General features: G+C 44.7%; 1 protein-coding gene across 3 annotated transcripts; it reads left to right on the top strand.

Moving 5' to 3' along the window:
• The first annotated feature begins 4515 nt into the window (after window positions 1–4515).
• LRCH2 (leucine rich repeats and calponin homology domain containing 2) lies at window positions 4516–50420 on the top strand. 3 transcript variants are annotated; one of them, XM_075258905.1, is made up of 21 exons: window positions 4516–4886; window positions 20271–20415; window positions 21429–21555; window positions 22343–22448; window positions 22643–22779; window positions 23583–23710; window positions 25085–25172; window positions 26902–27010; window positions 27855–27949; window positions 28050–28117; window positions 30120–30227; window positions 33127–33204; window positions 35132–35177; window positions 35791–35901; window positions 37256–37300; window positions 39624–39674; window positions 41703–41760; window positions 42918–43030; window positions 45618–45755; window positions 49526–49603; window positions 50129–50420. In XM_075258905.1, the coding sequence occupies exons 1-21, from the start codon at window positions 4553–4555 to the stop codon at window positions 50246–50248; spliced, it is 2283 nt and encodes a 760-aa protein (XP_075115006.1). In that variant the 5' UTR covers window positions 4516–4552; the 3' UTR covers window positions 50249–50420. The 3 variants fall into 3 exon arrangements, with proteins under 3 accessions (XP_075115006.1, XP_075115009.1, XP_075115008.1); XM_075258908.1 differs by lacking the exon at window positions 33127–33204; XM_075258907.1 differs by lacking the exon at window positions 39624–39674.
• The last annotated feature ends 9918 nt before the right edge of the window (window positions 50421–60338 follow it).

The following is a 60338-nucleotide window of genomic DNA, read 5'->3' as shown; positions in this document are numbered from 1 at the left end:
AAGCTGCAATGGGGACGCCCCCATCGCTGCGAGAGAACTCATTAGCATACCGGTACAAACCGGTATTTTGAACGAACGGCGCGGCGGAGAGCACTTCCACAGGTAGGAGACGAATAGCCTTTTTAAAGGCTATTCCGACGTGGTAACTAGAAAAAAAAGTGTTTTAGTGGTAGAATCCCTTTAACTCACTAGTGTCGAACTGGATGTTTTTCTATTTTTGTCAAGATGTTCTGTGACTGCCTTGTAAGGGTACGAGTCATTGATTTTGGGATTAGGGTGCATGTAAGTTTATTTGGTTATTATGCACCGACTTGGTCAGACCGTTCACCAGAGTGGGCTGTGTCTTGTTTTCTATAATTTGGGGTTGGCCATCATCAATCGGTTGAGAGGTTTCCTTAATTTGAAGAGGCTCCTTCATGAGTCATACTGAACCCGCAACTGTAAGACGAGACTTTGTCTGATCTTCTTACCACCCCTAACCACAGATTAAACCCTCGCTATAGAGACTTCCTCTGAGTTCTTGAACATAATTATAGTTATGAGAATTATTTCCTATGCTCTATTGTTTATGGTCATTACATGCGACACAAATATTACCAAGATGTAACATGATGGCGGTGTATAGGGAAAGGTAAGAGAGCCAGGAGGAGAGGGCAGCAGGCTCACTGGTGATGTAGAGAGGAAGGGGTTAACACGGTAACCTACAATCTTCTAGCATATGGGAAATACCAATAAAACGACACCTCGGCTTGTAAGCGATTTGCAGAATAATTTAGCAGTATTATAAAATCTGATGGAATGCAATTTAAATATTGCAAAATGGAAATGATCAGCTAGTATTAAGTATAACTGGGTTGGCATAGCAACAGCGTGTGCTATATATTACGGGAGGACGTGTAGCTGGTGTGATAACTGGATTGATATCAATGAGGCAGGTCCTATGGTGTGATACTGACCATATATACGTGCACAGAGTTTCCTCACTTCACCATTCATAGAATACAATATACAATAAAGGGGCCATCGACGGTACGTCAGCAAAACTCCGGCAACAGAGAACGTCAGAGCCTGGAAGTTTCTGATATTATCTAATAGAGATGAGCGAACAGTGAAATATTCCATATTCGTTTCGAATAGCCGCTCAATATTCGACTATTCGAACGAATATCGAACCCCATTATAGTCTATGGGGAATAAATGCTTTGTTTCAGGGGAAGCCACTCTTCGACTCAGGAGGGTCACCAAGTCCACTATGACACCCCAGGAAATGAGGACAACACCTCGGGAATGCAACTGGGACAGCAGGGGAAGCATGCCTGGGGGCATCTAACATGCCCAAGTACCTGTATTACCCCACTAATAATGCGATAATAAGAGTTGAGCGGGAGCTGACTTTTTCCCATAGGAATGCATTGACCAGCGTTGATTGGCCGAATGCCATACAGAGTACAGCATTCGGCCAATCAACGTTGGTTCTGCCGGAGGAGGCGGAGTCTAAGATCGGTCCAAAGCAGTCTCCATTGTGGTCCAATCTCAGATATAGCAGTGTTGACACAGCTCTGCTACACCTGAGATGCAGCAGAGCTGACTGTGTGCTGAACCCTGCTACATCTGAGATGCAGCAGTGCTGACTGTATGCTGAACCCTGTTGCATCTCAGATGTAGCAGAGCTGACTGTGCGCTGAACCATGCTACATCTCAGATTCAGCAGTGCTGACTGGGTGCTGAACTCTGCTACATCTGAGATGTAGCAGGGTTCAGCATACAGTCAGCTCTGCTGCATCTCAGGTATAGCAGAGCTCAGTGCACGGCCAGCTCTGCTACATCTGAGATCGGACCACAATGGAGACTGCTGTGGACCGATCTTAAACTCCGCCTCCTCCGGCAGAACCAGCGTTGATTGGCTGTACACTGTATGGCATTCGGCCAATCCATGCTGGTCAGTGCATTCCTATGAGAAAAAGTCAGCTAACGCATAATGCAAGCTGACAGAGATCCTGACTAGCATATAATGGGCTGCCACGAGATAGAGCCCCAAAGAGCTGTCTGAGTAACATTCCCACCTAAATAAAGCTAATCCCTAGCTAACCCTGCCTGTACATCTGTCCCTGTCTCACAGTCACATAGTTCACAGTCTCATATGACCCGGATCTGAAATCCACTATTCGTATAAATTGGAGGTCACCTGATTTAGCCAGCCAATTACTTTTTCCTATTTTTTTTTTCGATGCCTATGTTGTCGTAGTTCCTGTCCCACCTCCCCTGCGCAGTTATTGGTGCAAAAAAAGCGCCAGGGAAGGTGGGAGGGGATACGAGTTTTTAGTGCGTTTGCCATGTGGTATTTGATTGGAATCGAATATCTCGAGCAGCCTGATATTCAATCGAATGCCGTTCGCTCATCTCTATTATCTAACATGGGGTGTCTAGCGGAAAATTATTCTGGGGAAATTTATTAAGATTGGCATTTCAATTGCTGCGCTGGTGTGAGATTCGCCATTGGGGATAAGTGTCAGATGATCCAGCGGACAACAGAACGGGGGCCTGAAAGACCCTCATGTGAATGAAGCGCACAACAGGCCAGCACTCCATGTACTTGTATGGAGCTTCTAGAGGTTAAGATCCCCCTACCCTTTTAAGGGGGTTGTCCACTTTCAGACCAATATTGAGAGACCAATATTATTGTTTGTGTAATAAAAAGTTGTACAATTTCCCAAAATACTTTCTGTATCAATTCCTCCCAGTTTTCGAGATCTCTGCTTCTGTCATTCATTCTGCTTACTACCAGTGGATAAAAACCAGTCCACGGTCATGTGATCTACAGTCCATGGTCATGTGATCTACAGTCCATGGTCATGTGATCTACAGTCCATGGTCATGTGATCTACAGTCCATGGTCATGTGATAGACAGCCCATGGTCATGTGATAGACAGTCCATGGTCATGTGATATACAGAGATCTAGACAACCATGAGGAATTGATACAGAATGTATATTGGAAAATTGTACAACTTTTTATAACACAAACAACATTGGTCTCTTAGCATTGTTCTGAAAGTGGATGACCCCTTTAAGCCATTCTCCATCCCACCCTATTCCCCCCCCCCCCAGAATTTAGAAAATTACAGATAAGTATACTCTTCAGTGGCACTGGTTTCTGTCCCAGTTCCTCGGCAGTCATCTTAATACAATTCTTAAAGAGGACCTTCCATGTTCTCATGTACTGTATATGCGGTTTTATATACCGCTAGAAAGACGGCAGTGCGCTGGATTTAGAGCAATGTCGGCTTTCCCAGAATGTGCCCCAGGGCTAGAGATAGCTAGTTTTGGCACTGATATCTTCCCACTGTCAGAAGGGCGTTCCTCACAACTTAACGTCATCACTGTCAGGAAAGCCACCTCCCAACAGTCTCGTTCATAGCATTGTACTGTAAGGAACGATCTTCTGACAGAGGGGAGATATAGATGCCGAAACTAACGGCAGTGATATCTCCAGCCCCATGGCTTTCCAGCAGTATATAAAGGCTGCGACTGCGCAGGGGCCTAAGCTATGACTCCTCTTGTATAGAGATGAGCGAGTACTGTTCGGATCAGCCGATCCGAACAGCACGCTCCATAGAAATGAATGGATGCACCTGGTACTTCTGCTTTGACGCCGGCCGGCCGCTTAACCCCCCGCGTGCTGGCTACGTCCATTCATTTCTATGCGAGCGTGCTGTTCGGATCGGCTGATCCCAACAGTACTCGCTCATCTCTACTCTTGTACGGCCAAAGATTGGCCGGTCTACCTGATGTTAGTGACTGGCGTTGTGTTGTGTTCCCTTTGGGTTCTGTGACTTCTCGCTGCAAAAGATCAAACACTACGGGGGTGACATTCACATCTACACCGGTCTCCATGTGTAACCGCTATTTTAGTGGTCCGCCTCTCCATTATTCACGTCCCCCAACGGACCCGGACACCAGTGAGGCGACAAAACCGGCGTCCATCTTTGTGTTACTAGAGGTCACAGTTGTAGCCCCCTAGGGGTTCACTTATATTAGTCACCTGGGGATCGTGAAAGTCACGTCAGCTGTCCGTTGTTCTGCTCAGTTGGATGGCAGTCAGTCGCACCGCTAAAATGGCGGTAACCTACAGATCCCAATGGACCCCATTGATTATAATGAGGTTTGTTGGGTGTCCATTGTTTAAAGTGAAATAAGCCATGCGTTTATTACTGACAAATGTGAACACAGCCTTATACTAGCCTTAGAGGTAAATGGTTGGCACAGCACCTTATCCTTCCAAAAATCCACCACCAAACAACTAACACTAAGCATGGTGCAATACTTGTAGACTTTGACCCCTCAGTGCCAGTTCATACTAGCGCCCTGTGCGTATACTGTGCGTATACTTTTGTTTTGGTTTCGCCCCCCGCTGCACACAGGTTTCAGTAACGCCCCCCTCTCACATCTCCGCTCTTGGTACAGCCCCCTCCCGACGGTGAGCACAGCGCCTGCGCACACAGGAGAACACTTGCTAACGGTGTCATTATAGCAGGGCTATTCCTTGTCAGAAATGGCGGCGAGTCAGACCGCGGTGGCAGCGGCCGCTGCGGGGGGCACCGGTGGGCAGAGCGGAGGAGGCGGAGGGACTGGGCAAGGTGGCGGCGGCGGAGAAGGAGGGGGTGTTGTCAGTACGACAGCCGGTGTGTGCCCGGGCTCGCTGTCTATGTTCCCCAGCTTCCCCAATGGACCTCACTGGAGCACGGGGACCCTTCACCAGCACACGGTGCGGAGCCTGGACCGGGCCCTGGAGGAGGCGGTGACGTCCGGCATCCTTAACCTGAGCGGCCGTAAGCTGAGGGAGTTCCCGGGCACCGGCTATGATCTGACGGACACCACACAAGCAGGTGGGGCCATTGTCACTGTGTAGTCCCAGCATTGTCCCATAGACACAAAGAGGGAGCCAGCAGCCCAATATGGGGGCCACACTGGGGCCACAGGCACTGGCCGCTCATGTACACAGGGGGTTAATAGTAGTGACTCTGTGCACCAGCACTTGGCACCAAAAATGGCATGGGGTAGGTGTGTGTAGTAGAACGGCGCCCCCCGTAGGCTGGGTATGATATGGCAGGGCAAGCGCGTTACTCAGGAATGCTTTGTGGCGACCAATCTGTTATCTTGTGGCGACAATGTAAATCCAGTGTGTGGTCGTCTTATGGCCGCGACGTCCTGGCGGTGATGTGATGAGATAAACATCCTTGTAGGACCCTGTTCACACTACTATTGGGGATGGCAGTTCTGTCAGATTTGATGGGAGGTATCGGTATAGCCTGCGGGGCAGTCAGCAGGTCAGAGCCACAAACTGCTTGATGGGACCTTTGTCAGATATTATCGTAAGTCAGATGGGGCATTTGGTTGCCATTGGTGTCCAGTATTGTGTCATGTTCCCATGTATACGAGGAACTGATGGCTGTGCGAGCCCAAGTACTGGCAAGGTGGTCACATGTGCCAGCTGGTAACTCTCTATAATCAAAGAGGCAAGTGACCACGTGAGGGTAGCCTTCTGCCACGGACAAGGCCATGTAATAGGCGGAGGTAGCCTTCTGTCACGGGGAAGGCCATGTAATAGGCGGTGGTAGCCTTCTGCCATGTAATAGGCAATGGTAGCCATCTGTCATGTAATAGGCGGAGGTAGCCTTCTGTCATGGGCAAGGCCATGTAATAGGCGGTGGTAGCCTTCTGCTATGTAACAGGCGGTGGTAGCCTTCTGCCATGTAACAGGCGGTGGTAGCCTTCTGCCATGTAACAGGCGGTGGTAGCCTTCTGCCATGTAACAGGCGGTGGTAGCCTTCTGCCATGTAACAGGCGGTGGTAGCCTTCTGCCATGTAATAGGCGGTGGTAGCCTTCTGTCACGGGGAAGGCCATGTAATAGGCGGTGGTAGCCTTCTGCCATGTAATAGGCAATGGTAGCCATCTGTCATGTAATAGGCGGTGGTAGCCTTCTGTCATGTAATAGGGGCATGTAATAGGCGGTGGTAGCCTTCTGCCGTGTAACAGGCGGTGGTAGCCTTCTGCCGTGTAATAGGCGGTGGTAGCCCTCTGTCACGGGCAAGGCCATGTAACAGGCGGTGGTAGCCTTCTGCCATGTAACAGGCGGTGGTAGCCTTCTGCCATGTAACAGGCGGTGGTAGCCTTCTGCCATGTAACAGGCGGTGGTAGCCTTCTGCCATGTAACAGGCGGTGGTAGCCTTCTGCCATGTAACAGGCGGTGGTAGCCTTCTGCCATGTAACAGGCGGTGGTAGCCTTCTGCCATGTAACAGGCGGTGGTAGCCTTCTGCCATGTAACAGGCGGTGGTAGCCCTCTGTCATGGGCAAGGCCATGTAACAGGCGGTGGTAGCCCTCTGCCATGTTATAGGCGGTGGTAGCCTTCTGTCATGTAATAGGGGCATGTAATAGGCGGTGGTAGCCTTCTGTCATGTAATAGCGGTGGTAGCCTTCTGTCATGTAATAGCGGTGGTAGTCTTCTGTCATGTAATAGGCGGTGGTATTCTGTCCTATGTAACACTACAGGACGGTATATCACGGGCAGTCAGGGATTCCTATTATCACAGATGACTATACCGCTAGGGTTCCCTCTCCCGGCACAATGTTCAGGATGGTAAATCTGGCAAACACGGAGATGAAACTGCTCGTATGACTGTGGGGGTCAGTGTATGAGAATCCCCTCCAGTTACCGCCCACACCGGGATTTGTCCCTATAAAACCCCACGTCTGGCCAGTCCTCCTTATCTGCGCACGTCTCGGGGTGTTCTCTCTATTACTACGGCCCCGGGCGCACTACTTCTATCACAGGATATCCCTCCTGGTGTCTGCCCTGGGAAATACTTGCACTTACTACATGGCCTGGTTTTCTTTGCCAGGAAACCTCCTCCCTGTGATTATTATTTTAACCCTTTGTATGACATGCCTGTGCTATACACCGTGTGTATGGTATGAGCGTGTCTTCATTGTTCTCGGTCTCTTGTGCACAACTTTAATGTAACTTAGGCGGAGGTCACACGTCGCAGATAAGCTGTTATTTTACTTCCAGATTTTGCTGTGTTTTTTTTTTAGAGTCAAAGCCAGGAGGGACTTCAAAAGGATTGGGAAATATAAGGGAAGCTCTTCTGGGTCTCCTTTCTTATAACTCCTTTAGCCTAAGGAATAGAAATGAGTGGGTACTTGGGACAGTTTTGGTTGTTATGTCGGATCAAAAATAAGGAAATTTTGGTGAAAATATACCGGGCGCCTTACCTATAGTTAGACCGCCTCATGGGCCTGGGGTTCGGGGCTGGTTCGGGCCAGGTCATATGATTGGAGCAATCCGCCCCTGTGTCGCTCTAGCTCCACCTACTGTCCTGTGTGGTTATTCTAGTTACTTGACCTATACGGCCGGTTTTACTATAGTAAACTACACATGTGAGAGGAAGCTGAGCGGCCTAGGTGCTGGACATATGCCTTTGCATGTAGTATAATCGATGTCTTCTCTTCTCCATCAAATGCACATGTGAACTGGGCCTGAAAGAGGTTGTCCGGTTCATTTTTATTGATGCGGGTCCACGCCATGGCCACTGCTGATCAGCTGTATAAAGAGGCAGTGCTGTGACCGCTGTTTATCTATCTCATAGAGGCCATTGTGGTGCGGTACAGCCTCACCCCATAGAAGGGAATGGTACAAGGCTTGGCCGCTATAACATGGGCGGGATGTGATGTAAACAGTCAGGAGGTTACGACCCTCTTAGGAGGCAGTCACACGGAGTAAAGCGACGCTGATTTTGCTACAATAACATACGGCAGAATTGGCGCTGATTAAAAGCCTCCCATTGATTTCAATGTGTTCCGTGCGGAAAATGGAACCCATTGATGTCAATGGGAGTCTTTTTATCGGTACTGAATCTGCCGCGAGTTAGCGTAGCAGAATCAGCGCCGCTTACTCCGTGTGACTGCCCCCTTATAAGCCCTGTGGCCTCCTCAAACAGCTGGTCAGCAGAGACCCAGGTATTGTAACCTGCCGTGATCTCGTTGGTGGCTTGTTCTAAGGATAGCTCGGCAATAAGTGAAATGGACAAGCCCTTTAAGAAGGATCTGTCGGCTCTCGTGACGTGTATGTATCCCCATAAGCTCTGTATACTGCTCAGCCAGGCACTGTCTACCTAGTGATTGTGCAAGGACACCCCATTAAAAGAGACATGGTAGCACCCACTTGGCACTTTATTGATAAATTTCTAGGAGGAACAGCACAGAAAACACCCAGCAGAATTATTCATAGGGAACACATGGCAGAAGAGGTGACAGCCTCACCAAGCTTTGCTTCCTTCTATCTGTAATACCACCTTCTACTTCCCCTTTAACCGCTCCACCCATTGCCATGCCTACCCATCTCCTAGCACGACACGGAGTTCTCCACCCAGTAGCAGATGTTCATCCTGAGCTCGCTGCTTCATAAGATTTCAGTAAAACCTTAGGAGAGCTGAATCAGTGGGTAGACGTTGCGAGGCTCTGCCTTTATCAGTCTCCATGTTATTAGCCCACTGATGGCGTTCCTGGCAGCCTCCTCTTCCTCTAGCATCTGGCTAAGCTTTTCACAAGAATCAATAGCGAGCGGCTCCGTGCTTGGTCGCCTCCATTGCTGTGTGGGCAGGTGCCGTGCCGCTCAATAGTCATCTGCCCCTTTAATTCATTTCCAACAATCTGTGTCAGCGCTCGCGCTCCGTTCGAGGCAGGGAGTCCCCAAGTCCTGTGCAAGGAAATGAGAAATTCATTCACAGCATCACTCCCTGATGTACCCTGTATAGTGTCTATAGGGTTCTTCTATATAGTGTGATCAGAAAGACAGAGCACAAAGGACTCGGGATTATATATGTACCTTCTCCTTCCCATGTCCCTTCAGTCCTATATACCCCCAATGCTCATGTATTAGTCCAGCCTTATATCCAGGGTCCTGCGCTGGTCGCTCATGTGCATGTCTCGCTATTGCAGCCCCTTTCATGTTTCCAGGCCTGCGTGCGCTGCTTTTGTTGCTGGAGGCAGGGGGGGGGGGGGGGGGATATTTATGGGCTTTGTGATCTCTCACTATGGAATCCCAATGAGCTGGGTTTTATAGGAAGGGGGGGGGACAAAGCATTAAAAAAAAATTCTATCTCCATTGGATATTGTAGGACAATGCGATTGCAAATGGGGTAAGGTGGTAAACTGGGCAGATGGGCAAGATCTGTCCTATCTATGTCCTAAAGACACACACGTGCTGCTAATCCTAACAAGTCCTGGGCGTGATGGCACGCTGTCATTCCCTAGACTGGGCTGTCACTGACTGACAACTAGATGCTGCTAATGTGACAAGAAACTGAAATAATAAGGTCCCTAAAAAGGGAAAAATAGTGTCTAATGGAAGCGCCGCATTCTTCTTACATGGGGCCGTCATATTGCTATCTGTGTACACACAACGGGTTTGCCCTGGTAAATGCTCCCCTGGCCATTGACTGTCATTGTTACTGATCTTGCAGTTTTCTTGGTCAGACTGTGACCATTTAGCTTTGTAAACCATGATGGTCACACGTGGGTGTGACTAAGCCAAATCCGACCAGTTCCTATGGAGGGAGGTAACTATAGTTAGTATACTATGGCTAATATGCTCACAAAAACGTTGCATCCCTTTAGAAAGGCACATGGTGTACGTTGCAGTGAAGGGATTCTTCTTGCGGGTGTTGGTGAGTTATCTACTCTTTTCTGGTCCTCAGCGGTGTCATGTGACCATGATGGGAAGTCTGTGTCGCCATTCATTGCTATGAGACCCTTTATGCGCCCTGAGAATGAATGGAGAGACGGAGTATCTGCCCGCCTATGAGAATTGGATGGGGAGTTGCACTTTAAGGCCGGGGGAAATGCTGCGATTTGGCAAAGTGGCACAAGCACTCTCTATGTAGGGGCTATTTATCTGATAGAACGGGCGCCGCACTCCGCCATGTACAGGCTATATATGTGATTGTTAAAGGGGCACTCTGATCAGCCACTTATTTGCTGTGTAATCCTGTAGCGCTCGGTCATCTATGGGCTCTTGGCACTCAGCTCTCCGTAGGTATAGGTCTGATGTCTCTCTCTATAACCCCTTTAAATACCCCATTATTTGTGAAGAATGATTGTAATGCCTTATATCACACTAATTGTACCAGATAGGCAGTATACAGCATCTTCAGATAGGCAGTATACAGCATCTTCAGATAGGCAGTATACAGCATCTTCAGATAGGCAGTATACAGCATCTTCTATGTATTCTCTCCACACAGAAGCATCCTCATTCTTGTAAACATAATGTGAACTGACCCTAATACCATCCACCATCATAATACTGACCTAGTCTGGTATTAACCCTTGTTGTCCACATGTCTGACGCCGGCTGGTAACTGGTTACTGTGCCTATACTGTACCTGTCACCAGGCAGGATCTCCTACTATCTAGTGCTGCCTGCCGTGACCGATCACTTTAATGGCTTCTCTCCTGTAGGTTACTGCCGCTCGCCGCTTCTCCTCTCTCGCTTCTTTTGTGCCTAGGAAACGAAGGAGGAAGCGATTTCTAGCTGTGGCTTCAGGATGATGGATCTGGTAAATCTAACAAAGCTCCATCCAAAAATAACTTCCTGATTTCTAGAGCAGCCAGCGATTGTTAGTGGGAGCCCGCTGCTCTGTGCCCAGCGTATGTCAGCCCGGGCAGTCTTATCCAAAGTGAAACGCACTGTGTGTGTGTGTGTGTATATAATATATATATATATATATATATATATATATATATATATATACACACTGCTTTGCAATGTCTCACAGGAGCTTTCCAGCAGCCTCTGTTGGTTGCATGAGCAGCGCCCCCTGGTATTTAATTTGTGATAGATTTACGGTACATTTGTGATTTACAGGACATAAAGTGCCCATATCTATGAGGTTCTGTTCACATCTAGGTTTTGCCTTCATTTGACGTATCGCGGCAGACCGCTGCGTACGCAGTTGTATAGTGATCTAGTCTGATGTGTCACTTAGGCCCTGTTCACATTTGCATTCAGGCCATTCCATTTCCCCTATCCGTATGAAATATGCAGAAAGAAAAGTCTTGCGGGGTTCATGTGGTCTTGGGCGGAGACCACATGGACCCCGTTATATGGTAACTGCTTTTTTATGCGGATTGTTTTCCATTCGGAACCCCAAACACAGGTGTGACCCGGGCGTGATACAGTCCCCTCAGTCTATGCTCTTCCCCCTCACACTTGTATGGCCTATGTCCAGCTATAGTCAGGTATGAAGCCTGCACGAGAGGACCCCCTTGTTGGTGCACCCCCACCGGTTTGACGTTGCTATTCAGCTTTCTGGGGACTCCTTGAAGCTTTGCTTCTTGTTGCTCTCCCTTGGTGGCTCCAGTCTTGACCTATTCTTGTGAATGAAGGGGTTGTGACTGGGACAGTGGTCTCTGGCGTTTGGGGAGGACTCACTGCTCATAGCCTATAAATCCCGTCCTATTCTATCATTATATTATGTGTGTATGTGGTATACGCTGTTATGTAAGGCTGTACATGCAGATACTGGAGACCTTCTTATCTACATGTAGCACCCGGCGAGATGCCCTCACACACCATCACACGCTACATGTACGCTCCCGCAGGGACTCGTGCCTCTACATTTGTGGCTTATCTGGTTGTTTAACCCTTTATTTGCTTTATCTAAGGCTGTGAATATTTTTTTTTTTTTAATTTTTCTAAATGTTCTGGCTTCTTCTGCCTAGGTTGTAGCGCTAAAAACTGTGCTGGGTGACACTAGATTGACAGTAGCATTGCCTGTTCGATGTTCTGGTCCGCTGGAAGACCAGAAGAGTGGAGAGTCCGACTGCTAAAATAGCAGTAACACACGGTCACCCATAAGGTCCATTGTTAGGGTATTACTACTGTACTTGTATACACAGGACCGGCAGCTTGTGAGAGTATAAAGTGTTCTGTATACTTGGCGACCGACTATTGGACATCGTTTCCAGGACGGTAGATCTCGTGCTACCCACCTACAGTTCTTAGTTACAGTGTGAAGGTCGGCTCTGGAGTACAAGTACTTGCTGCATTGACCATGGATTCTCCGAAATCTGCACATAGGAAAATCTGATGTGTGTGAACATGGCAGGAGATGCATAAATGTGTTCTTATTTCTCTCTGAGCTTCCTCCAGACTCTTCCAGCGACTTCTCTCCTGTCTGCATAAAAAGAGGAAGATGTCTGCACAGGAAATGGATTGGTTATACTGCGAGGGCTGCAGGTTTATAAGTGTCACATGGCCTAGGAAAGACTTCAGGCCGGGCAGTGAATTCTTACTAACCCCTGTGCTGGTAGTGGGGATGGCGGCAGTCCAGGTAGTGGGGATGGCGGCAGTACAGGTAGTGGGGATGGCGGCAGTACAGGTAGTGGGGATGGCGGCAGTACAGGTAGTGGGGATGGCGGCAGTACAGGTAGTGGGGATGGCGGCAGTACAGGTAGTGGGGATGGCGGCAGTACAGGTAGTGGGGATGGCGGAAGTACAGGTAGTGGGGATGGCGGAAGTACAGGTAGTGGGGATGGCGGCAGTACAGGTAGTGGGGATGGCGGCAGTACAGGTAGTGGGGATGGCGGCAGTACAGGTAGTGGGGATGGCGGCAGTACAGGTAGTGGGGATGGCGGCAGTACAGGTAGTGGGGATGGCGGCAGTACAGGTAGTGGGGATGGCGGCAGTACAGGTAGTGGGGATGGCGGAAGTACAGGTAGTGGGGATGGCGGAAGTACAGGTAGTGGGGATGGCGGCAGTACAGGTAGTGGGGATGGCGGCAGTACAGGTAGTGGGGATGGCGGCAGTACAGGTAGTGGGGATGGCGGCAGTACAGGTAGTGGGGATGGCGGCAGTACAGGTAGTGGGGATGGCGGCAGTACAGGTAGTGGGGATGGCGGCAGTACAGGTAGTGGGGATGGCGGAAGTACAGGTAGTGGGGATGGCGGCAGTACAGGTAGTGGGGATGGCGGCAGTACAGGTAGTGGGGATGGCGGCAGTACAGGTAGTGGGGATGGCGGCAGTACAGGTAGTGGGGATGGCGGCAGTACAGGTAGTGGGGATGGCGGCAGTACAGGTAGTGGGGATGGCGGCAGTACAGGTAGTGGGGATGGCGGCAGTACAGGTAGTGGGGATGGCGGCAGTACAGGTAGTGGGGATGGCGGCAGTAGAGGTAGTGGGGATGGCGGCAGTACAGGTAGTGGGGATGGCGGCAGTAGAGGTAGTGGGGATGGCGGCAGTACAGGTAGTGGGGATGGCGGCAGTAGAGGTAGTGGGGATGGCGGCAGTACAGGTAGTGGGGATGGCGGCAGTGCAGGTTTTTGTTATCAGAGCAGAGGCTTCCTAGCAGCACTCTTTACTAAGAAATGGAGGACTACTTCATGTAGAGGCCCGTGAACTGGTGACAAGGCGTCTGCCTCTTGTGGTGAAGGTTTGAAGCTGTATACTGTGGTGCTGAAGCTGTATACTGTGGAGCTTCCGCTGGGGGACTTGCATCAGAGCGTAGCTGCTTGTATACACAGCTAGTTGATGGGGATCCTAAGACTTAGACACCCCCCCCCCCCCCCCCATAGATCTAATAGAATGGGTTGTAAAAGCAAAATAAGCAGCACTTACCTCACTGGCCCCCTGCCTCTTATCAATGATTGAGTCCTACCAATGTCTACTTGTTCTTGACCCATAGGAAATGCTGTTCAGCCCGGCACCACCTGTAGAGGGCGCCAAAGCTCCAATACCAAGTGGCTGTGCAGAGTTTCCTATGGGTCAATAGAGCCGAGGAAGTACCGACCAGGAGTGTCAGAAGGAGAGCGACCAGCTCCAATGAAGGAAGCATTGCTTTTTTTTTTTTTTTCGTAATCCCATTCAGAGTCTGTAAACATAAATACTGTAAATAAAACTTTACCCTCCAGTCAAACTGTTTTAGGGTGTGTTCACACGGTTTCCCTGCGTCAGGAAATAGGAAACTTTTTTTTTATTTTTTTATGCCTTTTGCATCGCAGATTTTGCTGCAGGTTTTTTGCTCAAGCACACTGCATGGGCCTGGAAACTATCCCTTAAAAAAAAAAAAAAAAACCCTGCTCATGGATTTTTGATGCAGTTTTTGCAAAAAAAAAAAAAAAGTAAAAAATTGTGACCAAAACAGCATTTTTTTCCCCTGCCTCCCATTGATTTCAATGGATTTTTCAAGGCGGAATCCTCCTGAAGATAGGTAGGTTTGTTTTTTTGTTTTTTTTTAAAAAAAAAACAACAAAAAAGCAAAAAAAAAAACAAACAAACCCAAAAAACCTGATACGGACTCCCCTAGAAATGAATGGGAAGCATTTTATAGGGCTGGTTTGACCTCAAAATCCTGCTGCAAAATACTCCATGTGAACATACCCTTAAAAATTTGGTCACAATTTTAGGACTTTTCCAGACCGCACGTCGACTGCTTTCAATGGTCTTGGTATCCATTTTCACCACTAGAGTGAGCTTTTTGCAAGTGGTTTCATATGTGGAAACTGCCTTAAAAACCAACCAAACAAAAAATAACTCCGTTTTTGCCAAATAGCAAAAATTTACACTTGTTGCTGGACAAAAAAACTATTTAAGTGAAAAGGAGAGTTGGGAGGGTGTTTTTTTTGTTTTTTTTTTTAAGGCAGGTTACACATGAAAATCCTCCTGCAAAAACTGTGTGAACATGCTCTTCTAGGAAGGCGACTTCTTTACACCCGCCACTGTTCCTATCTGTTCCAAAGATCAGTCTCACAAAGACATTGTGTTCTCACACACAGTCACAAGTATTTCACTCTCCTCCAAGGCCTGCCCAATGTGCCCGGTCAGACCCTATGAGGAGGACGGGTCCTCTGACCAGGTAAGTACAGTATACAAGTAGTCATGGAGTACTTGTGCCTTCTCCGTATTCACCTCCGAGCTCCAGGCTTCTCCCAAGCGAACGCATTAAGATACTTCTCATTATAAATGATTCATTTGAACCTGCCATTGATGCTAATGAAGGCTTTGGCGCTCTGTATATGTATTTATTTCTGTGCCAGGTTCCAGGACGCTGCGCTGTTTCCGTGCATATAAATCAGAGAAGGCTGTGAATGCTAATTGAAGTCGGGGCGTTCCCAGAATCCTCCGTCTAGTCCTCTGAAATGTAAATGTAAGACCGTTCTGATGGTTAATCATTCCTCAGAAAGCCGAAAAATAAGTAAATATGTTCTCTGCTGCCTGGCCGTCCCCGCACAGAACAGAGCCTCTGGGTATGGAGACGCCTGGCTCCTGTGTGTGGCATCGAAACAATGCCGTGCTCTATGGGAATGTTCACACACAGATTATTTTATTTAGGAATTGGTGTGAAGAATGCCTCAATTATTCCGCCTCCTTTTTGGAAATTATTGTGGCATTGAAATGAATAAAAAAAAGTGTCCCACCCTATGTCGCTGTGGTTACTCAAGATCTGCTTCGGATTTCTAAAGTGTCTTCCATTGCAGATGAGATTCTTTGTCTTCATGAATAGAAAGCAACCAAAAATACTTTGGCACTAGTAGCCATTTTATAAAGGGGTTGTCCAGGATTAAAGGGATTCTACCATTAAAATCAAATTTTTTTTTTGTCGATCACACGTTGGAATAGCTTTAAGAAAAGCTATTCGTCTTCTACCTTTAGATGTCTTCTCTGCGCCGTCGTTCGGTAGAAATCTCAGGATTTCGTAAGTATGCAAATGAGTTTTCTCACAGCACTGGGGGCGGTCTTCAGCGCTCAAACAACACTGGGGTGTCCCCAATGCTGCCAGAGAACTCTCCAGAGCCACCTCCATCTTCTTCTGGAACGGCCTCTTCATGCATCTTCTTCCAGTGCTGGGGGTGAAACTTATAGGCCTCGGGCAGAGCCGACTGCGCATGCTCGTGGCCACTACTTATACAGTAAGTAAGCAGCTATTTTCTTGTGGCCTGTGGGCATGCACAGTCGGCTGTGCCTGAGGCTTATAAGTTTGACCCCCAGCACCGGAAGAAGACGCGTGAAGAGGCCATTCCTGAAGAAGATGGAGGCGGCGCTGGAGAGTTCTCTCACAGCATTGGGACCGCCCTCAGTGCTGCGAGAGAACTCATTTACATACCGGTGAAAACCAGGATTTCTACAGAATGGTGGTGCAGAGAAGACTTCTAAAGATAGGAGAAGAATAACCTTTCTTAAGGCTATTCCTATGTGTGATTGACAAAAAAATAGACTTTAATGGAAGAATCCCTTTAAAAATACAGCTCGCTTCCAAAAAAAAAAAACAATTGCCGTGGTCTGTCTGTTATTGCACCTCAGCTCAGTAGAAGTGAGCAATACCGCACACAAGATGGTGTCGCCCCCTGGGACAACCCCTTTAACACTCATGGGCTACCTGATGTACGGGATTATCGAGTTCTGCATTTTGCAGCAGTTGATATGATTTTTATTTTGTTTTTCCTGAAGCCTCGGGTCTGTGATTCTGTTTCCCACCAGAAATGAGCATCATTGTTTCTATCGCGTGTTCTGCAAGTTTGGTAAAACAAACAATAATAATTGTACGCTAGCATCTGCCACTAAACCCAGCGAACACCGCACTATACGTGTGTATATAGTAATGCTAGTAGCACTCACATCCCGCGACATCCACCTGACATAAAGGAGGTAGGGAAACCATTCACTCCTGGGCTGCCAGAATATGATGGAGGGAATGTACAGCCAAGGTTTCCTGCATTGTAATGAACTGCTCCGTTTACAGGAACATCTACGTCGTTGTTCAGATCATGTGACGTTACATTCGGTTGATGGAAGAAGAATACGGATGGCCGTCTGTTTACATAGAGATCCGTGTTTAAAAAAAAAAAAAAAAAAAAGGATTTATTTGTGTCTTTATTTTTTTGGCTGGACACTACAATATGATATAGTAAAAAATGAACTGGAACTGATATATACGGATATATATGGAGAGCTGCCCACTAAAACTGTGGTTACCTGACAGAGAGAAGACCTTTGTGCAGGACTTTTCTCTGCAGATTTTGGGTGGACTCTATGACAGTCTCTTAGGCCCATTTCACACCTGCGTCCGGTATTCTGTATAGGAAGTCCGCTTGGGGACCCCCAAAAGGAAACCTATACGCAAAGCGTATAGCCTCATAGACTATAATGGGGTCCGTGTGGTTTCTGCACAAAACCTGCAGAGAGAGAAGTGCTGCTTGCAGAGAATGGAATGAACTGAACGCAGATGTGAACCACCGGGCCTAAACCCCACAGAACAGAGTGACCAGCGCTGCTGCGTTTCGTCCATTATTGCTGAGACCGGCGGGAATTGTCGCTGCCACAACAAAGAAATGCTCGATTTTGAAAAATTCAGCAATGTGTCTTCCTAAGGCCGGCCGCGCACATGACGGACTTGCTGCTGAATTTCTGTCGGGGATATGACACAGCACGTTCTCCTGGAAGATGTATAAATACATTCCTCTCCTTAACTGCCCGCCTGGAATTACTCTCCTGGCATTTGCTGTAGGTCCAGCATTAACATGTGAACGGTAGCGAATCATTAGTCCCCACCGCGCTGCATTTCTACACATTGAGATGTAATGAGTTTGTTATGAAGCGCCATCTCCTCTGCTGTGATCGGTTATTCCTGCGCCTTCGGGACATTCCCAGGTTCCTCAATGGCTACGGAGCAGTGTTATGAATTGTTAAAGAGCCCTGGCCGTCCCCGCTGCTGCTCGTTCCTCATTGTTCATGCCGGTTACCGTATATACTCGAGTATAAGCCGACTTTTCCAGCACATTTTACATGTCTCCTCGGCTTATACACGAGTCAGGGTCCACGGAGCACAGAAAACTGAAAGGGGAGGTCCTTTAGTGCTACTGCTCTGTGATTGGCTTGTCATGAGGTCACGTGACGGTGATGTCATCAAAGGTCCTGTAGCCACTGGTATGTAACAACTGCAGATAAGGTTGAGTCTAAATCCTAGTAGCTCCGCCCACACCAGAGTCCGATCACATGGTTATGATGTCATCAGAGGTTCTTTAGCACACTAGGATTTAGCATCTACCCTGCAGATGAGCGGCCAGGATTCATTGTGTCTTATGGAAGATGGCTGTCGTATGGAGGAGAGGAGGCTACAGTAACGTGACACACAGGTCCCTCCCTTTAGTTACTCTGCCCAGTAATGTCAGGGATTTGGGGTTATTATTTAGTTTCAGTAACTCCATGTGCCTCACATTAATAGCAGTTAACCCCACCATGTCCCTCATATTAACCCCTGTGTGCCCCATATAAGGGTTACTAATATGTGAGACACATGAGGAGACTAATGAACCTTAATTATGAAGATGCCTAATTATTACCTCCATATGTCCCACATATCAGTAACTCTTATGTGAGGCACATAGGGGGTTAATGTGAGGGACATAATGGGGTTAACTACTATTACTATGAAGCACATGGAGTTACTAAGCTGCAATGCACATGACCAGATTTTTTTATCCGCAATGGTGGCTTATACTCGAGTCAATAAGTTTTCACAGTTTTTCGTGGTAAAATTAAGGGTTTCGGCTTATATTCGGGTCGGCTTATACTCGAGTATATACGGTATCTTTGTTTCCTTATTTCTGGTGCATTAATGATGATGATCTGGATATTTTATTTTTTTGGCAATGTGTAAATGCGATTCCAGGTAGCTCATTATATCTGCATCTGGTGAGTGATATCCGATCACTACACTTATCTCGCTGCTCAGTCGTTGATCTCCTAGAATTGGTTACTCACCATTAGCTATAGGATCTGCTGCAGAAGCTTTTTAGAGACAGTCTTATTATCCTTATGCTCGGACTACACGGCCGCCAAAGATCACAATGTAAGTCCTATCCTTTCTCCAATTAATAAAGGTGATGGGGCTGTGTCCTGACCCACAAGTTGTCACCCTTAAGTGGAGAAGGGGATATTGTCACTCCTTGGGGAGAGACCACCATATAGGTGTGTGGAGACTCATTAAGCCTTTAGCACTCCACTTCGCAAAGGACCATGGGAAAAATATGCAAATCTGTCTTCCATGATGTAATTAGGAAGTCAGATGCCTGCCTCAGTATTGCAAACCAATAGAGGGCGCTCACTGGAATGTGCAGAGAAGGAAACCCATTTCTTTAATAAGATATATTACAGTGTTTCTTACATTCACCTGCACTATTCACTTCTGATAAGTTGTCTTATAACACCAGGTACGCTGCGAGATCACGGTCTACCAACTTGCCCGTGTTCTTTCCTTGTCACTTTTCCCTGTGTTTACTCCTTTAGTAATCGTCCATGACGTATATTTTACCTCATTTGCTATTTCCAGGCGCTCAGTAAAGGCCAAGACGCCCGAGCCTTCACTACAAGTCCAAGACTTCAGACGCACGAGGCAATATTCTTGTGTTTTTGCTTTTGACTGACTTGAGGGTTTCATGCGGACTTGTATTTCTTCTCCTCCATCTCGCATGAAGAGCTTTTCTGCACCGCGGCGCTGACATCTTTGTCAGGATAGATTATGACCGCGTGTGCCGCGAGTCCCTAAAATCAGCATATTTGTCATGGACGTGTCCGCCGGGTGACGGAGAGATTAATGAGAACTGATGAGCGGATTATAGGAATATGATGGCCGCTGTATGGATGGGGTGTCTGCTGTTTTTAGCCTGGTAAATTTAACCCTATGAAGCCACAGACAATTTTGATATCCTTTCCATCTATAAGCCATAACTTTTTTTTACAGGACTAATAATTGGTGACCTATGTTTAGGATTGTTCCCCTCCCCCGTAGATCAGCTGGTAAAAGTGTCAGCAGTGTTCCCTGAGCATCGCTTCCACTTAACAGGCCATGTGACGTCACGTTCTTTGGTTCGCATGACCAAATCACAGATCGGTCCCATTCATGCGCATGGGCTGAGCAGACCTAGAAAGAAGAGCCTCTGTACACACGAATGGCGCTGTGCTTAGCACATAATGACAGTCCGTTTTAAGACTTTTCTCTCCACCGATTTTTAAGCGGATTTTTCTATGGAGACGCGAGCACGTGCGCATTCGGCCTCGTTTACGTAAAATCAGAAATGGGCTTTCTTTCTCTGTTCATTAATCGGTTGTGCTTGTCCTAATACGAGTTACAGCGTGCAATGAATGGAGTTGAATTCAATTTGTCTAATGATTTTTATATGCATGTTAAAATTTATTATTTTTTGTTTTTCAGACTTGTCCAAAAATCGCTTTACAGAGATCCCGCTGGATGTCTGCTTGTTCGCACCGCTTGAAACCTTAAATTTATATCACAACTGCATCAAGTGCATTCCAGAGACCATCAAAAATCTCCAGATGTTAACCTACTTAAATATCAGGTAGGTGGTACAGAATGGACTGTAGTAGTGCACACTGCAATCTTGTCCTCATACGCAGTGAGTCCAGGTAATATTGCAGTATTCACTACTTGTACATAAACAGATCAGAAATACTGCCACCTGATTGACGCCTTAAAGGGGCTCTATCAGCAAAATCATGCTGATAGAGCCCCACATATGTTTGAATAGCCTTTAAAAAGGGTATTCAGGCACCGGTAAAGTTATATTAAACTACCCCCCCGCCCCGTTTTAAAGTTTAATATAACCCCCCCGTTTTAGTTTAATATAACTTTTATGGTGCCTAAATAGCCTTTTTAAAGGCTATTCTCGCATATGTGGGGCTCTATCGGCATGATTTTGCTGATAGAGCCCCTTTAAAGGCAGGTAAGGGTCATCAGTATGTAATCTGTGAGGGTCCAACACCCAGACCCCACACAGATCTGCTGTTGCAACAGAATCTAGGTGCTGAAAGTGCTTGGGCCTTTTTGGTAGTCAGTCAGGAACACCCTTCCTCACAGCAGCACCTGTAGAGCTGTACTGTGAGAGGGGGCGCTCCTTACTGCCCAGCAATGACTCTGAGTGGTGAGGAACACCCCTCTCACAATACAGCACTATAGCCGCTGCTGTGAGGAGGGGCGTTCCTGACTGACTGTCAGAAAGGCCATTCTGACAGTGAAGAGCTGAGGTACTGGCACCAATGCCGGGGGCACAGAACGGGAAAGCTGAATTCAGTGTACTGTCAACTTTCTAGCGGTGTATTTTACCGCATGTGCCCCAGGAGGTGAAAAGTCCTCTTTAATGTTCTGCCTAAAAAAAAAAAAGGTTCAGGTCTGGCTGAGCCCCATAAACAAACTATAAGCTCATACTTGGGCACTGTTCACATCTTGTTTTTAAAACTTTAGGCCTTATAAAGTAAAGAGGAGTAAATCAAATTTGATTTAACTGTTGATAATATTTGCAGCGTTTTTCATTTTACCATCTAATATTTATATGTAATTTTTTTCCCTTTGTAGCCGGAATCTTTTATCAACGTTGCCAAAATATCTCTTCGACCTGCCACTGAAAGTTTTGGTTGTCAGTAATAATAAACTTGTTTCCATTCCTGAAGAGGTTGGGAAATTAAAAGACTTGATGGAGCTGGTATGTTAGCGTCTGTTTGCATATAGTATTTATTTATTATTATTATTATTATTATTATTATTATTATATTTTTTTTGTGCTTGTTTAAAGAGGATCTTTCACCATTTTGCCCACAGGCAGTTCTATATACTGCCGGAAAGCTGAACGCTGAACTCAGCACACTGTCGGCTTTCCCGATGTGGGCCCAGTGTGAAGAGCTTACGGTCCGGTACTGTAGCTCTTCTATGATCAGAAGGGCGTTTCTGACACTCAGTCAGAGACGTCCTTCTTCACAGCACAGCCAATCGCGCTGTGCTGTGAGAGCCGGGAGGAACGCCCCCTACCTCTGCTCGCAGTACTCGTCCATAGACGAGCATTATCAGGGAGGGAGGGGGCGTTCCTCCCGGCTCTCACAGCACAGCGCGATTGGCTGTGCTGTGAAGAAGGACGTCTCTGACTGAGTGTCAGAAACGCCCTTCTGACCATAGAAGAGCTACAGTACCGGACCGTAAGCTCTTCACACTGGGCCCACATCGGGAAAGCCGACAGTGTGCTGAACTCAGCGCACTGTCAGCTTTCCGGCAGTATATAGAACTGCCTGTGGGCAAAATGGTGAAAGGTCCTCTTTAAGGTTTGCTTTACATTAAAGCAGTATTCCCATCACGCTTGTTCACCAATCTGCAGGCTCTGTGCTCTCTTCACTTCCTGGTTTTCTCGGCACATTGGTGGGCGGGGTTTCACTTGCTCTCCTATCCGCTAGTGTGAACATGGCGTAAATGTGTAATAATTCTTTATCCTTTTATTCCAGGATGTCAGCTGCAATGAAATACAAGTTCTTCCAGCACAAGTAGGAAAGCTCCATTCACTTAGGGAACTGAATTTGAGAAGGAATAATCTCCACGTCCTACCAGATGGTGAGTTTCTTTGTTTTGTAGGACCCCTCCTGGTATGGTCCTATTTGCATTGGCAGATAACAGGTTATTCCTATAAGGTAAACGCCATATTGAAACATTTGAAGGTAGAATGTACTTGTATCGAACTTGTTGTCAAGGAAGTTGCAAAATTTAAAGTGGTTATCCACTTACATGTTTGTGTTTTTCCCTCCTAGGGTTGTCCTCACTTCCACTGGTAAAACTGGACTTTTCGTGTAATAAGATTACAGAAATCCCAGTAAGCTACAGGAAGCTACGGCAGCTTGAAGTATTAATATTGGATAATAATCCTATGCAAATACCTCCAGCACAGGTGGGTGGACGGCTGAGCACAGAGCATGCTCATTCCAGTATTTAGGCATGAAACATGGCCGCTGAAACGCCTTGGTGGCACTTGTCAGGTGGACAGATTTTCCTCTCCATTTCCAGTATATTGGAAAGAAAACCAAGAAACTAATCTGAAATGAAAGTTGGTGCCCGGAGCCTAGGTGTTGTTGGTGGTTTTTTTTTTTTTTTTTTTTTTTAAACTGTGGGCTACACAATGTGCATTGTTGGAGTGTAAATGTCATGTCGCCTCCATATTTTTTTTATTAAAGGGCTATTCCATTTCATCAGTTGCATATTTCTAGGATTGTTGAGGGTCCATCATCCTATAGCACCAGCAGTGATCATGAAGCGATTGTAGTATTAATTATAGCCTTTTGGAAATTTTTATTGAATTTCGTGCACATTGGCACCCCAAGAATTGCAGGTGGCCGGGAATACTAACGTGAACTGGGACGGAGAACCGAAACAGTAGTGGCAGTAGCAAAGAAAGACCAAACCAGCTGTTTTGAAATCTGGTTTTGTCACGTTGTGTCAGTAGACTTCTATTTCCTGCGTGGCCACCCAGTGGTTGTGTTGTGTATTGCCGCAGCCTGTCAATGGTATTGTTAGCATGTTGTGATATTTTATTGAATTGGTTTAATGAGAATTTGGAGTCTTATGCGAAATGCAAGGTAATGGTGAGCACACACTGTTCTATATCTGAGCAGGCATCTGGTCACTCAGAATGTTTAACAATCTGGTAATGTATTTTTTTTATTTATTTTTTATTTATTTATTTTCTTTGTACAGATTTGCCTAAAAGGGAAAGTTCACATATTTAAGTTTCTGAATATCCACGCCTGCTGTCGGACAGAGAAAAAACCAGACTCCCTCGACCTGCCGTCACTAGTAAAAAGACCCCAGCCTCTTACAGACAGGTACGTTGTCACAATGTCCACAAGAAACTACAATGGCCAAGGAAAGTGTAATGGTCTAGTCCTTTATTTTTTTTTATTGAAGGGTTTTTTTTTTGTTTGTTTTTTTAAATCCCCATTTATGCTCTATCTATACAATAAGGTGGAAATTGTCAGATTACTGGAGACCCCCAATCCCTGCAGTGAAACCTCAATAGCATGCTTATAGGACATTTAAGGTGTATTGGACTGACTAAGATGGCAAAGTACTATGATGGTTTAGGTTCCACTCCGACAGTGGCCTATCCTGAGAATATCTGGGAAAACACAATTTAATTCAGGATAATACAAAATAGGATGGGTTCACACCTGCGCCCGGTCTCCACTTTCATTTTCTGTCTTCTGCTGACAGGAGACGGAAACCCGGCAGTCAGTGTCCGCCCGAGAGCGTTTTGTGATCTCCCCGGCAAAACCGCTTTTTTTTTTTTTTTTTTTTTCCTTTAACCACACACAAAGTCCTGCATGTCCAACTTTGTGTCCGTCAAAAAAACAACAAAAAAAACCTTTCACCGCGGAGATCAGAAGACTCTTACGGATGGACACTTTGCAAACCCATTCAAATGAATGGGTTTAATAAATGACTGCTGGTTTCAAGACGGAAACTGAAAGCGGAGACTGGGCACGGTTGTGAACCCAGCCATAGATTGATTGACCGCAAGCCATGAACATAACACAGGAGAGTGACTGAGGACGAGGTGTGGTGTACACTTTGCGTTACCCTGCCATGCAAAACCCGATTTACACAACAAACTTTTAATTCTGTACTTAATAATAATAATAATAATAATAATAATATTATTATTATTTTGTTCATGGCAAAATCCCTTTAAATAAGTTTAAATATCATCCTATTTTTTTCACATATATATCGATTTAAAGGGACAAACCTATAACATGTTATCTGTATCTCAGGAGCTCAGCCGTGTTTCCTTTCCTCTCTCCTTCTCTAACCTGCGTCTTACTGTAAGACAACTGGCTGTAGCAGGTCCCTCCCCCTAGGCTGAGCCCCACCCCCTCATCAGCTGAAAATGGAACTGATCCGCAGAAGATTAATCACTGCGATCCTTTGCCATTGGAAGGATTTCTAAAAGTGTTTTTCAGGATCCTGCATTCATTTCTATATTTAGTGTTTCTATTAAGGGTTTCTGTCTCTGTAGGGTCACTCCAGTATTATATGGTTATATAACAAGTGATGACCAAGAGTAAACTTTCAGGCTCGTACAATTATTATATGAATATTTATTACACAGGTCATATTAGTAAATGATGTGGAGACTGCCGTTATTTCAGGATCTCATATAAAGGGGTGTAATCTCTCTTATTTTACGTTTTGTATAGTATTGAAGACTTTTATCAAAATAAAAACCACGGACCCGACTCTGGAATCGGCAGCGACAATGGAGATAAGCGTCTGTCAACAACAGAAGTAGGTTGTGAGAGTCACCTCTGTAGGTACCGGCCAGAATGAGCACCATGTATATCGGGGTATAAGTAAAATGTGACCTTTTTTTTTTTTTGTGCTGGATAAGAAAATAATAGATGCAAGAGTTCTGTTTATTACATTATAACTTACACTTTGGTTTCAGCTTTAAAGGGAACCTTTCCAGGTGATATGGGACACAAAACTACTCACAGGTTCTTATGGACCACGGGGTTTAATATCCCCCAAAAATATAAACATTTATACTTGCCAGACTCCTCTTCTCACCCTGGCACATGCACAGTGAAGCTGTATGTACATCCCTAACTGTGCAGGCGTGGGCACAATAGATGAGTCTCATCTCTAGCACAGGTGGCATTGCTACGGGTCTAGATGGGACACCAAACCCCCAGTCCATAAGGACTTGCAGGTGGTTTTGTGTTCCAGATCAGCCTGACAGGTTCTCTTTAAAGGGATTCTACCACTAAGTCGCTTTTTTTTTTTTTTTTTTGCTTTAGACATCGGAATAGCCTTAAAAAAGGTTATTTGTCTCTTACCTTTAGACGTGGTCTCCGCGGTGCCGTTCCTTAGAAGTATCGGTTTTAACCGGTATGCAAATGAGTTCTCCGCAGCAATGGGGGCCCCAGCACTCAGACGGTGATGGGGGCATCCCCACTGTTGCCTGAGAGCTCACTCCAGCGACGCCTCCATCTTCAGCTCCAACCCCTCCTCTTCTGTCTTCAGTGTCTTTCCAACCTCCGACACCTGCGCAGTACGCTCCTGTATTGAACTACAAGAGCAAGAGCGGCCTTCCAAAAATGGCCGCAGTACGCTCCTGTATTGAACTACAAGGGCAAGAGCGGCCTCTCAAAAATGGCCAGTAGCCATTTTTTAGAGGCCGCTCTTGCTCTTGTAGTTCAATACAGGAGTGTACTGCGCAGGTGTCGGAGTTTGGACTGACACGGAAGACCGAGGCGGGGTTGCAGCTGAAGATGGAGGCGTCGCTAGAGAGAGCCCTCTGGCAGTAGTGGGGACGCCCCCATCGCCTTTTGAGTGCTGGGGCCCGCCCCCATTGCTGCGGAGAACTCATTTGCATACCGGTTAAAACCGATACTTCTAAGGAACGGCACCGCGGAAACCACGTCTAAAGGTAAGAGACGAATAACCTTTCCTAAGGCTATTCCGATGTCTAAAGAAGAAAAAAAAAAAAAAAAAAAAGCGATTTGGTGGTAGAATCCCTTTAAGGGGAGCTTTACATTAAACTGAGTGGTCGGGTCCTGTTTGTAGAGGAAAGCGGCAATGTCCTTGTAATCTTGTGGAACCCTTTTCAGATGCATTTGGCGTAAGATAGAAACTTCCCATTTAGCTTCTTGCAGACTTGTCCGTGTCTCCCCTCTCTCGCTCAGTTCCTTATGAGTCTTGCCCCCTCCCCTCTACAGAGACTTGTATTTTTGAGATTTACTATGATGGTAGACCATGGGACGGGCAGATAAGTAGAGAGAGAGGCATTTTTCTCTGATAAGATTTATTACAGAGTTTCTGATATTTGTTTGCACCATTTGATTTCTGCAAAGTTTGTTGACCACACGGTGACCATTGACGTCTCCAGTCATTGCTGTATATTAGTAGACGTTCTCATGGACTGATGATAAAGCAGGAAACAAGACAAATAGTCTTACAGAAAAGGATATTGCTGTTTATTGCAGCTTCAATTCATTATTCTTTTATTTTGCAGCCGTCTGACGACGACACCATCAGCCTTCACTCTCAGGTATCAGAATCAAGAGACCAGGCACTGAAAAATGACAATCATTTACTAGGGAGTAAGCTGGACTCCCATAAAGGTAACTTATATTGTCAAGCTGCTGACCGTCTCTCTGTACACGTGTGTTCACATGTTGCATTAGTGCTGTATATAAAAGCTGCATAATAATTCACACAGACTTTGCTGTAATTGGGGTGTTTTTCTTCCCTATACATATATTTGATGTATATGGCCAGCCGTAATATCAATGTATAGATTCTCCCATAAAATAGTGGGTAAAAAAGAGTCTTTAATTTTTTTTTATTTTTTTTTAAAGTTGTAAATCCCTCCTTTCCTTAGAATACATACAAAAGTAGAGAATTACTATGAAACACATGCACATTAGGTATCCCGTTGTATGAAAGTGCCCGGTCTACTGAATGTAGGGGATCTGCAGTGCTTCTATTCTGTCGGGAAGGAGTTAATAGGAGCACTGCAGATACCCTATAGTCAGCCAGGCTGAATTCCAAGTGGAGGAAAAAATACTCAGTCCTCAAGCTCAGGGAAGGGGCAGACAGACAACCAAAACACCCCCTCCCCTTCCCCAGCACCTGCTGCACCCAAAAACTCCAACCATTTTAATTTTTGAAATTTTCCAGTAGCTGCTGCATTCCCCCCCTCGGCTTATACTCGAGTCAGTAAGTTTTCCCAGTTTTTTGTGGTAAAATTAGGGGCCTTGGCTTATATTCGGGTCGGCTTATACTCTAGTATATACGGTACTTAAAAACTTAATATAACCCTGGGTCTGGGACTAAGAAAACTCCTTAAGGAGAGCACATTTGCAGGCGTATGGAGACCTACAAGCCATTTTTGCTCCACCGGGGGAGTCTGCATCTTCCTTAGCATTTAAATCTTGACCTTTGTTTCATGTCTTCACATTGCAGGTCACGACCAGGAGATTTATGACTATGACCCTAGTGCAGAGGATACGGATCATGGCGACGTTCATCTCACGGGTCCCTTTGTTTCTTATATTAAGGTAGTCATAGTAAAACGTAAATTGTGATGTTCTCCCATCTTAATGTTCTTTAATTCTGACTTCTGCGGGTCTTAACCGTGTTCTTGGTTTTATGTATTAGGAACGAGGGAAACTAAGTGATAAATCGGAGAAAGTTGAAGAGAATGAAGAATGGGAAGAAGAACAGAGGTACTTTAAGTGCAATTTATAGGATTGACCAGGCAATGGTGACTTCCTTAGAGGGTTTTCCCATGAATCTAACCCTATAGGCCATTAAACGTTTTTGCAAATACAAATAATGAAATTTGGTGAGTTTGAAAGATTTTCTCTAACCATCTAAGTGGTGACCGTATTTTACTTGATCGGTTGTCAGTGGATATGACCATGAATGCAGGAACTTTCTATGGTCTGGGACTTGGCAGAAGCTCAGCCATGATTTCCTTATTGTGGCCAGGTTATCAGGCAGAGACAGAGCCTGCACGAGACACAACAAGGAAATAGCTGGAGTTCAGAGTCTAGAAAGTTCCTGCTTCTATGGTCGTATCCATTGGCAGCCGATAAAGACAACAGATTATCACTAATTAGAGAAAATCTATTCATATTTGCAAAAGTTTCACTTTTAATTGTCTACAATTTTAAATTTAGCTATTCTCATGGGAAACCCACTTTTAAGGCTCCATGGATGTCTAGCACACAAACCTATTATGTTCTAATGCCCCGCGACACGGCACCCTGTGTATTATCATGATCATTGTATGGAAGAGGCCCAGAGCCGGGGGGAGACTCAGGACAGTCTGTTTTGCAGCCCGGGCTCGGTAATGAAATCTGTGGTCCCAGAATACTGATGTCGTCCATGTGTCTTCTGTACCACTTTTTTCAAATGTGTTTCTCAAATTCCTCTTCATTCCCAACTTCTGATCATGACCTTGCTGTACTCAATTTAGGAAAAAATATACTTGATAAAGGCTGTTTATACTGCTGCTTCACACACTCCGGCCTAGGTTAGTAGAAAGCTTAGTGATATTAAGACGACCCTCTAGATTCTGATTTGTGAACAAACCCTAAGGCTGAGGCCCCACGTTGCAGAAACACGGCTACTTTTGTTGTGGTTTTTAAGCCAAAGGGACTGAGCAAAAGGAAGAAGTCTGGTATTTCCCATTCACTCTCTAGACATTTTTGACTTTGGCTTAAAAAACTGCAGCAAAATCTGCAACAAAAAAAAGCTGTGTTTCTGCAACATGGGGCTTTAGCCTTAAAGTGATCCTAACACTTAGGAATTGTATTAAGAAAGGCTATTCTTCTCCTACCTTTAGATGTCTTCTCTGCGCCCCGTTCGGTAGAAATCCCGTTTTTCTTTCGTATGCAAATGAGTTCTCTTGCAGCACTGGGGGCGGTCCCCAATGCTGCGAGAGAAATCTCCAGCGACACCTCCATCTTATGGAACACTCTCTCCCTGTGTCTTCTTCCATCCTGGGTTTCAATCTTCTAGGCCTTGGCCAGAGCCGACTGCACATGCTCACAGCTACAAGAAAATGGCCGGTACACCAGCTTAGTGGGCCAGATGGCAGAGCCGACTGCACAGGCCTAGAAGATTGAAACCCAGGACGGAAGACGACACAGGGAGAGGCCTTTCCAGAAGAAGATGGAGGTGTCGCTGGAGAGTTCTCTCGCAGCATTGGGAATGCCCCCAGTGCTGCGAGAGAACTCATTTGCATACCAAAGAAAACCGGGATTTCTACCGAATGGCGGCGCGGAGAAGACATCTAAAGGTAGGAGAATAGGCTTTCTTAAGGCTGTTCCTACACGTTAGAGAGAAAAAAGGGTATCCAGTGATAGGATCCCTTTTAACTGCTGTGATACTGTATAAAGCTCAGGCCAGCAACATGGCCCTGATAATTTCTTGTAAACTGCGTGTCCAGACTCAGCAGGTAAGTACACTTTGCAGTCCTGATAGACTTCTCCATTCATTGTCATAGTGACGAGAACAGAGCAGGCTGGGAACAGCCACTGCTGACAGATAGCAGAGGTGGTCTGGTGTGTATCCTAGCCAAAGAGCCGTATCCTATTCAGCTGTATCAGGAAAACATTCAACATCGATAAAGCAATGCATTGGGCAAACTTAGAACGTGACCAGTGTGATCCAGGAGATGTGTATACGCCTTTAAACATGCTCATTTATTTCACATCTCAGGCTTCAGAAGGAGCAATTATTAGAAGAGGAAGAAGAGGATGAAATAAAGGAAGTAACGGACCTGAGGAAGATAGCCGCACAGTTACTACAGCAAGAAAAGCACAACAGGTAGCGTACGCTCTCCCAACCCCTGTCCTATAGCTGGAATAGGTTACTAATCTCTAATGGTCGCTGCTGCCTACACAACTTCTGTGCCCGCGGTGGGGACAATGACCAATCCCTGCTGATGTAGTAATGGTGAAGGATAACGCTCAGGAGGGACCTGCTGTCAGTGTGTGGGGGTAGGTGCACGGTTCAATAAGGAGGGGACAATCAGGACCATTATACTGTGGTAGTAACTAATGCCCCCCACACAGTATAATGGTCCTTAGTCCTCCTATACTATATAATGCTTCATTAGTGACCTGCCCCCCTTGTCCCTACTCATGTGTACGTGCACCTTACATTTTAGCTAATAACACCCTTGACATTCCCTGGCACTGGAGTTACTGACGTTCACTATGCTGCTGCATTTGAACACCCGGGAAGGTTAAAGTCATCTGAAATATTTTTTAACCAAATTTTTCATGCTCAAACATGGCATGAGTTCTATAGCCAGACACGTTGTAACATCCAAAAAATGGTAGTTTTCATCAAAACGCTATTCTTATTGTTAAAAATCTTGTAAGAGGTAGGTGGTGCCCCCTGCTGTACAGAGAGCACATGTAGATTTCATGATGCTGAGAACCTGAACAGCTCAATGTGGCGCTGTCAGGAAAATGCAGCCTATAGAAACAGCGCCACCATTCTGTAGATGGCAGAGTTGCTCGCACTGTGCCAACCAGGCTGATGGAGTCAGAAGAAAAAGTTACCAACTCCAGATTTATTTTATATAAATATATATAATATATATATCTATAATATCTATCTATCTATCTATCTATCTATCTATCTATCATATATTTTTTACAATTATTATTGAATAATTGGATTATAGTTTGCTTCACATTTAGGAATTATCACTTTTTGACTTTTTTTTTTTTTTTATAATTTTTTTTTTCTTTTATTTATTATCCTTACTAGAGATGAGCGAACAGCGTTCGATCGAGTACATGTTCGATCGGATATCAGGCTGTTCGAGATGTTCGATTCGAGTTGAACACCAGGTGGCAAACTCACTAAAAATTCGATTCCCCTTCCACCTTCCCTGGCGCTTTTTTTGCAACAATAACTGCGCAGGGGAGGTGGGACAGGAACTACGACAACGGAGGCATCAAAAAAAAAATCAGAAAAAGTAATTGGCTGCCGAAATCAGGTGACCTCCAATTTATACGAACAGTGGATTTAATATCCAGTTCATATGAGACTGTGAACTATGTGATTGTGAGACAGGGACAGATGTACAGGCAGGGTTAGCTAGGGATTACCTTTATTTAGGTGGGAATGTCACTCACCCAGCTCTTTGGGGCTCTATCTGGTCGGGATCCCTGTCAGCTTGTAATATGCGGGAGCTGACCTTTTTCCATAGGAATGCATTGACCAGCGTTGATTGGCCGAATGCCATACAGAGTACAGCATTCAGCCAATCAACGCTGGTTCTGCCGGAGGCTCGTCTGTGAGGAGGCGGAGTCTAAGATCAGACTAGAATGGAGACTGCTGTGGACCGATCTTAGACCCCTCCTCCTCCGGCAGAACCAGCGTTGATTGGCAGAATGCTGTACTCTGTATGGCATTCGGCCATTCAACGCTGGTCAATGCATTCTTATGCCGAGATGTAGCAGTGCTGGCCGTGCGCTCAGCTCGACTACTCCGGAGATACAGCCAAGCTAAGTGCACGGCCAGAACTGCTACACCGGAGAACTGCTGAACCCTGCTGCATGCTCAGAGATGTAGCAGAGCTGAGTGTGCAGCAGGGTTCAGCAGAGGAGGCGGATTCTAAGATCAGTCCACAGCAGTCTCCATTCTGGGCTGATCTTAGACTCCGCCTCCTCACAGACCAGCTTCCGGCAGAACCAGCGTTGATTGGCCAAATGCTGTACTCTGTATGGCATTCGGCCAATCAACGCTGGTCAATACATTCTTATGGGAAAAAGTCAGCTCGTGCATATCGCAAGCTGACAGGGATCCCGACGTAATACAGTGACTTGGGCATGTTAGATGCCCCCAGACATGCTTCTCCTGCTGTCCCAGTTGCATTCCAGGGTGTTGGCATCATTTCCTGGGGTGTCATAGTGGACTTGGTGACCCTCCTGAGTCGACTAGTGGTTCCCCCTAATCGAGTATTTATTCCCCATAGACTATAATGGGGTTCTATCTTCGATCGAACAGTCGAGTATTGAGCAGCTACTCGAATCGAACTTCAAACATTTCACTGTTCACTCATCTCCAGTCCTTACTGCTTCTTTGTGACCATGGTTGTTAGCTTTTTATGAAGGAGTCTTGAGTCAGGCTGAGATAAAATAGAGGAGTCTGTGCTTTGGCTACCAACCCCACGGACCTGGTTACCAACCAGCATATTGCTGGAGCCTACTTGTCTCATATAGAGAATACAGGATATTGTACATGCATGCATAGATTTCTGAGTATTCTGCTACATGTGGTTTGTTACTCACATGGGATCACATTGTTGCAGGCCTTGCAGAATACACAAGAAATGTAACAATATACAGAATCTATAAAGTTACAATAAGAGATCTGTCAGCCTGGCGCAGTGGTTGGCACTGAGAACATATACATGGCCCTGTTTCTTTCTCCTTTCTGTATACATCTCTATATACATGGCCTGGTAGCCCTTGGCATGCAGCGCTACATTGTGGGTCCTAGTGCCCTCCTTCACCAGGCCTTATACCTATGTAACCCCGCTCTCGTTTATTCTACCCTTACCTACTTATTCTATTCATAACTTACAACCTTAATCTGTTTCTTCTTTCTCTTCCTGACAAAACTAACAACTCTTCACTTTCCGAACTATCTCCTACTACTTTCTGCCTCTTTGGGTTTGGTTGGTTTGATTGACATGGGTGATCAGACGGCGGCCATTAAGTTATAGAACGTCATTCAGTGAAAAGCTCTTCCAGAGGACGCGAGCCGCTGGGCGGGCATCAAGGTATCGCATTTTAAGAGCTTTACATTGGGTAAATGGTGACGTGCCCATCGCTGTATTGTGCCGACGTCCTGTCGCTGCTTTCTGTGTGAAATGGCAATTTCCATCCCTTCATGTGCGTTTCTGTGGCTTTGTAGATTATTCTATTGTCCTGAACTCTTATGTTTGCAGGGAGAAAGAAAAGCTACAAACATATATTAAAAAAACGTAACAAGAAATCTTACTACTGTTTCTCTTATTTAGAGGGAATCTCACTGTTTTACCCCACAAACTACAATATTGGCCAAGTAAGAGAAAAGACTCTGTAAATGTCATTTTTATTAGGCCACCTGCTGGCATTACCCCACAGTCAGCCTCTTAAGACTATATAAGAATATATCACCAAGCTTAGATGCGTTTTCAGAATTGACATCCTTTTGACTACAGTCCTTAAAGGAATTCTATCATTAAAATGCTATTTTTTTCTGACTAACACGTATGAGTAGCCTTAAGAAAGACTATTCTTCTCCTACCTTTAGATGTCTTCTCCATGCCGCTGTTTGGTAGAAATCCCGGTTTTCGTCTGTATGTAAATTAGTTCTGCTCACAGCACTGGGGGCGGTCCTCAGCACTCAAACAGCACTTGGGGGCATCCCCAATGCTGCGAGAGAACTCTCCAGCACCACCTCCATGTTCTTCGGGGACGGCCTCTCCCCACATCTTCTTCCAGCGCTGCAGTAAAAGTTCTACGCATGCGCAGTCGGCTCTGCCATCGGGCCTTGGTCAGAGCCGACTGCACATGCCCGCAGCCATTTTTTTGTGGGCACTTAAGCTCTGTACTCCATTGAACTACAGGAGCGTACTGTGCATGCCACAAAAAATGGCCGCTGGCATGTGCAGTCGGCTCTGACCGAGGCCTGATAGCAGAGCCGACTGCGCATGCGTAGAAATTTGACGCGGGGAGAGGCTGTTCCTGAAGAAGATGGAGGCGGTGCTGGAGAGTCCTATTGCAGTATTGGGAATGCCCCCAGACCCTGTGAGAGAACTCATTTGCATAGCGAAGAAAACCCGGATTTAAATGGCCGCCCGGAGAAGAATTCTAAATGTAGGAGAAGAATAGCCTTTCTTAAGGCTATTCCGACGTGTTAGAAAAAAAAAACGTTTTAATGATAGGATCCCTTTAAGCAATAGTATGTGGGGATAAAACACAGTGAGTTATGCCCTATAGTGAAGATCCTGAGACTTCAGCTACTTTAATCTTTGGCTATTCTAAATGTTACTGGGTGAGTTATGAACAAAATCTTGAACATTATATACCCTTCATAACATAACGGGTATATCACTCAGATTATATAAAAAGGTGGCTACTACCCTGTACACCCAGTGCTGGATAACGGAGCGGCCATTGCTGTGAGCCTCAAAAAGAAAGAGAAATCTCTTATCACATTCATTTAGTTTTTAACCAACAGGTGGCAGCACTGTACCAAGGGAAATGGTGTGGTGTGTCTGTCTATTGCTGCGGCTAATGTAAAGTATTATACTGTGTAGTAGGTGAAAGCCAGAATTCTAGATGCCCATAAATGCGTAAAGGTGTATCGTATTGATAACCTATCCTAAAGACTAGCCACTAGTATTAGATCTGTGGGGTCCAATACCCGGCACCCCCAGCATCTAATACACAGACAATGAGTATTTTCCATCAGTATTTGTAAGCTAAACTCAGAAACTTCTGGAGCTTCGTCTTCAGATGGGAAATAGCGACCAGCGTTCTGTTGTCTGAATGGGGCCGAACATTCGGTGATTTCTATACTTTTATTGTGTTCTATTCTTTCTGAGGGTGATTCTTATTACACACATGTACACATCAGTCTGAGAGAGTTTTATGTCGCCTCTGTCCAGGTTTGGGTGAGACTGGAGGTGTCTTTATTCGGATTCTCTTGTTTTTTTCCAGCGGATCTTCGGGCGATCACTCGCAGTTATCCCCATGTAACTGGCAGGTAAGAACCTTTCTCTAATAACTCGTTCTTTCTTCACTTTTGTTAGTGACATTCTCCCTTTATGAGTAGAAATAACCCCAAAATTATGGAAAACCTTTTAGATGTAGATAAACCTACCAGTATAATATGTGTCTTACTCTGGTGATGCTGATAATAGGACCTTATGTATATTCTGTAGTGTGAGGAAGAAACATGGCCGCACTTAAAGGGAGCAAAGCCAGGAAGTATAGTAACAGATGGTCGTGACCCTTCAATAGAGCAGTATACATAAGCCCTAGTGGGATACTGAATAAATTATATCATGGTATCACGAAGGACAACTTGTCGTCTTTGTAATGCCTATGCAGCGTCTGCGTATGTAGGATCATAGACTGACATCAGCCGTTATTGAAGGCGTGTGTGTGTATGTGTATGTGTGTATATGTATATATATATATATATATATATATATATATATATATATATATATATATATATATATATATAATGAGCCCCACACCTCTAGTCTATGGATTATAGGGGTGTCTTCAATTGCCCCTGCCCCTTGTGGCATCCAGACCCGCTATAAGGCCTAAAGTCTGTAATAGTCGGTAACACAACATCTCTTCTGCAGGATGGAGAGAAGGACCGGAATAATGAACAGCAATGGCCGGCTGCAGAATGCGCCGTATGGCAAGCGGAGGAGAGGCGGCGATCCAAACAGACCAGGAAAGAGTACTTCAAGGTAATAGGGATGGTAGTATTCGTATTTATTCTGCAAATGGCAAGTTAGGTCCATGAAACGGGTGGAAGACTTGTTTTACTTCGCACCTGGTGACTGGTACCATTGTATTTCATTTACACTCGTATACTGGTCATCATTTTGGATGCAAGTAGACTTTAGAGACTGCATATGTATGTACGATAACGTGTGCAATAAGCCGTGCCACTAGGTGGCAGTGTGGACATGTAGATATAATACATTACATGTGGTGTGGGCATTGGTATTGCCGTACTTTGATGAAGCAGCGCTGCAGTACCACAACCTGCCATGTTATTTGATTGATGTCTGTGTTTAACTGTTCTGTGCATGAGGCAGAGGCAATAGATCAAGAAACTAGCAAGCAGTGCACTCTGATCCCTTCCCCAAAAGACATGCTTCAGGATACTGTAGAGATAAGGGAAAGAGGAGCCTGATACACCAAACATGATTTCTTTTTAATAAGCTATATTAGGGGGTGTCCAACAGAGACCCCACCAATTATCTATTTTGCAGGGGTCACAGACTTTCATGCTGCAGTACTCAGAGCAGCCACTGTGAAAAATATGGCGCACTGAGTAAAGAAAGTAATGGAAGCTGCAGAGCTTGTATGAAGGCCTCAGCCCCTTCAAAGCGACTGATTCCCACCTCTGTTGGTCTAGTTCTTACTGGGTTCTCGGCTGGTCTCTATTTCGTGGTGCCTGGGGGAGGGGAAAGCAGTCACTGAGTCACTGGCTTATGTTATGCTCCACTGTGGAGGCATCAGAGACCAGGAGGGACCCAGTAAGTGTCAGAACATCAGCCGCTGGGAATCATTAAGGTGAATAGTGCTGCTTTTAATATATATATATATATATATATATATATATATATATATATATATATATATATATATATATATATATATATATATATATATATATAATTTTTTTTTTTTTTTTTTTTTTTTTTCCCACTGCACACTCCCTTTTGAGGTTGGTCAGTGACTCTGTTGGTGTCCATAAGAACGTCCTCCAAATTTCTTTAACAGATTGCTCACCATGATCATTGCCCCGTATCAATATCCTCAATAAATAATCCCCCCCTTTATTCCTTAAGCAATTACAGGAAGATGCCTGGGAATTTTGCAGTGGATGCAACATCTAATACTCCAATCCAGACAGTTTTATTTAGGGAAATGTGATATTTTTAGAAGATTCATTGCTTCATTTACTTAAAGGATAAACCATGTGGCTGTAAAGCCTCATGACTTTGTATATACAAGCCCTAAATAGATGTAATGTAATAGATGTAACCCTGACATGGCATTTCTAACCCCATGCTGTTTTTGTTTATACAGTACAAGTCTTCTCGGAAGTGTTCAAGCGGACATGACAACGATGAGGTGAGAAGCCTTGAAAGGTCTCCTGTATTCTGCCTACGTGGTATGAGATGTCACACATGAGCCACATGACGTGCGTGCGCTCTCACCCAGTCCATTGCCTTTTTTTTTTTTTTTTTTTTTGTATGCGTTTTTTTTCTTTACTTTATAAAAGACCCTCTTCCCTATATTTTTTAAGAAAGACCAGTTATATACCCCCATGATCATCTTACCATCTCGCCATGTATGAGATGACTGTGGCCTGGATACTGTTAAAGCCTTTTACCATGTTGCTGTCTATAGCTCGCTACCCGTTCAGCCTGAGCAGTATGAGGCAGACTGGCTGCTACGGACGCGTTGTCAGACAGCCCCATGTTGTCAGACCGCTTCCTTTGAATACATTAACAGCATAAAATGATTATTGGAATGCATAAAATGTTACCTTAGGCAATAATCCACTTATCACTTCAGATGTGTCAGCCACCCCGCAGTGTTACCTTTATAGTAATGATCTGCTGGTATGTCTGTCTGCCAAACAAATCGCAGCCGTTGGTTAGAAATGTGGACGCGCAGCTTTTTATTTTTATTTTTTTATTTCCTAAGAAAATCGAGTTTAATAAAAAATGCAAATTATGTGACAAATGCCCCGAGAGTGTTTCCTTTCTTTAGAAGTTCTCCAAGACTTACTAATAAATTCTGCCAAACCTGTGAGCTTGATGTTGGGAACAAATGTCACATGCATACAGCACCCTCACAGGCAAGAGCACATCCATCATTATTACACCCAGGGCAGCTGGAAGTATACCGATGGTGGATGTAGCACGCGTAGAATACGGCTATAAGGCTGTACGCTGTGTGCTGTTGGCTTCCAGTAGAAGGTGCTGATATATATGTGATGTATTTAAAGGCTGGGACAGGGAAATATGGCAAGGTTTATAAGCAAGACCTGAAAGGGATCCTATTAGAGATGAGCGAACACTGTTCGGATCAGCCGATGCGAACAGCACGCACCCATAGAAATGAATGGAAGCACCTGTGACGCCGGCCGGCCGATCCTTGGATACCCTTTTTTTCTGACTAACACGTAGGAATAGCCCTAAGAAAGGCTATTCTTCTCCTACCTTTAGATGTCTTCTCCGCGCCGCCGTTCGTAAGAAATACCGTTTTTCTTCGGTATGCAAATGAATTCTCTCGCAGCACTGGGGGTGGTCCCCAGCACTCAAACAACACTAGGGGCGTCCCCAATGCTGCGCGCGAAATCTCCAGTGCTGCCTCCGTCTTCTCCTGGAATGGCTTCTGCGTCGTCTTCCTCCCTGGGTTTCAATATTCTAGGCCTCAGTCAAAGCTGACTGCTCATGCCTGGGCCACAAGAAAATGGCTGCTTAGTAAGCTGATGTCAGTGGCCATTTTCTTGTGGCCCGGGCATGCGCAGTCGGCTCTGCCCGAGCCCTAGAAGATTGAAACTCAGGACGGAAGAAGACACAAGGAGACGGCGTTCCAGAAGAAGATGGAGACATTGCTGGAGATCTCTTTCGCAGCATTGGGGACGCCCCTAGTGCTGTGAGAGAACTCATTTGCATACCAAAGAAAACCAGCATTTCTACGGAACGGTGGCGTGGAGAAGACATCTAAAGGTAGGAGAAAAATAGCCTTTCTTAAGGCTATTCCTACCTGTTAGTAAGAAAAAAAAGGGTATGCAATGATAGGATCCCTTGAAGGACCCTGCCTGGGACACTTACCTCCTACTTTGCATTCCGGATTAAAGTTATTTTTTTCCCAGCAATAAAGAGCTATGAACAGCCCAAAGCTTTACATGACTTGTTTCAAATCCTGTACCAAACACACGGATTACCTGGTAGACTTTCTTAATCTGTGTTTCATCCCACTGTACTTCCACTTTCCCCACTGACGAAATACTAGTGATGTAAAATCACGCCGACTGCCAAGATCACTGTCAGGGGCGAGTTTGGTTCCCCTGGTTTGCTGCCTCCCCTGCCCTTATATCCTGGACTGTTCCTGTTAGTCGGAAGGAAGTGATTTGTTTAATGGATGTACATCGAGAAACTGCAGATGTTGTAGATCAGGGATTGCCAGCAGGGGGCGCTCTAGCTGTTGTCAATCTACAACTCTCAGCATTGGAGTTACAGCCAGAGAGCCTCAGGTTTGGGACCCCAGGCGTATGTATGTATGTGTGTGTATATATACTATATATTATAGTGGCTTCTACTTTGATAGACAGATCAGTCGCTAGCGCACAATACGAGATCACAAAGTTCAGTGTAAGGTTTGTAGGCAGATTTACTTCATTTTTTTTTTTTAACTCTGTTTCTGTCTCATTTCATTTTAGCAAAACAGTGATAGTGCAAATGTGTCACCCTCATCTCCCGTCTCCTCAGAGGTACATCTCGGGCTTTGTTTTCTTTCGGTTTTTGTTCAGTGTGTGTGGGTTTTTATTTCCCATGGTGGTTTTTTCATGATCAAAATTGTTCACTGTTAAATGCATTTTAAGCCCAATAATTTTCCACATTTGTTGATACCCAACGTACTGGATCAGTTTTGACTACTGGATTTACCATGATAGATAGACCGTATAGAGCAATGGTCACCTCATTGTGAAAAACATTACCAAAACCTGCCACTGCACTATGTACAGTGAGTGAGCGGTGCCGTTACTGGGAGTAGCTGATCTGCGGGGGTGCCAGGTGTCGGACTCTTGCACAATTAATGCTAATGGCCTATCCTAAGCCTAGACCATCCATATGGGGGGGTTCTGACACATAGGAATAGTCTTAAAGTCTATTCTTCTCCTACCTTTAGATGTCTTCTCCGCGCCGCCTTTCCATAGAAATCCTGGTTTTCTTTGGTATGCAAATGAGTTTTCTCACAGCACTGGGGGCAGGCCCCATGCTGCGAGAGAAATCTCCAGCGCTGCCTCCATCTTGTTCAGGTACGGCCTCTCCCTGTGTCGTCTTCCGGTGCTGGGGGGTCAAACTTTCTAAGCATGCGCATTTGGCTCTGCTATCAGGCCTCAGGCAGAGCCGACTGCACATGCGCTTGGCCATTTTCTTGTGGTCACTTACCCCAGCTTACTGTGTAAGCTGCCACAAGAAAATGACCACATACACCAGGCGGGCATGTGCAGTCGGCTCTGCCCGAGGCCTAGAAGTTTGAAGCCAGCGCCGGAAGAAGACGCAGAGAAGGCATTCCAGAAGATGATGGAGGTGGCGCTGGAGAGTTCTCTCACAGCATTGGGGAGGCCCGCAGTGCTGTTTGAGTGCTGAGGACCGCCCCCAGTGCTGCAAGAGAACACGTTTGCATACCATAAAACCCGGGATTTCTACCGAACAGCAGCGCGGAGAAGGCATCTAAAGGTAGGAGACGAATAGCCTTTCTTAAGGCTATTCCTACTTGTTATTGAGGAAAAAAATGTTGTCTTAATGATTAGGATCCCTTTAAGATATTGAGTGTCTAAAATACGTTCTGCCACTTAAAATCAATAAAGGACGCGTCTCTAACAACCTACATCATTTTGTTATGTAGCCCCCACACGTCTTGCTGACAGGATTATTTCTGGAGGTTTTCGAGGGACTTTTTCATGTAGGTCACGTCCATTGACTCTTTGTATGACCTCCTCACAGATACATTTCCCTCCAGATGTGTAATCTAATGTCTCCACTTACTAATGTGTTACTAAGAGTATAACCCGCACTGAGAGACCAGATCTGGCGAGTGTTGTCCTACTTGTGTAAGTAATAGGAATACAATTAAGGAATAGTTTAGAGACTTACAGTTAAATATACAGATGTCGTCTTATGAGTCTTAAGTCTATAATGAACAACTTCCAGATCTAATACCCCAGACCAGCTGTCTTAGTGGGAGGCGGGGGACGATTGTGTCTGCTCCTATTCTAGTTATAGGAACAGATCTGCACTTGCCGGGGGGCTACAGCTGTGCAGTGGATGGGATTGCATCTCTGCTCCTATTACTGACCCCCCCCCCCCCCCTCCATTGCAGCAGTTTCTAGTCGTCAGAGCCTACCAAAACTTCTGATCAGAGGGCCTCCGATGTCTCCAAATAATTGGTGGAATCCTGCACATGTGCAGTACGTGCTTGTTGTCCATAGCAAGGACTACAGCATCATACTGTGCGCGGGTGAGATTTTGCCATCCATACTTCTTACGGTCAGCCATTCCTTCGGTCAGTGTGTAATACTACATTTCCCTATCGATAAGCGGTGATCGCCAGGGATAAGAGGCGCCAGATCAGCCATAAGTAGTCTTGTCTATTGTCAGTTCAGCTTTAGAAAGGGAAAACAACCTTAAGGGTTAATCCCTTTGTCTTTGGATGTGTGATATAGATAAGCAAAGACCTTGCTGTGTTTTACACGAATGTAGTTTAATGTTTAAAACTTTTTTTTTAATGATAGGATTGTGAACGGTCCCACAGTAATTCGCCAACACCATTTGGATTAAAGCCAAGATCAGGTAAGGTCATCCGGTTGTGTTTTTTTTTTTTTTTTTTTTTTTTTTTTTATAACCCAGGGTCTTAAAGTATTTTTCACCATAATGATTCTCTGAATGTTAATTTTCTTTGGGTGCCTAATTAAAGGGGTTGTGCCTGTATGGACATTTATCTCCTATGCTCAGGGAGAAATGTCTGATCACTGGGGGCCCGAGCGCCTAATCCTCTAACGATGACAGAAAGTCCCCCTAAAGCCTCCTTGTGACTGGAGCAGCAGTGTCCTTGCGTTACCGGAACTCCATTCACTGCTATGGAGCTGCTGGGAGTGTAATCTAATGTACGCCGCTCCATAGAAGGGATTGGAGCGCCGATCACATCCGTGCACTGGTGCTCTATTAATATGGGAACTTTATGGGAACTCTTCCCCCCACCCCCACCCTACAATCTATCGTGCAGCACAGGTTGTGTCATCTGATCTCCCTAAAATCTCTGATGTTAAAAGGTTCATGAGTTATGCCTAACTATTGGACGTGAGATCGCCTGCAGATCATTGGGGATTCAGCTGCTGAGACCCCCACCACTTAGGAGAACAAGGTTTTGTCTTCTGTGCTGGATTGGATGTGCTGGAGATTGGCCAGACCGTTATCAGACCCCACCAATCTTCAATTATCCTGTATACTAAGGATTTTAGAATGGAAATACCCCTTTAAGCTGGCCACACACATTAGACACATTAGACCAATGTTGTCTGTTGTGGAAACCCAATGATTTCAGGTGGACGGACTGGCCATTTCGATATGTCCTGGGACATCCATTAATGGATAACCTTTAGCTGCAGTCTTCCCATGACAGAAGTATATTGGGAGGGGGTGGGGGGGCATAAAGAATACTTGTCAGCCAATAGCTTAACCCTGAGCGGATAAGCAGAGCTGAGCGAGCTTACAAAGCCCGGAGCGCTGTCACATTTCTGTCTGATTCAGCCGCTATGTGAAAGACTGACACAATCTGCCGGGGAAATGTTATTGAAGACTTGTCGGAAAGTTCTAGATTTTGCAGTTAGAAAGCAAATGAATAGTCAGCACAGAGGGGTCGGTAGTTGTGTATCTGATTATTTAGGAGATCTGTATATTACATTGCATATTGTCACGAATTTAATCACACCGCCGCTTTCTTGTTTCAGCTTTCAGCCGCTCTTCTCGGCAGGACTACGGGTCATTAGATCCAGGGTTCACGATGCGAAGGAAAATGGAACATCTAAGAGAAGAGAGAGAGCAGATTAAACAGCTGCGAAATGTATGTGATCGTGGATTGTGTATTATGTCTGGGGGTCAGGCCGCCTCTGTATTAGTATCATTTATAATACTAGTGATGACTGCACCTTAAAGGGGTTATCCAGGGTTAAAAAATCACTCCTGGCCATAGCGCACTCAATTGAGGTGTTCCTTGTGACTTGGCACCCTGCTACAATCTGACCCTGTAATTTTGCAACTCTTGGTGCTGCCACAGATGACAAAGAAGGTGAGGGGCGAGTTCTCAGCAACCCAGCCCTTCTCCCTAACAGACACCATGCTGACCTCAGCCGCACTGAACACGTTTATTTTTTTTCCCCCGTATCGCTTTGCTAGGTGATTTTTGGCACCGTTTTCACAGCTCTGCCTCATTACTTGAATAGACGTCTTTGCTGAGAACTTAAGCAATCTTTCTTCCCATTTGTGTATTTCTTGGAACCGAACCACCTTCTTTCTCAAAAGCAGGGCACTAAATTTCCATCTGTGCTTCTCATGGATGTGCTACGCTATAAAAAAAAAAAAAAAGGCCAAATGTAAGCAACAAATACATGAACAGAACGTAATCTGCGAGAATGCGAAAAATATTTCAGAAAGGACCGTTCAAGCCAAGAGGTGACCCGTAAAAGGGATTTTCCAAAACTAACTTATTTGGCGCAAAATGGCATCCAGAAAAAATACAAATTGTCCTGCAAAAAATGGAGAGAAAATAAAAGTTAAGCATCTCCATCAACTTAAAGGGGTTGTCCAGGCTACACATTCAACGTTTAAATACGTTGGGGGCAGTGTAAAAAAAAAAAAAAATACACTCTCTCCTGCCCCAGTTGCTCCATTGTCGTCCCGGTTCATCTGGTCTCTTCTGGCATTGTGCTGAAGCCGCTGATTGGCGTCTGGAAGAGGATCCGTGATGTCATAGGTTGTGACGTTCAAGGCCTTCGGTGATTGGCCTCAGTAGTCACATGACCACTGAGATCAATCAGCGGCTTAAACACAACACCAGAAGACACTACAGGAGCAGATGACAAGGGAGGCGCAGAGGACACCAAATCAACAGGGACAGGTGAGTCCCTGTTGCTTTGGTGTCCTATTATGTGCCTCCAGGCTGTAGATATTGCTGGTGTTCGTATCGGTGCCAATCTCTGCCCACCGTCAGAAGGGTGTCCCTAACAGTCTAGCTTGGGCTATGAGGAACGCCCCCAGTACTCGTCCGTAGCTCTGTACTGTCAGAAGGGGTTTTTCTTATCGCCCAGCAATGACCCTGAGCTGTGAGGAACACCCCCTCTGACATTACAGAGCTATGGACGAGAACAGTCGGGGGGGGGGGGGGGGGGGGGAGGCGCGCGTTCCTCACAGCCCAGTGTAGACTTTCACAAACACTCTTCTGACAGTGGCCAGAGATCGGTACCGAAACTAACAGCACTAATATCTCCAAGCCGGGGTCACATAAGGGGAAGGCCAACAGTGCACTGAATTCAGCAAACTTTTGGATTTCTAGCGGTATATAAAACTGCATGTGCAACATTCTTTTTTAGGGTATTATTTTAAAACTGGGGGGTAGTTTAATATAACATTTACGGTGCCTGAATAGCCTTTTTAAAGGCTATTCACTTATATGTGGGGCTATAGCAGCATGATTTTGCTGATAGAGCCCCTTTAAAAATAAGAAAATGCTTTTAAGCTTAAGTTTTTAAAGATGTTTAAGCATATGAAAAATGATATGTATTTGACACTGCTGAAATTGTAGAGGCCTCCAGAATTCAGGTAACCTCTCATTTCTACTGAATAGGGTAAAAAGAAAACCCAAAAAACAGTGATAGAAACTTTTGGCGTATTTCTTCAGTAAGCTCGTGTGGTCGGTTTGGTGTCCCACATTGACTTGACTGGTTCCCTGCGTTGGCAAAGAATAAAAACTGAACTGCCAAAGCAAACCGGTTCTGTTCATAAAGCCGTGTATTGTACAGACAGTACTTTCTATAACCGCATGTACTTCACTAAGGCGGGAGAGAATAGGATTAATTCACCAGTGTTTTTCCAGAATTGGCATTAGGTCTGCTCTTGGGTGCCAGTTGCCCTCGGGCAGGGGTAATGTGCCATTCTGCTCATTGCATGTGTTTTGCAAACCTTTAGCTACTCGTTCTGAGAAATGACAAGAGTCGCTCTTTGGCTTTGAGTTATTGTGTAATTTGTGTACAGTGATACATAACATTGTGTTTCCCAGCAGAAAATATGGCCAAAACGTCTTACTCCTTGTCACAATTGCATTTAATTTATTTATTTTTAACCTTTAACACACATGCTACTGCATGCAGGGCTTTTCTGTCCGCTTGAGAAGTCGGACATCTTCTCTTGCGGACAGGGAAGGACAGGCACGGAGTGCAAAAGAACGCACCCGATGCCCATTCATTTGAATGACAGGTGTCACGGACACATCTAGTGTCCGCTCCTAGTGTCCGTGACAGATTTTGAGCGGACACTACATGTCGGACACCGACGGTAGTGTGAACGCTCCCTTAGTCTCTCATGTAAGTACGTATATACATTCAAATACATTCAATATGGATTCCTTTTCTTAAAAATATGAATTATTTCCACAGAATCTGGAGTCCAGACTGAAGGTCATTCTACCAGAAGATATTGGAGGAGCACTCATGGACGGAGTAGTATTATGTCATCTTGCCAATCATATACGACCCCGATCAGTTGCCAGCATCCATGTCCCATCACCAGCAGTGGTAAGGTTTCATGACTTTATTATTGATTGTCTATTCCAATCCATTATGGTATACAGCAGCACCAAGAAAGGCCACGTCCCCTGAACGGACCATGATGCTCTGTGCATAGGGAATACATTATAGGCTGTGCCGTATAGTGGAATTTGTGCCATTTTAAGGACACTTTGCTGCCGGTTAGGCTCTCATACTTGGCTGGCAATTGTGTTGCTGGGTCCGATGAGGTTGACATTACAACTGTCAAACCCTTAAAGGGGTTATCCAGCTTGCAAATACATTCACAGCAGTGCTAAATCCTCACAGCTCCCTTGTGCAGCCTTTGCTTGGCTTTATTTTACTTGCCGCTCCTTGTATCAGTGCTATTTACATTCAATAAATCAGTGGACAAACTACATTTCCCATGATTCATCTGCTTGCTCTAACTCTCTGTGTACCCCTCCCCTTCTCCACTGTCTCCTGCGATGAGATCACTGGTAATAAATCACTAGCCCACTTGAGGTCATGTTGTGTTGTGATGTTGTTTGCTGGCTGAACTGCTCACAGGGAGGCTTGCAAATGAAATGTCACAGCTGAGGTCAATGATATGAAATAAATCAGATCAGCCGCACTGAATTTAAGCAGGAGGTATATTAGGAAGTGTTTTGCACTGATGTATCCTGTTATTTGGTCTACATTTTTTTTTCTTTCTTAAAAAAGTGAATAAGATTCCATGGTCGCTATTGATTGTTGCATCTAAAGGCTGAAGATGGTCAATTACTGCTTTGTACTTATGACTGCTAGTGAGTAGATGATTGAAGGCAAAATGGCATTTCCATCGGGACTTAAAGGGAATGTGGCGATGGGGCGAGGTTAAAGGTTACGTGCAGATATGATTTCCTTATCGCCCTCCTGTACAGGGGCTGTGAGTCGGGCGTTTTATCGGATAGGATGCATGGGTTGCTGCATGGTGGGATTGCAGATTTGCGTGACAGATTACATAATATTCATTAGAAGTTCTGTGCTTCTAAGAAGTGTTTTGCAGTGAAGAAATCATTGAGTTATTTTTAACATTGTCAAGTAGTTTCCGCTCCATCAGACATAATATTTATCTCATGGACTAAAAGCCATAAATCTTAGTCTCTTCCAGTTGTTTGCAATGACCCTTTTTTCACACTTCACAGATGTTCAGCTTCCCAGTTAGGCTTTTTTCCCCCTCTTACACTTTGGACGTAAAGGTGTTTTCCAAGAGGACACCTAACGCCCCCACCGATCAGCTGTTCACTACAGCCATCACTGCCAGTTAATTTGCCCTAAAGGTCTCTGTCATTACACAGCAGTGCCCCTTCAGAAATGCCCATGTCAGAAACCTCTCTCATCGCAGACTCAGAACGCCTTAGGTGCCCTGGTTCAGGGGGTTGTTACTTTCACTTTCCCTCTCTCCAAACTGTTCTGTGCATTAACACTGCTGAAGCCATTTATTTGCTATGGCAGCTGCAACCTTCTGACGCTGGGTTCACACCTGCGTTCAGGGTCTCCGTACTATGGTTTCCGTCTTCTGCATGGCAGAAGACGGAAACCATAGACCGGGTCCAGCCGTGCGCGGCGGTGAGCGTTTTAGGCTCTCCGCCGCGAAACCGGATTTTTTTATCCGGACACAGAGTACTGCATGTCCGACTCTGTGTCCGGATTATAAAACCCGGTTTCGCGGCGGAGAGCGCAAAACGCTCACTGCCGCGCACGGCCGGACAGCTTTCTCACCCATTCAAATGAATGGGTGAGAGAGTCTCCTGCAGGCTTCCGTCTCCTGCATCTGTTTTATGCAGGAAACGGAAACCTGCAATAAGGACCCTACAACGCAGATGTGAACGAGCCCTAAGACTCCTAGGCCTGCATCCTATCCCATCCTATCCTACTAATATTATAAATGTGAAAGTTTGTTTGGATGTTCTTCAATCAGGCAAAAACGGCTGAATAGATTTGAATGAAATTTGGCACATAGATAGATTGTAACCTCGATTAAAACATCGGCTACTTTTTATCCCATAAATGACATGGCTTCACGACTGTTATGAATTTATGTTCATATACTATATTACACTCCTCCTGCAGCAGCTTATCTCAGCCAGGTCTGTTATCTCTCTGTGTAAACAGTCAGCTAACCCTCAGTGGTTTGTGTACACACATTTGCATATTATCTGATCTGCACCAGGCAGTGCTGACACACTGACATGGGCAAACACCTTTCATCCAAATTGGCAGTTTGTCAATTTTGAACATGTAGGGAAAAAGAAAATCTAATTTGTCGCAAACAACGAGAGTTATGAAGGAAGCCAGAAGTCAGAGAGTTCTCCTCAAGCGGAGCTGAGTGGGATCATCGATGCCAACAACACGCTCATTATATGGTGTCCCAGCGAGCTACCAGAACAATTACAAGCACGATGCGAAGAACAACTTCAGTGCCAGGCCAACTTGAGAGCTGCCAGAGCAGGCGGATCATCAATGTCAACAACACGCTCATTATATTGCGTCCCAGCGAGCTGCTCAGATGCCGGAACAATCACAGGCACGTTGCGAGGAACAAGTTCAGCAGCAGGACAGCTTAAGAGCTGACAAAACGCCGCAGCAGGCAAACAATCGGCAGCAGCCATTTGCTGAATATAGGCGGATCGTCAATGCCAACAACCCACAGCCGAAGTCGCAGGCAGAGGCTAGTAGTATATAACTATTGAGACCTGTCTGTGGCCAGATTCCATAGTTGTATGGGGAATTTGGCCATCGATCTAAAGATCACAGGTTCAAGCGCTGTAGAAGGCTAAAAGAATTTTAGGGGAACCCCCCTCAAAAACAAAAAAAGGTTTGCGCAGTAAAGTGCAATGCTGCACCGAACTAAATATGTCGCATTACCACATGGCACCATTTAACGCCAGCCATGTGGTCAGTACCTGCGAAGTAAAACCAAGACGCAGAGTCAAATAGATCTAACAACTCCCGGTGCCGACTTGCTGAACTCTGTAACAAGAACAGGAACGTTAAGATTTGAAATTCGCCCAAAGGCTTAAAAATTCTTTTTATTTTATTTTTTTTCCGTCAAATTTACCCAGCCCTACTTGAAATCTTCTTGTCTCTTGTTCTGATCTCTTGTGACTGGAAAGTATCTGGACCTATTTATAAAGCGGATTATATTTGTTTTGTCTCCTGGATGTGATTTAATATGAAATACATTGACTTGCCGAAAAGATGCTAGGCCTTCAGAAGTATGTCTGAGATATCCATGGCATCTGACCACGGAAACCAAAGGGACTTAACCCCTTTCAGGTTGGTTGTTAGACTTTAGATTGATGTGATTTTTGTTGCTTTTGGGAGGTTGTGTGCTGTGAGTGGCGGCACAATACGGCTCTTCTGTGCACCCTTATGATGGCCACACACATTAGTGAAGTTGCTAAAAATGGGCCGCTTAAGTCACCACGCCAGGCATGCGGAATTGGGAAAGTAGAGAACCACTGGAGGAGGTGTCCAGTTGCCGCCAGGCAATAAAATCGGTCTGATTTGTGTTTTGTGTGATCTTTGCTACGTAACGTTTTATTATAAGGCCTTGTAGTCCTAACTCAGAGCACGGTGTGTATTCAGTCTGACAAACCCCAGAAGTCGATGCTGCCATAAATTACCGTGTATCGGAATGGGTGATTGTAAAAATATCAAATATGGCGGCGCCTCCTGTTTGACAAGACTCCTTGGGCATCGGTATCTCTTCTATTTTTAACAGATGTGACAGCTTTTGTTTATTTTATTTACAGCCTAAACTCAGCATGGCGAAGTGCAGGCGTAACGTAGAAAACTTTCTGGAGGCATGTAAGAAACTTGGAGTGCCACATGTGAGTTTATTGGTTTATACCTTCATGTTTGCATGTCCAGAGTCCTGTCGCCTTGGCATTTAAGGCTATGTTCACACCATGGAAATTACAGACAATTTTGAGATCGATTCCAGCCAGAATCTTCCACTCTTTGTTTTAAGAATGCTGAAATAAGAATTCTTAATCTTGCCCCAGATTCCGCTGCTTGTTCAGCTGTAGAACCTGCAATGTAAGAGCTTTACCCCCATAGTGGCTGAGGCTGATCGGGGGGTAGACCTGGGGTGGTAGCCATAGTTCTGCCACCGAATTCACAGGGACAGAATCTGCAGAGGACTCCCACTAAATAGACAACCAGTTTAACCATCAGCCACTAAAACGTGTGTGTTTATGTATGTGAACCCCCTTCCTTTTTTGTGCTGCGATCAATTTCAGTGTTTTTGAGTGCGACCATGATAGGACTATGAAACCCCCCTCCTCCCCAACACAACATCCTTGCCATTCTCTATAACATTGCAGTGAATAATCTCCTCCTGTTATGTCTTCCAGGACAGGCTATGTTTACCCCACCACATCTTAGAAGAGAGGGGGCTGGTGAAGGTTGGCGTCACAGTACAAGCATTATTAGAACTTCCTTTATTGAGAACTTCCCAACTTTCTTCAGTGTGAATCGCCACAGAAAGCCTACTACGACAAGCACTGACGTCCTTATGGCTCATTCTCAAGCCTCAATTAGTGGATTTTCTGGCAAGACTTATCCTTCTGGTCACGTTGGCCCTACCATGTGAACTGTGCACAGCTACTGTCCCCTAAGTTGCAGTGAAGGGGTTTTAGTTTCTTTTTTATTTTTTAATAATTTTAATTAGTAAAATGAACACTTATGCTGTGTGTATGTGGATGAACACGCAGCCTGGAGGGGTTTGGTGTAGAAACGTGGGCAATACCAGGGTCGGGATTGTGAGCGCAGCTTTATATTGTTAACATTCCATAACCTTGTGCAGGCGGACTCTGAACTGACATCACATTCAGGTTTTAGGACGTGCAGCGGAGATGAGTGGTCTCGTAGGTTAAAGCTAAATTCAGACTACAGGCAATATCTCATGGCAACACCGCGGAGAGGAAACTGCAGTGTCCTGGGCCGTCTGAACTGCAACTCTTACCAGTGTCATCGCATTGTCTTTGCAATGGAATACGACAGATCAATGTGGGATTTGTTGCCTCGTAGCTTTAGCCTGAAAGTATTGCATTAAAAGGGTTTTCCAAAAAATATTCTTCATTGAGGAGACTTGGGGCTAGTTCACACGGGGCTAGCGACGGCGTATTTTGGTCCTGATTATGACGCGGGAAGGCCAAATGAATGAGCCTAGTCCAGAGGGTGCGGGATGCCGCGGTTGAATCAGCCATGGAAGAAAGGACGGCTCGCTTTTTCCATGAGCAGGAACAAACCACTCACGGAAAAAAAGAACACTAGCAGTCTACATAGACCTCTATTGTGAGGGGGCGGATTTTGAGGTAGTTTCCGTGTCAGAATCCACCCCCTCTTGCCCCGTGTGAACGAGCCCTTATGAAGAGTCATATTGATGCAGGTATAGCAGAGACTCGTGTCACTTCTAAGAAAGTCCACGTGAACTGCTGAAACCAAAGCGACTCTTCTATCTGAAATGTTACAAATCTGAGTCAGAAAACCCTTTTATTGCTCGGGGAAGGATTCTTTAGAAATAGAATACAGCTGTTACAATTTGGATTTTTTTTTTTTTTCTATAAAGTGAGCAATTCTGTCCAGAATTTTGTGAAGATTAATTTTATAACGTCCATTTTTCTAATACAGAGATCCAAATCCTGTGCATCAGCGTTGGGTTAAACAATAGCATTGTAGCTACCTGTGATGGCTTAGGGGGTGTTCACACTACCGTCGGTGTCCGACAGGTAGTGTCCGCTGCTAATGTTCGTTCAAAATCTTGCGCAGACATTAGCAGCGGACACTAGCTGTGTCTGTGACATTTTGCGTTGAATAAATGGAGATCGGGTGCATTTTTTTTATAGTCCGTGTCTGTCCTTAACTGTCCGTTCCCGAAGATGTCCGACTTTTCAAGCGGACAGCAAAACCCGACATGTAGGACATCTTTGGGAACGGACAGTTAAGGACACCCACGAGAGTAAAAGAACACACCCGATCTCCATTTAAATCAAATCAATGCAAAATGTCACGGACAGAGCTAGTGTCCGCTGCTAATGTCTGCGCAAGATTTTGAACGGACATTAGCAGCGGACAGTAGCTGTTGAACACCGACAGTAATGTGAACGCCCCCTAACTGAGTATACTGTTGTACCATATTGCTGATCTATCCTTAGGATATCAGAGCATGTACTCCAGCTGTTGTAAAACTACAACTCCCAGCATGCATACTGGCTCAGCTGTTCTTGGAACTCCCATGGAAGTGAATGGAGCACGTTGGGAGTTGTAGTTTCATAACAGCTGGAGAGCTGAAGGTTGCTCACCCACGATCTACTGTATAGTTCCAGTGCTAGCCGGAGGAGTATCAATATCAATGCCCTATCCAAAGCATGTGTGTGCCGTAGATTTGGAGCTCTGTATTAGCAAAAAAAAAAAAAATCTAGAACCATTCCAAAGATATACTAATAAAATATGATCATCACAGAATTTACATAGGAAAAAAAACTGTGTTTAAAAGGAACACTAAACAGACCAAAAGGCACAAAATAATCTCACCCCTCCCCCTTTTATTAAAACTTTATTTTTTTTTTTTTTTTAAGTCTTATTACAATTAAAACGAAATAAGGAAGGTTTCTTATGGCGCCCAGGAGCCTTTCTATGACGTCCTCCTCACAGTCACATGTTGAGCTGTAAGACAACTGGCTGCAGGAAGGGGGCGTACCTGCTGTGCCCCGTCTGCAATGAGATGAAAGATTAAGCCATGCCCCTTTCTAAGCCCCTCCCCCATTTGGTCTCCAGCTGAAACCTGAGCAGAAGATCGATTCCTATGTTTTTTGCAGGAATTTCTACAAGTCCATTTGTATTGGGACTGATAATCGCCAAGAGCCATTCTATTTCTTGCTGACTTATCATTCAGTTCTAGGTTTAGTGTTCCTTTAAGGCTTCGTACACACAATTGTGTCCATGTACAGGTCTGTGTGCAAACCGCACGTGGATCACACACTGACACGCTACACGTTTGTGTGCATGGAGCCCAAGGGTGGGCCTTCAGTTTGACGACCGCTGTTGCTTTGACCACGTTTTAGTGCTGGTAGTTTTTGCTAGTGCAGTGTATATAACCTTGGCGCTCTTATAAACCAGTGAAATCAGTTTTTAGATATTATTTATTGCACTTCTGGTAATTTATATACTTTTTTTTTTTTTTTTTGGCATCTTGGTATGTTGATTTTGTGACCGCTCCAAAATGATCCTGACTTTAATTTCTCTGGTTTTCTATTTGTATATATTTGTAATTTTTTAAGCTAATATTTTTTATAGTCTTGATTTTTTTTTGGTGCCAAAATCTCTCTTTGCGTTGTAGACTGTTTACATGTGAAGTGCCTGTGTAACTGACGTCATAGATTTAGACCCTCTGCAAAGTGAATGGAGCCTTTGTGATGTCAGGTTTTATTATGTTAAAAATTTAACAGGGTTTCACATTTTAGATTATTTTTTTTTTTAACATGGTTCGGGTATTTTCTTTTGTTACTTGATCACTGGGTTCGATTTGTAAATAATTTTTATTCATTTTAAGCTAAAACAATGAACCTTGTCTGGTTAAAGAAATCTGAATTTGGCCACATTATTGCTGGAAGCACAGCAGGAGCGTGTGAGTATGTAATCTTCTATGTATTCACTTGTGTTGTAAGATATTTGCAGGCGACACCCATGTTTCTGCTGAACTCCTTATGTAAAATTGAAAATGAGTAACGAGTCCGTTCTGTGTTTTATTTAAATTTTCTTGTTCCTTTTTGATCCCACTTACGATTTTCCAGCTGCAGGTAGTGAGTCTCTCATTCCATTTTATTTTTTGGGGGGGCACATGAGAGCAAGTGGCAATAAATATTAAAGGGTACTGGACTTTTTGTGAAAAATTGCAATGGGCAGTCTGTTCTGACTGTATAATCCTTCATATATGGTGTCCTATCAGTTTTTATACTGCTAATAATTGCATTATGGCTGCAGCACATTTTACATTTGTCTCTGAGGCAGAGAGGCGTGTAAAATAAGGAATAGTGTGACTCCACCACACCCATCCCCCTTCACTCCGCAATCCATAATAACAAGTTTGGTGTGTTTGTGTAATTATGCCAGGAGTGACTGTACAATAGCAAACGAAAAGCGCAAGTGAATGTTATAGGAGATCCAAGAACATTAGACAGAAATAGGGCAAATATGTGCAGGCAAAACACAGGGAAAACTATGTAAGAGCAGAGTCAGGAAAGCTGCTTGCTGTATGTGAATAATATCCCATTTGTAATCGCACATGCAGCCAGCAGTAGATACAAGTACATAGAAGACTTTCTTACACTGTGAGATGTGCAGAATCTTTGGTTCTTTGCACAGGGAAAGCAGTTTGCAGATATATGCCGGAGGTTGTGAGGAGAATTAGCCCCTCTCTTTTACATTCACTGTGGAAGAGAGAAAAGAATCTTGCCCTCCACTCACTGAATTGGTCTGGCATCTATGGAGATTAAATCTCTCTAGTGAATTGTCAAAAAGGAAGACACCTAGTGACGGGAACTTTTAGTCCGGTGCCACAAATAGTGTAAACGCCACGATTTGCCTGTATAAATCGCGGCATTTTACAGTCAGGGCAAAATGGATGGGATTCTAGTAAATCACATGCCCACTTTGCAGTAAAAACCGTGGTGTGGACACACCGCAATTTCCAAAACCGGCACGGTTTTGGAAATCACAGCATGTCAGTAATTTCTACGATTACCGTGGCGGTTCCCCATAAGTATAATTGAAAGTGTCCACAAAGGAAACCTCTGCAAATTTTCTGTCTAAAGTGCTGTGGCAAGAACCGAGATACGTTGCTGCCGCGGTTTTTATGGATTTTTGCTGCGGGACGCCACGTGGCTTTAGCCTTAAAGAAGTTTTTCAGGCAGAAAATAAGTCTCGTCTCTAGGGTCCATTCACATGGAGGAAAATGGTAAGGAATTTGGTGTGGAATTTCAGCGCTGAAAAAAAAGCCTCCCATTGACTTCAATGGGTTTCTTTTTCTGCCAGCACAAGGAACCCAATGAAGTCACTGGGAGGTATTCATTTAGAGCCCTAAATTCATTGGGGTGAACTCCTGATTGGCGTATGCCACTTTTATGGGACACAGATTCTTTGGCACTTATTACAAGGTATCGATTAAGGCTCGTAAAGCAAGCTGTCGTCATTAACCATTTTATGCCTGCAAATTAGTAAGAATGTTACTTATTGATCTGAACCAGCCATAACCTGCAGAACCTGCTGTGAATATGGAATTATTGTAGTCTCTTCAGTTCTAGTCGTCTTCAAGGGGACAAATAAGGATGTGAATTAAGATTTTGCAGTCAAGATCTCAAAATATTCTGAGAAATGGTTATCTCCCACACAGCTCTTTCTTGGAAGTGTAATTTGATGTAACAGAGTCCAATAATGTGCCAAATTAAATACTGAAGCTTATTGCAGAAAGCCTAAGTACAATATAAAATGTCTCTAAATTAGCCGTCTGTATACTCAGGGGGGGATTTGTGGTTAGGCTAATGGGTGAAAGTACATATTAACACTTATTAATGTACATGGGGTTATTGCCTTTCCTTGAAACTTTATCTCAACATGACCTCATATTTTCCTTCACGTTCTGATGTTGTATTAACAAACCAGATCTGCTAAAAACCTGATTGCAAGGGTTCAATGCCCGTGCATCACATTATACCACAGCTTCCATGGAAATCATTCGGCTCTCACCTTACTGCTATGGCTAAATGATGAGGGTTAGGATCCATAAATGAGTGGTTTGTCCCAAATTATCGTCCCCTGTTCTCTGTTTTGTTTAAGTATTACAGCTGGAAAATACATGATTGCATGTTCGCAGATGTTCATTGCCTCTTATATAGGGTTAATTGATCTTGAGATTTCAGGATCATTTTTAAAATCCGATTTCTGATCATTTTCCATCTGAACCCGATCACAATTCCGATCCTAATGCAAGTCAATGGGATTTTTTTTTAATGATCAAAGATTGGACTTTAAAAACGATCCGATTAACTACACAGCATGGAGTCCAAAAATTGAACGCTTTAATTTTTGGACTCCACGCTGTGTAGTGATTAAAAAAAAAAAACCCCGGCTACTTAGTCCCCTTCACTTACCTGCAGAGAAGCGCTGCCGCTCACGTCTCCCCTCCCAGTACCCGCCCACACTAATCCACAAGCCCCTCCTTCTCCCAGTATCTCTAACACTAGCTTAGGGAGGTGGGGGCACGCATAGCTCTCTGAAGGCATGGGCATGAGAGAGAAGAGGAGCGAAAAGAACAGGGAGTGGCAGTGGATCTGTGCAGGTAAGTTGAGCAATTGGGATTGGAATTCCGTTCCCGATCTTTTTTTAGCTGATCGTGAAATTTACTCGATCGCCGATCGGGATCTGATCTTTTCCGATCACTCAATGTAGGGATTGTAGGGTTATGTAGAGATTGTAGGGTTATAGGTTGGACTTGATAGATTAATGTCTTTATCCAACCTCATCAACTATGTAACTATGTAACCCTACTCGTATAGTGTTAGGGGTGCTCTCAGATCTCTGCAAAAGTCTGTGTAAATGGAGGGGTAGCTGATAAGCTGTGACCATTAGCCACTGTGTATCGTAGGACCCTGTATTATCCATATATAGCTGCTGCATTCTATTATAATTGTGCCTGGGGTGGTAACAAATAACCAAGGAGAAGCGATTTATATAGAACAGGAACTGTTAGCCTATTATAAGCTTCAGTAGCCAGTGCGAAAGCTATGGGATTTTTTTTTTTTTTTTTTTTTATATACTTCTATATGACTAACAAATTTTCCCATGAAAATTAACTGAATCAGAAAAATCCCATTTCCGCTGAATTGATCTCAGCTTCACCAGAAAATAACCTGGGGACATCACTTGAGTGTTAACAAGGACAAGGCAGCTGATAACACTCTGTAATTTTGCTTGTTATCATTGTCGTCTTCTGTTAACCATAGTCACCTCCAAAAGGGCTTTACAGGCAAGGACATTGCTGCTTGTAAGATTGCCCGAAATCAACCATTTGTTAGACCAGTAAGAACCTCAAGGAGAAAGGTTCAGTTGCATGTGAAGAAAAATGTTGGCACTTGCTGGACTTTCTTGGACGCCCTAGACAACCTCCTAAAGAGGATTTGGCTGAGGGATAACTTCTACAGTTGCTCATGAATGGAAGTAGGCAGGTGTCACATCTGCAAGTACAATGAGGTAAAGCTTTTTTGGAGTCTGGCCTGATGTTAAAAAGAAAAGAAGCCGTTTCTTTCCAAGAAAAATTTCAAGTACAGATTGATTCAGCAGGAAGTAGAGGAACTAAATTTCTGAGGACTTGGAGAAAAGTTTTTTTTTTTTCTGATATAAACTCCATGACCAGGACACTCCTTAGATCCCAATCCCGTTGAGAATCTTTGGTCAGTCCTTAAAAAGCAGGTGGACGAACAAAAACGCAGAAATTGAGAGAAACTCCAGGCATTGGTCAGAAAAGAACGAGTTGCCATAAATTGAGGCACGGTTTTCCTATTTACATCTTGGAAAACAGATTTGCATATTTTCCCATAATCCCCCAGTGGAGCGAAAAAGTCTTTTGTAAGTCTCCATACGCCAGTGAAGGTGATCTCTCCTTAAGTAGTGATAGTATCCCCATAACATGGTCTAGAAGTCTCTCATCTCTGCCAAATCAGTTTTCCCTACGCTGTGCTGAGGAGATCCAACAAGATCGTAACAGCACTGTCCACAGCTGAGTTACTGATTTGGCTAATCCCTGCATCATTGTTGAAAAAGTCGGGCATGTTGAAAAAGTCGGGCATGATGTTTAAGTGGGCTGCCCCTAGAGGGCAGAAAGCAGAGGCACAGTTTTCGCATTTACATCTTTGAAAACAGATTTGCATATTTTTCCATAATCCCTCCCAGTGGAGCAAAAAAGGCTTTTGTAAGTCTCCATACGCCTGTGAAGGTGATCTCTCCTTAAGGAGTGATAGTATCCCCACAACCTTGCCATAAGTCTGGATTTGGCCCAAAAGCATGCCAGGGCAATTTACAGAAATCTTTGAAAAAATAAGGGGGTCAACACTGGAAACATTGAGTCTTCATAAACCTGCTGTTTGTCAAAAGCTTATAAATATATGAAATATTTCCGGAACTTTAGAAACGGAATCGAAAGACACCGAAACAACAAACCTTGTGAAGCCCCAAATTTCTTTCTCAAACCTGTTGGCCATGACTGTAGATAAAAAACAAAAAAACAAAAACAAACTTAAAGCACATCTAAATTTTCTATATGTATACTTGAGGAATTAAAGCATTTCTGACCACGATATGAATTGCGGCAGTATGAAGGGCCTTATTGAACAGTATTGATATGAATAAAGCACAAGGGAAGAAATTGGAGATAAAAACTTACATGGCGGGGTATCACGGTCATGTGCTAGTGTCATAGCCAGAAGACGACCCCATTGTAAATATGGGATCTGTTTACAAGACTGTTCATGGGATCGATGTGGGAAATAATAGAACTTGCCATTTCAGTCTGTTTTCGTTTATCCCTCAATGAAGTAAAATCTATGAGAAATCCGTGAAAACAGGTTCTCCTCGGGTGTGCACTCTGTTGTGACGAGTGTAGAAAAATATTTTTTAAGAGATACATTTGTCATCACCCCTGACATGTAGAGTTTTTCCCGAGTAACGAAGAAGGAACTTGTAACTCCTCCAAGTTTGCACATGGCTGTCACTGTTTACCATATTATCTAGGGAAATACTCTGTACTAACAAATCATGCAATAGAAGTGACCTTTGTGCCGATTCATTGGAACTAAGCAATGATGTATCCGAGCTGATGGATTTTTGTGTCTGTTCAAGGATCAGGTAATAGGCAAGTTAAGACATCAGCGAGGTTACAAATCGTACAAGCGAACACCGGTCTCTCCCATTGTTTTCTACAAGCTTGGAAGCTTCTCTTATAAACATTTCCTTTTCGTGCCCGCAGTATCCTACTTTGAACTATCCATGCACATTTACTTTTTGGAGAAATTTATTTTTACTCAATTATTTACAGTTTAGAAGATTTGAACTTTTGATCAATTTTGGTGTTTTCTAACCTTTCTTCACTTTGGTATTAGACATTGCAGTCTAGTGCTGAAATTGGAGATTCCGGGCTTAATCAGAAGCCCCTACCGCTTAAGCCCATGCATCTCGGCCTAATCAGTATTGCGTTGTGGCAATCCTACTGCCAAATACGGCAGCGAAAAATGAAGAGAAATATCTTTCATTTTCTGCCGTGTGAACCTAGCCTGGCAATGAAAACTGGATTCACAATAAGATGAGTTACCATGGGTCCAGTTTAGTAAAAACCAATGAAGCATGGAAAGCGTTGTATTACATGGTGGCTTTACATGAAGTCTGTTTGTTACTGGTATAATCTTCTTTATAAAGGGATGTTCCCATCTCAAGGATCCTATCAATACTGCTAGCTAGTGTCAATTATTCCTCACATTGTTTACACGGCATTTCCATTGAACATGACCTCTATCTGTTAAGCGGACAGAGAATGGAGGATTCTCTGGAGGTGGCTGAGTGCTCCTGCTGTTATCTACTAGAGATGAGCAAACACTGTTTGGATCAGCCGTTCCAACCAGCACGCTCCCATAGAAATGAATGAAAGCATGCTTCGCATAATTGCAATTTGCTAGTAAAGGCTTTGGCAGCATATGTAAACACCGATAACTTTTCTTCTCTGTAGAAGCATGGTAAGTCTTCTACCTGTGTAATGTAATAGATATGTACTGTGCATATTATTTGATCTGCATTTATATTAGATCTTTAGTAATCATCATAATCTCATGATAAAGGCAAATTCTATATTATGATATTTCACAGTGTTCTATCTATTATACAGTCAAAGCCACCTCCCCCCAGCTTGTTGAAGAATGCAGGAAGTGAAAAGAAGAGACAGCTGGCAAAGCTTCTGAGATGGGGTGATGGCAAAACCCCTTTAGGCTAAGGCCCCATGGGACGTCCCGCAGCCAAAAAGCTAAATGGCAACGCATTTCGGTTCTTCCCGCAGCGCTTTAAACAGAAAGTTTGCAGAGTTTTCCTCCGTGGACTTTCCGTTACAATTATATCTATGGGGAAACAGATGGTGTTTCCGTAGATGTAATTGACATGCGATTTCCAAAACTGTGCCGGTTTTGGAAATTGATGTTTCAACACAGAATCCCACCCACTTTTCACTTGCTGTAAAACCCCCAACTCGTGGGGCCCCGGCCTTAATGTCCATATGACTCCCTTCCCCGTTGAGTCAACCCATTTAAAGACTAGTACAGTTAGCCCATTCAATGTTTTCTTAAAGTGCCAAGTAGTGGTCAAGGAAAATATAGCTTGACGCTCATACCCCTCCCCTTTAATAAAGTACTGCTTATTTTCATTTTAAACCTACATACATGACCTGCTCCCCTTATTCTTTGGTGGTGTATGGGAAGGGGACACTTTTACAATCAACTACTGAGAATGATCAGTCGTCCTGCCAGTATC

Source organism: Leptodactylus fuscus, chromosome 11 (genome assembly GCF_031893055.1).
Source record: "Leptodactylus fuscus isolate aLepFus1 chromosome 11, aLepFus1.hap2, whole genome shotgun sequence".
NCBI lineage: Eukaryota > Metazoa > Chordata > Amphibia > Anura > Leptodactylidae > Leptodactylus > Leptodactylus fuscus.
This window is presented reverse-complemented; position numbering and strand designations above follow the sequence as displayed.

What these genes read in the sequence shown, in the direction of transcription:
- LRCH2 (XM_075258905.1), top strand. Translation starts at nt 4,553, where the DNA reads ATGGCGGCGAGTCAGACCGCGGTGGCAGCGGCCGCTGCGGGGGGCACC. An exon ending in TAAGCTGGACTCCCATAAAG is followed by an intron (nt 27,011 to 27,854) that starts GTAACTTATATT and finishes TTCACATTGCAG; the next exon opens with GTCACGACCAGGAGATTTAT. An exon ending in ATGTCCCATCACCAGCAGTG is followed by an intron (nt 45,756 to 49,525) that starts GTAAGGTTTCAT and finishes TTTTATTTACAG; the next exon opens with CCTAAACTCAGCATGGCGAA.